The sequence below is a fragment of the Nicotiana attenuata genome, chromosome 1, assembly GCF_001879085.1.
Source record: "Nicotiana attenuata strain UT chromosome 1, NIATTr2, whole genome shotgun sequence".
NCBI lineage: Eukaryota > Viridiplantae > Streptophyta > Magnoliopsida > Solanales > Solanaceae > Nicotiana > Nicotiana attenuata.
In genome coordinates, this window is record NC_031989.1 from 76,218,805 (window position 1) to 76,290,893 (window position 72,089).

The 72,089-nt window shown below is 38.1% G+C and overlaps 2 protein-coding genes across 2 annotated transcripts; both read right to left on the minus strand.

Annotated features, from left to right (window-relative positions):
* On the minus strand, positions 22,706-25,797 carry LOC109229062 (patellin-4-like). Its single transcript, XM_019394373.1, has 4 exons — positions 24,877-25,797; positions 24,658-24,782; positions 24,429-24,570; positions 22,706-23,113 (listed from the first exon to the last, which is right to left on the minus strand). Exons 1-4 carry the CDS (start codon positions 25,657-25,659, stop codon positions 22,850-22,852), a joined length of 1,314 nt encoding a protein of 437 aa, XP_019249918.1. The 5' UTR covers positions 25,660-25,797; the 3' UTR covers positions 22,706-22,849.
* On the minus strand, positions 27,252-51,127 carry LOC109229069 (structural maintenance of chromosomes protein 1). Its single transcript, XM_019394386.1, has 18 exons — positions 50,483-51,127; positions 49,038-49,274; positions 46,168-46,401; positions 42,401-42,639; positions 41,177-41,443; positions 40,755-41,025; positions 38,309-38,433; positions 38,075-38,184; positions 37,873-37,980; positions 37,667-37,806; positions 32,669-32,758; positions 32,385-32,593; positions 30,534-30,703; positions 29,721-29,830; positions 29,183-29,562; positions 28,262-28,513; positions 27,705-27,932; positions 27,252-27,611 (listed from the first exon to the last, which is right to left on the minus strand). The coding sequence occupies exons 1-18, from the start codon at positions 50,918-50,920 to the stop codon at positions 27,563-27,565; spliced, it is 3,657 nt and encodes a 1,218-aa protein (XP_019249931.1). The 5' UTR covers positions 50,921-51,127; the 3' UTR covers positions 27,252-27,562.

Here is a 72,089-nt window from a genome sequence, read left to right on the forward strand (position 1 = left end):
AGTGTCCTATTGCAGCAACCTCGATCATTCCATTGAAGTTGAAATTTTCCTTCAAGCTTTGATGATTTTGACAGTGTGTCTCCAAGAGAAAAACTAATGTCGGCCTATTGTAATCAAGTAAAGACCTAAAGTTTCGTCTAAACTCAGTGGAAAGAACTCCTCTACAACTCTAGATGATAAAATTCATATGATTGTTATCTGGTTCAGGCGTTGGACTTCTCCTTGTAGTCCTCCAATTGCTCCTGCTCTCTCCTGGACGTAGGCGAAAGGTTGGTAGTAGAAGCATCGCATATTTCCCCACATCTGGATTTGTGGTTGGCCTTAGATGAAATGATACTGTCATTAGGTTTGGAGGGCACCTTACGAATATTTTTCTTTCGTATTCCTCCTTCTGGACAAATACCTTTATTCCATCGAGCCATGCATGTATTGGACGTGTTTCCCTGTTGTATACGATTGCTGCTTCTAGTTCTTCCTGAAAATTCGTGTCTTATTCTTCTTGATTGGGACTGTGTGGTGGTGAGTGTGATGGTGATGGGGTTGGAGTTGGTGGAGTTATGGGTTCCATCAGTGGGAGATGTGGTTGTGGATTCGTGTAAGGTTGAATCCATGGTGTTTCTGGAGTTGGTGTTGGATAAAAAGGCATATGAAGGATATGCGGATGTAGGTAAGTGGGATCCTAATATGGTGTTGGAAGATTGAGAGGGTGATATGGCGAGAGATGAGGTGCTTGCATCATTGACCAATGGTATCTTCCAAAGATTTCCGTCCCTAGTTGCATCCCTTCCGCTATTATTTGAGCAAGGTCTCTTGGATTGTTGATTAGGATTGTTACCTCTTGGTGATTGACTTCCATTGTGAAGGTTAGGGCATGATTCTGAAGCCCCGTCTCTAGCCAAGATGCAAGAGTTGACGGTGCTTGTGGTGTTTGTGCGGTATAAATGATCGTGTTGGGCTCCATTAGCAAGTGTGGTGAAGGAAATGAGGGTGGATTCTGAGTGTGTTGTAGCCAGTGTATATTCTGGCGTTGTGGGTTTAGTTGTGACCTTCTTAGATAATTGAGGTTGTTGGCAAACATTTTTTAAATTGGTGGAAAGTGGTGAATGAGTGATTGATTGGGATAAGTCCGGATTTGAAGTTGAAGTTGAACCATGCAAGAAAGTAGAATGAATGTGAGTGGATGATATTGGCAGTTTGATTGATGGAGTTGGAGTGTGTGTGTTTGAAGGAGATTGAGATATGGTTGTGGAGATATCATGATGGTGTTCTTGCATGGAAGGTATAATAGGGTTTGAGGAGCTTGAAGGAGTAGTATTAATTCGTGTTTTGTTTTTTTTTGTGTGTTTTGTGTGTATTTTGTTGTAGGCTATTTAGTGATGCTGATTGTGTTGTGTGTGAGGGTGAGATTATGTCTTGCATGTGGGAGAGGTGGTCGTGTCCTATTGCATGCATGTTGACCGATTGTGGTGGAGGGTGGACCAATTCTGATTGGGCCGAGTTAGTAGGTAGTTTTAGAGGTACTTGAGTAGTAGTTGGTTTGTGTGAATAAATGGTTGAGTCCGGATTGAGGAAATTATCAGTGGGGTTGTCATCAACAACTAGTTGATTAAATTGATTATTATGAAGAATTTGTTTAGCAGGTGCGGCTTGTTTTATATTAGAACTAGGCGATGAGTTTATATTATTATTAATAGATAGTTTACTAAAAGGAAGAGTATTAGGAGTATTAGTCCTATCTATAGACATACCTGATTGTCGTGTATAGTTGAGCGATTGATTCCCTTTGGAGTAGTTAATTTTCCTAGCTGAGTTAGCTGGAAATTTAATAATCTTCCATTCTTCAGTACTGGACAAAGTGGTATTAATAGGGTTAGTGGTAGTGGATTGGTTTTGTGTAGAGATTTCATGGTGATTAGTGTTGGTTTGATAAGAACAAACTGATTGATTATGTCTCATCCGATCACACTTAATGCATAACAAATTTAGACCTTCATATAAAATAATTTGTTTATGATGGCCAATAAAAATATGAGTGCATAGTGGTTGATCCAATGTAACCTGAACACACAACCTAGCATAACGTCCCCTTATTGTTGAAGATGTACAATTATCAATAGCTAATAATTTTCCAATTTTATTTCCCAATTTCTGCAAAATCTGGAAATCATAAAATTCGGTTGGTAATTCAAGTAAACGTAGCCAAATAGCAGAGTAATTTATTTTTGTTTCAGAACCCATAAACTTTGGCTCCCATTGACGCACAGATAGGAAATGATTTAGTATAAACCAAGGTCCATCTTGTATAGCATGAATCTTATTTTCCTCCTTTTGGAATTTAAGTAAGTAAAAATCAGATCCTAAATCTATAAGCGGTAGATTTTCAGTAGGTTTCCATAAGGCATAAATTTTTTGCCTTAGTAATTGGTGGCCAATTTTTTGATCATATAGCTTTATAATCACTGTATGTTGCCATGGCTTATAAATTCTTTCCTTTTCGTCAAGAGAAAGTGGAATGAAGATGTTTGGATCAGTTGGTGCTTCCAATTCATCATCTATAACCTGAGTAAAGGAAAACGGATCATTTGAAGTATATGTGGAAGGTGATATATTATTTGAAAGTAGAGTATTTAGATAAGATGTTTGGATGATTGGACAGTAGTTTCAGCTGTGTCAATAATCATATTATTGTCTAGGGTTGAAGAAAAAGTAGTTAGGGATGGTTGTGAAGGTGGGGAAGATGGAGGAATGGAGATATCCGGTGGTTTAGGTGGGATGAAAGAGGGCGGTTGTGAGTTATTGTTTGAGAGCATTTTTTTGGTAGTTTTTTTCAGTGACTTCTTCCTATTTATACCCAAATGGATGCACCAGCCGGGAAAAAAGTAAAAGATACTAAGTTCAATATCAAATGCCATACTAAATCGAATATAAAAATTTTCTTTCATTCTCACGCAAGCCAGTTTTCGTTTTATGCATTTATGAACACTGAAGGCTGAAGTTGCGTTACTATGTAATTTGGCATGGCCTTATATGTTTGATTTGTTAAGTTGTTTATTAATGCTTCTGTTGTGTTTCTTTAATAATGGTCTCATTACTTGCGTAAATACTTTATTTTATGGTAAGAATGAGGAACTATTAAGAGAAATTTTCATAAATGACTATTATTTAGTGGCTATTAACTTTCTATACCTACCATATACATAATTACTTTCCGTAGCTACCTTTCAGTTGTTATGGTAATGTATTTGATGTATTTGAGCTACTGTATATAGTAGCAAAAATTGGATGAAAAATAGGGCAGTCCAGCTGTCAGCCGTTGTATTCGCATGTATTCACATGTATTCATACCATGTATTCATGAATACAACGTAATAATAGCCCTCTCAAGTTGTTTAATAATAGAAAGCTGCTAAATTAATGGGATACACTCCTAATATAACTCATCTAAATCAATTAAAACACACAACATTATCAATCCAATTAAAGAGTAGATTTATCAGACGCTAAATAACAAAAAATAGAGCATTCTTCAGAGTTTTTGTCACGCCCCGAACCTGGGCCTGGACGTAACACGGCAGCCGTGCCTGACTACTGTGACCGAGCGAACGAACTGGCTGGCTGAATCAACATGTGACATCATAACATACTGAATCCGGAAGATAAACTAACACATGCTGATATACTGAAAGTCTGAATGATAAAAATCAAAGTGTGGAAACACTAATAAAAGTCTGAAACATGTCTGTAGCCAACATAGCTTAACATGAAAAGCTTGTGACTCTGTCTAATTGTTATTCTAGCGTATGAAGCCTCTATTGGAGTACTGAAAACACTGGCTGTCTATAAATACTGAAAGACTGTAAAGTAATGATAATGCCCCGAAAGAACTAGGGATCACCAAATAGCTGATACGAGAATCCTAGCGCTTTGAATCATCAACCTGTAAATCATTACCTGCATCGTGAGATGCAGGCCCCGGGCAAAAGAGACGTTACTACATTTGAATTGCACTGGTATGTAAAGCAACTGAAAGAAAGAATTATAAATGCCGAAACTGAAACTAAGCTGATAACTGAGAATTGATAATTGATAACTGAAATGATTACTATTGAAATTGAAACTGAAATGATAACTGAACTGATAACTGATAACTGAACAGATAACTGGTAACTAAAATGATAACTAATAATTCAACTGAACAAAGGAAGTAAGGATATGAATACTCCCTCTTCTGAATGATGAACAACCTGTTTATCTGAATAAGCTACGGCCTCGGGCCCAATATATATGTGCACAAGCTACGGCCTCAAGCCCAAGTATACGTATACATAACTACGGCATCAGGCCCAAAATGCATAAAGCATAAAGTACGGCCTCAGGCCCAAACATGCATAAAGCATCAACTACGGTCTCAAGCCCAAATACAGGTGTTCAACAGTCAGGAACTGAGAATCATACTGAAATACATGATGCTGAAATACTGAACCATACTGAGTTACATGATACTCGAATGCTAAATAGAACTAGACTGAGACATGTATTCATGAACTGATTATGAAAACTAAAACTTCAACTATTTATGACATGCTGAGTAATCTAGACTAAGACTCATGGGCATCAAACCCAAGTCTATATTGAATAGGCACTGATTTCACAATGTTTAGAATGAAAGTCATGAATGAGTTACGAAGCTAGAGAATAGAAGTTTTACGACTATTCATGGAACTAAGGCATAATTACTTTCTGAGGAAACTAGTAATAGTTATAATGAATGGGACGTAGGGAGAATCATAGACATTCCAAAACGTAAAGAGAGTTAGCCTCACATACCTCAATTTTGCCCCTTAGTGATACAATGATCCGCAACACTAAGAACCTTCAATCTACAATAGCAACATCAAATGGAACCAATATTGGTAACAAATTCCATAACTTAAGCCATTTAGGCATATTATCAAACACCTTGTAGGCATAAATCTCTAAATCTCATAACCATAGAATTAGTTCATCCAACTACCACCATTCATCAACAATTTATCCCACCATCATAATTAACCAATTTATAACTTCCAACATCACATATATGACCATCCATCCATACCCAACCAATAAAGTTCCATTAAATAATCATCTTTCAATCTCTACAATAGTTATGCAATTAAATTGGGAACTTATGGATTCCAATCACCATACCAAGAGTTCCAATACTTATTCATAATCATATTCCCTTAATAAATCCATACATGTAAGTCTAAGGATGTAGGATTACCTTTTTGGAAGAAATCTTGCAAAACCCTCCTTTGAGTTCTTGAAGAAATCTCTTGAAGATCTAAGTATTTTATGTGTAGATTTCATCAATACTAGTGTATAAATGATGGAATTAACACCAAGATAATGGGGATTGCTTACCTTGAATATGTGAGGGGTTGGAGGTCTTGAGAGAGTGGAGGAAAACCCTATAATTCGTCCAAATGAAGTGGGGAAAATAACCCTTGAAGGTTTTATATCAAAATAAGGTCGGGTTGAAGAAAAACCAAGATTTGCACAGTCGCGGCGCGTGGGCGGCGCGATAATGAAAAATGTGTCTAGAAATAAAATTTGGAAGTGTTCCGTAAATCTACACAGCCGCGCCGCATGGGGTGGCGCGGTAGTGTAAAATTCTGCCATCTTTTGGTAATTTGGTCATAACTTCTGGTAGGAGTGTCCAAATGATGAACGGTTTGAAGTGCTAGAAACTAGACTCCAAGATATTTCATTTGATAGGTTGTGAATCACATAACACCTTATATAAATGTAGATATGCTCCTCCAAAGTGTGGTCTTGTGCGTACTCGTTTGGAATTTTAGTCTATCATGTAATTTTCCAACTTGACTTACACTTAGGTCTCTCCTTAGACCCCAAATCACTTATGATATTCCTCGTACAATTATTATCATAACCAATTGATAACTATCACATTAATAATCATTTAATGCATCCACAACTAATTCAAATTTACGGGGTGTTAGATTATCTCCCCCTTGGGATCATTCGTTCTCAAATGATTGCCTGGTTGTATCTTCGGCTAACTTCGGACCTTAAATGGGTGTGGTGGGAACATGAACTTTCATTAACACTTGCATACTAAATTGAATGAATACAGGATTACTGAACTGATGAGATATAAACTGAATAGGTACTAGACTAAATGGCTACTAAACTGACTAAACACTGAAAGACATGGAGATTGTAATATAAGGTCTGAATGAAAAGGTTAGATACCTTCGATATTTCTCCAAAATACCTACTAGCTAACAGAGCATATCACTAGCTCCATAGGGCATAATAATACGCATAACATGATACATATACATGAATACTTGTCTGTTATGGATACGTGAATTCTGAACTAATGTGGGTATATGAATACTGAACTGGCACGAATAATCGAGTGCTGAACTGACGTGAATATCTAATCGCTGAACTCACATCAATATCTGAGTATTAATCTGGCATGAATATCTGAATACTAGACTGACATGAGTATCTGAGTACTGAACTGACTTGAATATTCTAACATGAGATCTGAATACTGGAAACACAAATGTCGTGACATGAGATTTGAATACTGGAAACTTGAATGTTATAACATGACACGTGAAATACTGGTGTACAACCGCTAATTATGGTGGAAATTCTAACTCATAAGCTACTTACCCGATCCTTCATAGGATCCTATATGGGCCGATGTATCTGGATTGAGCTTTCCTTTCTTCCCAAATCTTATAACACCTTTCATAGGCGAAACTTTTAGAAATACCCAATCATCAACCTGAAACTCTAGGTCTCTATGTTGCATGTTTGAATAGGACTTTTGGCGACTCTGAGCTGTCTTCAAATGCTCTTGAATCAACTTGACTTTCTCCATAGACTGATTGACCAAATCTAGTTCCAACAACTCCGCTTCGCCAACTTCGAACCAACTAATTGGCAATCTACACCTGCGCCCATAAAAATCATGCTTTTAAAATGAGCGAGATAATCCTATTATAAGGTCCATATTTACCATATCCACTAAAGGATGTGTGTGTTCTGAGATAAATATTTGGTTTTCTACTGCTCGACTTTCACTTGATGACAATTCAGACTCTTGGCCACAAAGTCTACAACTTTCTTTTTCATGTCGTTCCACCAATAAATCTCCTTAAGATCATGATACATCTTTGGGAAACCTAGGTGGATAGAATACCTAGAATTATGGGCTTCTAACATCTTCCTCCCCGCTAAGTCCATCTATGGTTGGAACACACAATCTATCCTGGTACCTTAAAGTACCATCATCTCCCCCTTGTTCAAAATTCATCGTCCTATGCATGTGAATCCCCTCTTTCAGCTACAACAAGTAGGGATCATCAAACCGTTTCTCCTTCACTTCGGCTACTAAGGAGGAACAAGTCCTGTTCTAGACAACAACTCCACTATATTTGGTGTCCGAAAGTTGAACTCCTACCTTGGCTAAGCAGTGAACTTCTTTCAACATAGTTCTCTTGTCTACCTCATTCATGAGCTATACTTCCCACACTTGATTATCTTCTTAAGCACTTCTTGAAAACACTTATAGTATTGTTGTGAGCTAAGTCTCTGACCGCTACTCGGAATATTAGAGTCTCGTGCAATGTCACTACCCTTGTAACACATAAATGGGCATGATTTTATAGCTTTTCTGTGATCACTTTATCATCAATAACTAAGCTCGGTGGTCAGTCTACTCACGTTGTATTTCTTACACCTGCTAGACATATTCCTTGTGGTAATTATACAATTTTCCCTCATTATCGAACTGATTTTATTTTTCATATCCCATGCTAATTATTCGGGTTTCAAATCTCTAACTGGACTTACTGAAAAATTTCACATCACCCCTTAGACCAAAGATCTTATACTTGCGGATCCTTCTCTTTTTGTTGGGATCCAAATAACTTTCTTTATTTTCTACAATCTTTGCGCTCTACGTCAATGACGACTCATCTTCCAACTTACTTCTAAGCTAGGAAAAACTAAATTATTCACATAACAGAAAGCTAATGTATTCACAACTATCATACACAATCATAATAATTTAACTCTTCTCACACTGTCAGTCTCGGAGAAACCATATTTCGATAATTCCTAAAGGCTATTCTTCTATAGCTTGCTCTCTCACTGCTAGCTGATTTTTCTTCCACTGCCACTGTACTTCGGGTTTAACTTAAACTCTTTGGGTTCTAACATGCGTTTGGTGTTTCAAACTATTACCCACTCACTACTGTTAACTTTACTAAGTAAATCAAATTATACCTCTACTAGATCTACTGAAATTGCTAATTTGTTGTATCTACTCAAAACTTACTTACTATCCTTTCACTAACCACCTGCTAGCATCATATTTTTTTTTCCTGCTTTGAATAACTAAAGTGAAGCATAAGGTTTATCCTAACTTCCTTCATCATCTGACCATATTATTTTGTTGTACACTATCATTATTTTTGAACTATGTACATGGATCACACATAGGGAAGTTCTACGACTATTCATGGAACTAAGGCATAATTACTTTCTGAGGAAACTAGTAATAGTCATAATAAATGGGACGTAGGGAGATTCACAAACATTCCCAAAACGTAAAGAGAGTTAGTCTCACATACCTCAATTTCGCCCCTTAGTGATACTACGATGATCCACAACACTAAGAACCTTCAATCTACAATAGCAACATCCAATCGAACCAATATTAGTAACAAATTCCATAACTTGAGCCATTTAGGCATATTATCAAACACCTTGTAGGCATAAATCTCTACATCTCATAACAATAGAATTAGTTCATCCAACTACCACTATTCATCAACAATTTATCCCACCATAATGATTAACCAATTTATAATTTTCAACATCACATATATGACCATCCATCCACACCCAACCAACAAAGTTCCATTGAATAATCATCTTTAAATCTCTACAATAGTTATACAATTAGATTGGGAACTTATGGCTTCCAATCACCATACCAAGAGTTCCAATACTTATTCATACTCATATTCCCTTAATAAATCCATACATGTAAGTCTAAGGATGTGGGATTACCTTTTTGGAAGAAATCTTGCAAAACCCTCCTTTGAGTTCTTGAAGAAATCTCTTGAAGATCTAAGTATTTTATGTGTAGATTTCATCAATACTAGTGTATAAATGATGGAATTCACACCAAGATAATGGTGATTTCTTACCTTGAAGATGGGAGGGGTTGGAGTTCTTGAGAGAGTGGAGTAAACCCTAAAATTCGTCCAAATGAACTGGGGAAAATAACCCCCGAAGGTTTTATATCAAAATAGGGTCGGGTTGAAGAAAAACCAAGATTTGCACAGCCGCAGCGCATGGGGAGGCGCGGTAATGAAAAATGTGTCTAGAAACAAAATTTGGAAGTGTTCCGTAAATATACACAGCTGCGCCGCATGGGGCGATGCGGTAGTATAAAATTCTGCCAACTTTTGGTAATTTGGTCATAACTTCTGGTAGGAGTGTCCAAATGATGAATGGTTTGAAGTGTTAGAAATTAGACTTCAAGATCTTTCATTTGATAGGAGTGAATCACATAAAACCTTATATAAATGTAGATATTCTCGTCCAAAGTGCGATCTTTTGCGTACTCATTTGGAATTTAAGTCTTTCATGTAATTTACGAACTTGGCTTACACTTAGGTCTCTCCTTGGACCCCAAATCCCTTATGATACTCCTCGTACAATTATTATCATAACCAATTGATATCCATCACATTAATACTCATTTAATTCATCCACAACTAATTCAAATTTACGGGGTGTTACAGTTTTAGTCCCTCTTTTTTTCTGATATAGTTCGAGATTTTTTTTGACATTGTTCGAGGATCTTGTAATGACCTGGCCGATCGTTTTGAGATTTTTAGCCCCGATCCCCTATTTACTTCTTCCCCCATATCATTTTCTTCTAATGTGGCTTGCCGGGAGGTTTTATTTTGGTTTTTGGAGTGTTTTGGGACACTTAGTCCCTAGGAAGCTTAAGTCTTAGGATTTTGATCGTAGTCAGAACTGTGTGAAGATCCGGAATGGAGTTCTATCAATTCCATTAGCTCTGTTGGGTGATTTTGGACTTAGGGGTGTGTCCGGATTGTGTTTTGGAGTTCTGTAGCTTATTTAGGCTTGAAATGGCGAAAGTCGAATTTTTGGAGATTTCGACCGGTAGTGGACTTTTTGATATCGAGGTCGTATTCTAATTTCGGAAGTTGGAGTAGGTTTGCAATGTTGAATATGACTTGTGTGAAAAATTTGAGGTTATTCGGACGTGGTTTGATAGGTTTCGGCATCGGTTGTGGAAATTTGAAGTTTCAAGTTGTTTAAGTTTGAATTGGAGGGTTATTCGTGATTTTAGCGATGTTTGATGTGATTTGAGGGCTCGACTAAGTTTGTATGGTGTTTTAGGACATGTTGCTACGTCAGGTTGAGGTCCCGGGGGCCTCGGGTTGATTTCGAGTGGTTAACGGACTTTTTCGACTTAGGAAAATATTGCAGAAAACTGGTGTGTTTGTTTCTAGTTTCCATAATCGCTTTCGCGAGGGAGGTCTCGCGTTCGCATAAGGCATTTGGAGGCCAGCTTAAGTTTGTTCTTCCTTTCGCGAAGAGGAGCCTACGTTCGCGAAGGTATGGTCAGTGTAACCATTGCGTACGCGAGGAGTGGAACGCGTTCGCGTAGAGGAAAGTGGAGCAGCTGGGACCCCAAGGAATTGTTCTATGCATTCGCGAAGCATCAGGAGGTGGCAGGTACGCGTTCGTGAAAGAGGAATTTTGGATCGGTAAATATTTTTTCATCGCGTTCGCGAGAGTGATGCCGCGTTCGCGAAGAAGGAAACACCTGGGCAGAATTAAAAGTTCAAAATCGAGGGTTCTTATCATTTGTCGCCATTTGGACTTGAGAGCTCGGAATTAGGCAATTTTTGGAGCGATTTTCACGTGGGTGTTTGGGGTAAGTGATTCTTACCTAGTTTTGGTTAATTCCCATGAATGTCTTTAATTTCATCATTAAATTAGTGATTTGGGGTGGAAATTGGGAAAATTTTGAGAAAAGTTCTTAGGCCGAATTTTGGGGTTTTGATCGAGATTTTGGTATCGGATTTGAGTAATTTTGGTACGAGTGAACTCGTGAGTGAATGGGTGTTCATATTTATGTGACTTTTACCCGATTCCGAGACGTGGTCCCAAGGAGGCTTTTTAGGGCGCTTTCCAATTTCTTGCTTTAGCTTTGATTTCATTAGCTAGATTAGTTTTTTGTAGTTATATTTATGATATGAAATTGATTTTTGCTAGATTCGGGCCATTCGGAGTCGGATTTTCGTGGAAAGAGCATTGCTACGGATTAATTTGAGCTTGCTTCGAGGTAAGTGGCTTGCCTAACCTTGTGGGGGGGACTCCCCTTAGGATTTGGTACTGTTTTGATATATGAGCGCCTTGTACGTGAAGTGATGAGTGCGTACACGGGCTATTTATTGTAAAACTCCATTTTTCACAGAGAAATAACCTGTTTCGCTTTAATTGAGTTATACTAGCATATGCAATTATCCTGTTTAGTTTATAATAGCATGTCTACGTGCCTTAATTGCTTATTCGAACTCTGTGCAACATGCTTAGTGAATTCCATGCTTCTTCCTTGACTTGTACTTAGTCAAAATTGTAGGATTTCGTATTGTAGCCGTTATTTACATTATTGAGCTGTGTATTTACTTTGGGACTACGGGACAGTATCCCGGGAGATCCCCCTGCATATTTGCTTTGGGACTATGGGATGGTATCCCGGGAGATCCCCCTGCACATTTACTTTGGGAATATGGAACGGTATTCCGGGATATCCCCCTACAATTTACGTTCGGGACTACGAGATGGTATCTCGGGAGATCCTCTATTGTTATTTTGTGTACTGTACTGTTATCCTTTCTGTATTTTCTTTCATTTGAATTCCAGTCTTTATTTTACTGTGATTTTTCTGTTCCGTCTTACTTTATATATATATATATATACCAGTAAGGCCCTGACCTGACCTCGTCACTACTCGACCGAGGTTAGGCTTGGCACTTTCTGGGTACCGTTGTGGTGTACTCATGCCTCTTCTGCACATATTTTTCGTGTGCGGATCCAGGTACCTCTTACCAGTCTCGAGTTTAGTTGCACGGTTGCTGTTGTTCTGGAGACTTCAAGGTACATCTACCTGCGTCCGCAGACCTCGGTGTCTCCCTCTATGCCCTTATGTTATTTCTTCCCTAATTTCTTTAGATTTATAGAACAGTTAGAAATTCTTAGAAGCTTGTGACTTACGGTGTTCCGCATCTTGGGAGAGTTGTGTATATTTCAGGAGTTGAATATTGTATATGCCGAGCGGCATCTCAAATGTTTTATTTAAGTTATCTATTACTTCTATTTGTAAATTTTTATGTTCTTCATTTCATTTCCGCAAATGTAAGCTTACCTAGTCGTAGAGACTAGGTGCCGTCATGACAAATTTACGGAGGGGGTATTTGGGTCGTGACAAGTTGGTATCAAAGCTTTAGGTTCATAGGTGTCGTGAGTCACAAGCCGCTTTATTAGAGTCCCGCGGATCGGTACGGAGACGTCTGTACTTATCTTCGGGAGGCTATGGGACTGTTAGGAAAATTTCACTTCTTTTGATTCCTTGTCGTGCGAAATTATTGACTTTTAAATTCTGAACTTCTGTCTTCTATTCTATCAGAGATGGTGAGGACACGTGCAGCCAGAGATGACCAGGCACCCACGCCCCCTACTAGTGCCGCCAGAGGCCATGGCTGGGGTAGAGGCAGAGGACGCCCACATGGTGCAGCTAGAGCAGCCGAGCGAGCTGCTACAAAGGAGCCACCAGTAGCTCCAATCGGAGTGCAGGCACCTGAGACGCCCACTACTACTACACCAACTCTTCAGGAGACCCTTGCACATTTCCTGAGCATGTTCGGTGCTCTAGCTTAGGCAGGGTTGATTCCCCTTGCTCCAGCCACATCTCAGGCCGGGGGAGGAGCACAGACTCCCACCGCCCGTACCCCAGAGCAGCGGGTTCAGGTTGATCATATTCCAGAGATTATACCGGTGCCACCTGTAGCCCCGGTTCAGCCGAGGGTAGGGCAGCAGTTTCAGAGGAGGAGGAGCGTAGGCTCGAGAGGTATAAGAAGTACCACCCTCCTACATTCAATGGCCTAGCATCAAGGGATGCTCAGTTATTTCTGGAGGAGTGCCACCGTATCCTTCGTACTATGGGCATAGCAGAGTTGAGTGAGGTTTTTTTCACTACGTTTCAGCTTAGAGGAGCAGCCTATCAGTGGTGGAGTTCTTATGAGTTGGACAATCCGTCTAAGTCAGCTTCAATTACAGGGACTCAGTTCTCGAACATGTTTTTGAGAGAGTATGTCCCTCAGAGCCTCAGGGACGCATGGCGCGTGGAGTTTAAGCAGTTGCACCAGGGTGCTATGACTGTCTAAGAGTATGCAGTTCATTTCAGTGACTTGGCTAGACATGCACCGGCCTTGGTTTCTACAGTTCGAGAGAGCGTCCCTCGATTTATTGAGGGACTACATCCCAGCATCAGGACTAGCATGGCCCGGGAGAGATGGATATCTCGTATCAGCAGGTGGTGAGTATTGCTAGGAGAGTGGAGGGCATGATTTCTCGGGAAAGGGAGGAGAGAGAGGCCGAGAGGTCTCGAGAGTCTGGCCATTATTCTGGTGCTCATGCCCCAGCTGCAATTCGACATGGTAGGGGCTATGTGAGTCGTCCCGTTCATTCAGCTCTTCCAGCTGCTAGTGGTATTCCAGCCCCTTCTAGGCCTTAGGAGCCTTATTATGCACCTCCAGTATCTAGTGTGCCTCCTGTCGGGGTGCTTTTAACGGTCAGTCCAGCAAACCTGGCACGAGCCAGCCACAGCAGCCACGTCCTCCCAGAGCTTGTTTTGAGTGTGGCGACACTCGCCATATGGTGGGGGATTTCCTCAGACTTAGGAGGGGTGCCCCTCCACAGACTTCTCAGCCACAGCGTGCTCCATCAGGTCCTCAGGCTATGATTACAGCACCAGCTACCACTCCACCTACTCAGTCAGCTCGAGCTAGAGGTCGGGGAGGTAGAGATCGCCCTAGAGGGGGAGGCCAGACCAGATACTATGCCCTTCCTACTTGTACAGAGGGTGTTGCTTCTGACTCTATCATTACAGCTATTGTTCCGGTCTATCATAGAGATGTATCGGTTCAATTCGATCCAGACTCCACTTATTCCTATGTGTCATCTTATTTTACCTCGTATTTAGGTGTAGCCCGTGATTCTATGAGTTCTCTTATTCATGTGTCTACAGCCGTGGGAGATTCTATTGTTGTTGAGCGTGTGTATCGGTCGTGTTTGATTGTTATTAGTGGTTTTGAGACCAGAGCCGATTTATTATTGCTCAGTATGATAGATTTTGGTATTATCTTGGGCATGGACTGGTTGTCGCCCCATTATGCTATTCTTGATTGTCATGCCAAGACCGTGACGCTGGCTATGCCAGGTTCACCGCGATTAGAGTGGAGGGGTACCTTATATTACACTCCTAGTAGAGTTATTTCATCTGTTAAAGCTCAACGAATGGTTGAGAAGGGGTGTGACGCGCATCTAGCTTATGTGAGAGATGTCAGTATTGATACCCCTATAGTTGAGACAGTCCCAGTAGTGAGGGATTTCCCTAATATGTTTCCAGCAGATCTTCCTGGTATGCCGCCCAACAGAGATATTGACTTTGTTATTGATTTGTTGTCGGGCACTCAGCCCATCTCTATTCCTCCATATTGTATGGCCCCTCCTAAGTTGAAGGAGTTGAAGGAACAGTTACAAGAATTGCTTGATAAGGGCTTCATTCGGCCCAGTGTGTCACCTTGGGGTGCTCCTGTCTTGTTTGTGAAGAAAAAGGATGGTTTTATGTGTATGTGCATTGATTATCGCCAGTTGAACAAAGTTACAGTGAAGAACCGGTATCCCTTGCCTCGTATTGATGACCTATTTGATCAGTTACAGGGTGCCCAAGTGTTTTCCAAGATTGACTTGCGTTCAGGTTATCATCAGTTGAAGATTCGGGAGCTAGATATCTCGAGTTCCTTGTGATATCATTTGGGCTGACCAATGCCCCAGCAGCATTTATGCAGTTGATGCACAGTGTATTTCGGCCCTATCTTGACTCATTCATCTTTGTCTTTATTGACGAAATTCTGGTGTACTCCCGGAGTATGGAGGATCATGAGCAGCACCTGAGGATTGTGCTTCAGACCTTGAGAGAGAAGAAATTATATGCAAAGTTCTCAGAATGTGAGTTCTGGTTAGATTCTATGGCATTTTTGGGTCACGTGGTGTCGAGTGAAGGGATCAAGGTAAATCCGAAGAAGGTGGAAGCAGTGCAGAGTTGGCCCAAACCGTCCTCAACTACAGAAATCTTGAGTTTTCTTGGTTTGGCGGGGTATTACCGTCGATTTGTTGAGAGATTCTCATCTATTGCAGCACCTATGACTAGGCTGACCCAGAAGGGTGCTCCGTTCAGGTGGACAGAGGAGTGGGAGGAGAGCTTTCAAAAGCTCAAGACAGCTTTGGCTACAGCCCCAGTATTGGTATTACCTATAGGTTCGGGGTCTTATACTATTTATTGTGATGCGTCGCGAGTTGGTCTCGACGCGGTGTTGATGCAAGACCGTACGATGATTGCCTACGCATCCAGACAACTGAAGGTGCATGAAAAGAACTATCCTGTCCACGACCTTGAGTTAGCAGCCATTGTTCATGCCTTGAAGATTTGGAGGCACTATTTGTACGGTGTCCCTTGTGAGATCTACACTGATCACCGGAGTTTGTAGCATCTGTTCAAGCAGAAGGATCTTAACTTGCGTCAACAAAGGTGGTTAGAGCTGCTTAAGGATTATAATGTCACCATTTTTTACCATCCCGAAAATGCCAATGTAGTGGTCGATGCCTTGAGTCGCAGGGAGGGGAGTTTGGGGAGCTTAGCGTATTTGCCAATAGCAGAGAGGCCATTGGCACTGGATGTTCGGGCCTTGGCCAACCACTTTGTTAGATTGGATATTTTTGAGCCGAGTTGAGTTTTGGCTTGTGTGGTCTCCCAGTCTTCTCTTTATGATCGTATCAGGGAGCGTCAGTATGATGACCCCCATCTTCTTATCCTTAAGAACACGGTTCAGCATGGTGATGCTAAGGAGGTCACTATTGGGGACGATGGTGCATTGAGGATGCAGGGCAGGCTATGTGTTCCCAATGTAGATGGATTGCGTGAGTTGATTCTTTAGGAGGCTCACAGCTCACGGTACTCCGTTCATCCGGGTGCCACAAAGATGTATCAGGACTTGAGGCAGCATTATTGGTGGCGTAGAATGAAGAAGTACATAGTGGAATATGTAGCCCGGTGTCTAAATTGCCAACAGGTGAAGTATGATCATCAGAGGCCAGGTGGATTGCTTCAGAAGTTAGAGATTCCGGAGTGGAAATGGGAGCGGATCACTATGGATTTCGTTGTTGGACTCCTACGGACTCAGCGGAAGTTTGATGCAGTTTGGGTGATTGTGGATACGCTAACCAAGTCAGCTCATTTCATTCCTGTGATGACTACTTATTCCTCCGAGCATGCCGGTATCTATTAACTCTGACTAGGGTACGCAGTTTACATTATGGTTCCGAAGGGCCGTACAGCAGGAGTTAGGTACTCGGGAGGAGTTGAGCACAGTATTTCACCCTTAGACGGATGGACACTCCGAGTGCGCTATTCAGATTCTAGAGGATATGCTCTTTGCGTGTGTGATGGAGTTTCGAGGTTCTTGGGATCAGTTCTTGCCACTTGCGAAGTTTACCTACAACAACAGTTATCAGTCCAGCATTCAGATGGCACCGTATGAGGCTCTGTATGGTAGGCGGTGTCGGTCCTTGGTGGGTTGGTTCGAGCCCGAGCGAGGCCAGATTATTGCGTACGGACTTGGTTCAGGATGCCTTAGAGAAGGTTAAGGTGATTCAGGATAGACTTCGCACAGCCAGTCCAGACAGAAGAGTTATGCAGATCGGAAGGTTGCGATGTTACATTAATGGTTGGAGAGTGGGTCTTGCTCCGGGTTTTGCCTATGAAGGGTGTCATGAGGTTTGGGAAGAAGGACAAGCTGAGCCCAAGGTTCATTGGTCCATTTGAGGTGTTGCGGCGAGTTGGGGAGGTTGCTTATGAGCTTGCCTTACCTCCCAGTCTAGCAGGAGTTCATCCGGTATTCCATGTTTCTATGCTCCGAAAGTATCATGGTGATCCGTCTCACGTGTTGGATTTCAGCTTAGTCCAGTTGGACAAGGATCTATCTTATGTTGAGGAGCCAAAGGCTATTTTGGACAGGCAGGTTCGGAAGCTGAGATCAAAGAATATTGCTTCAGTGAAGGTTCAATGGAGGGGTCAGCCGGTCCAGGAGGCGACTTGGGAGACCGAGCAGGATATGCGCAGCCGTTATACTCATCTTTTCACCCCTTCAGGTATGTCTCTATGCTCATTCGAGGACAAACGATTATTTTAAGAGGGGGAAGATATAACGACCCGGCCGGTCGTTTTGAGAGTTATAGCCCCTATCTCCTATTTACAGCTTCTCCCGTATCTTTTTCTGTTAATGTGACTTGCCGGGAGGTTTTGTTTTGGTTTTTGGAGTATTTTGGGATACTTAGTCCCTAACGGAAGCTTAAGTCTTAGGATTTTGACCATAGTCAGAACTGCGTGAAAAACGACTCCGGAATGGAGTTCCGTCGATTCTGTTAGCTCCGTTGGGTGATTTTGGACTTAGGGGCGTGTCCGGATTGTGTTTTGGAAGTCTGTAGCTTATTTAGGCTTGAAATTGCGAAAGTCGATTGGAGATTTTGACTGGTAGTGGACTTTTTGATATCGGGATCGGATTTCGATTCCGGAAGTTGGAGTAGGTCTGTAATGTTGAATATGACTTGTGTGCAAAATTTGAGGTCATTCAGACGTGGTTTGATAGGTTTTGGCATCGGTTGTGGAAATTTGAAGTTTCAAGTTCTTTAAATTTGAATTGGAGGGTTATTCGTGATTTTAGCGTTGTTTGATGTGATTTGAAGGATCAACTAAGTTTGTATGGTGTTAGGACTTGTTCAACGTTTGGTTGAGGTCCCGGGGGCCTCGGGTTGATTTCGGGTGGTTAACGATCTTTTTGGACTTATGAAAATATTGCAAAAAATCTGGTGTGTTTGTTTCTAGTTTCCTTAATCGCGTTTGTGAGGGAGGTCTCGCGTTCGCGTCAAGCATCTGGAGGCCAGCTGAAGTTTGTTCTTCCTTTCGCGAAGAGGAGCCCGCGTTCGTGAATGAATGGTCGGTGGAAGCATCGTGAACGCGAGGAGTGGAACGCGTTTGCGTAGAGGAAAGTGGAGGAGCTAGGACCCCAAGGAATTGTTCTAAGCGTTCGTGTAGTGATTATCGCGTTCGCGAAGCATCAGGAGGTGGAAGGTACACGTTCGTGAGTAGGCCCTCGCGTTCGCGAAAGTGGAATTTTGGATCAGTAAATATTTGTTCATCGCATTCGCGAGAGTGATGCCGCGTTCGTGAAGAAGGGAACACCTGGGCAGAATTAAAAGTTCAAAATCGAGGGTTTTTATCATTTTCCACCATTTGGACTTGAGAGCTCGGTATTAATTGATTTTTGGAGAGATTTTCACGTGGGTGTTTGGGGTAAGTGATTCTTACCTAGTTTTGGTTAATTCTCATGATTATATCTTTAATTTCATCATTAAATTAGTGATTTGGGGTGGAAATTGGAAAAAGTTCGAGAAAAGTTCTTAGGCCGAATTTTGGGGTTTTGATCGAGAATTTGGTATCGGATTTGAGTAATTTTGGTACGAGTGAACTTGTGAGTGAATGGATGTTCATATTTTTGTGACTTTTACCCGATTCCATGACGTGGACCCAGGGAGGCTTTTTAGGTCGATTTTCCTATTTCTTGCTTTAGCTTTGATTTCATTAGCTAGATTAGTTTCTTGTAGTTATATTTATGATATGAAATTGAAATTTTCTAGATTTGGGCCATTCAAAGTCCGATATTCGTGGAAAGAGCATTGCTACGGATTGATTTGAGCTTGGTTCGAGGTAAGTGACTTGCCTAACCTTGTGTGGGGGGAACTCCCCTTATGATTTGGTACTGTTTTGATATGTGAGTGCCGTGTACGTGAAGTGATGAGTGCGTACACGGGGTATTTGTTGTAAAACTCCATTTTTCACTGGGTAATTACCTGTTTCGCTTTAATTGAGTTATACTAGCATATGTAATTATCCTATTTAGTTTATAATAGCATGTATACCTGCCTTAATTGCTTATTTGAACTCTGTGCAGCATGCTTAGTGAATTCCCTGCTTCTTCCTTGACTTGTACTTAGTCTAATTGTAGGATTTCGTATTGTAGCCGTTATTCCCATTTTTGAGCTGTGTATTTACTTTGGGACTACGGGACGGTATCCAGGGAGATCCCCCGGCATATTTACTTTGGGACTACAAGACGGTATCCCGGGAGATACCCTACATATTTACTTTGGGACTATAGAACGGTATTCCGGGAGAACCCCCTGCACATTTATATTCGGGACTACGAGACGGTATCTCGGGAGATCCCCTATTGTTATTTTTTGTACGGTACTGTTATCTTTTCTGTGATTTTATTACGTTGTAATTCCAGTCTTTATATTACTGCGATATTTCTGTTCCATCTTACTTTATATATATATATATATATATATATATATATATATATATATATATATATATATATATATATATATATATATATATATATATATATATATNATATATATACCAGTAGTGCCCTGACCTGACCTCGTCACTACTCGACTGAGGTTAGGCTTGGCACTTATTGGGTATCGTTGTGGTGTACTCATGCCTCTTCTACACATATTTTTCGTGTGCAGATCCAGGTACCTTTTATCAGCCTCGAGCTTAGTTGCACGGTTGCTGCTGTTCATGAGACTTCAAGGTACATCTGCTCGCGTCCATAGACCTCGGAGTCTCCCTCTATCCCCTTATGTTAATTCTTCCCTTGTTTCTTATAGATGTATAGAACAGTTAGAAATTCTTAGAATCTTATGACTTACGGTGTTCCGGATCTTGGGAGAGTTGTGTATATTTCAGGAGTTCAATATTGTATATGCCGAGCGGCATCTCAAATGTTTTATTTAAGTTATCACTTACTTCTATTTCTAAATTTTTGTGTTCTTCATTTCATTTTCGCAAGTGTTAGGCTTACCTAGTCGTAGAGACTAGGTGCCGTCACGACAAATTCACGGAGGGAGAATTTTGGTCGTGACAGTTCTGCTCGGAATTGATACAAGTATCTACAGAAATATTTTGAAATTTGATTTTTTTGTATATGAATACATCATGTATTTATACCGGATACAACCTGTAATAGTAACCTACTGTCTACATATTTTATAATAAACCTAGTGCTTGTATTCTATTGTATCTAACTGTTGTGTTTAATGTATTCAAGTTTATTTTTGTATTCATAATATTTTATTTATTCCTATTACATGGTATTACTGCTTTATTGAGTATATTTCATTGGTTGTATTCATTGATTTTCTATTTGTATTGAGAGTATTTTACTGTATTATTCTTTTAAATACAGATGGATACAGTTAGGTTTAAAATACAGATGAATACAGTTAGATTGAATGCATAACTAATTGATGAATAACATCAAAATGATAGAACTAACAATGTATCTTAAAATATTGTTGTACTAACTCAAATACATATTAATACATCTAAATACAACTGTCAAAAATTACTGTACAAAATAAAAATCAGTGTATGCCTTATTGAATCCATATTAATACATCAAAATACAAGAAGAGAAAACCATTGTAGAAACTAAGTATCAATGTATGCGGACTCGAATACATATAAACACATCTACAATTAGGGTCATTGCATATGTTCTCCTTTCGGCTTCAATGGTTACTGATGAACCTGCAAATACAGATGCCTCTTGAGTGATTTGCAAATCGAAAGATGGCCCTTCGAAATTGAGTGTTTTAGGGGGTATTCTGCAGAAAACCTAACAATGGTGAATATTTTTTAAAAAAATTGTTGAAGAGATAAAGAAGAAGTTTTAGCCAGTTAAAACCCCAAAAATTTTAGTGGTGAATGGTGAAAATCTGTGTTGATGATTTACGACTTGCACAATTTCATAGTTCTTGACAGAAGCAAGAAATCATGAATCAGAAGGAAAAAAATTTGGTGTCACGCCTCCACGTCCTGTGAAATTGGGAAAGAACAATTTTGAAAAGGATGTTAAGAAAACTTGCAGGAAATCATGGAAAAGCTCACTGTTTTCATGGCTGAAGAGTAGTGATAACCATGGAAATCATGGAAAAGCTCACCGTCTGTCGGAGGAAACCAGTTTTCTGGTTCTTATAGGAAAGAATGAGAGAGAGATCGTGGAGAGAGAAATAAGATACTATGCGCGATTCTAGGAGAGAATAAACTGAAAGAATGAGAGAGAAAAATATTAGACAGCGTATTTAATGGCTTAATAGTAGGAAGTGACCATAAATACATATTTTGCTATAAAAAACTAAAATGTAGCTATAGAAAATAATATTTTGAAAGGATTTTTATATATAATAAATAGGATGTAAAGCTTTGTTATAGGAGGTAAATTTCCAACTATTAAGGCAATTTACTTGGATGTACCTTTTTTTGTAAGAAAGACGAAGAAGCTCAACTTATCAACTCAAACCAAAAATTCGAAATATCTAATCTGATTTATTTGTCACCGAACTAAAAAAATACAATCCAATCTGATTTTATTTGGATTGAGTTTGGATTATAATTTTTTCAATTCAAAAATCAAAAAATCTAAATCGAAATTTTCGTATCCAAACCCGAATTGCTGGAATGCCCACCGTTACTGCAGTATATGTGTCTATAAAAATATGCCACTAAGGGTAAAATCAAAAATATAAAGCTCAAATATTTTCAAATATAAAAATATGTTATTTCTCTAAAAAAAAAAAAATAACGACACATAAAATAAAATGGAGAGAGTACATAACGTTCCACGAATTGGATACTAACAGGTAACCAAAAATGTATTCTGATGTCTACCTACTGTATTCATTGTCTTGACGTTTTTGATCAATTTCCCACTGTAAGCTCGTATTGAAGTTCGTATAGGAAACAGCTCTAATCTTATTTCAGATGTGAGAAACAGCTAAAACACCAACATAAACGTGCAAACATCTTAGTACAATGTGCTCTCAACTATCCCAATTATTAAACTAAAAAAAAAAAAAAAACACGGATTGTACGTACAGGCATAAGCATAAGCACAATATTCTTCCTTCCAAACAAATCAGCCTGTGACTAATACAAGACCCGCGATTTGAAGGTTGGGAGTGCACTTCTGGATTGAACTAAAATTGCTTTGTATATAGAATGTCCACTACTAATATATCATTATTTTGTAAAGATATATATTATACATGAAGTTTTTGCCGAACTTTACGGGTGCCAGTGTCCCCTTTCAGTATACTATAGGTCCCCCTCTACTAAGACTTTGGAGAAAAAAACGTAATACTACACACGGATAGATATATGTAAACGATTTCTTTCTTTGTTTATTTAAGATTTCTCTTTTACAAATGGAATGAAATCCATGTTAACATATAGTATAAGAAAATTGGAGTATACAAACATAAAAAGAAAGAAGTAGTAATTAAATAGAAAAATAGTGAGTTACTTTAGGTAGATATAAATGGGTACACTAGGTTTAGTCCTGTATCTGTAGAATGCTGTTTTCTTCTTATAAGTAGGATTATCAATAGTGATCACAATCTTCCCTTCTTCTCTAATATGAAAGGAATTCCGCACACTGTCCACCATTTTCTTCTCTTCTTGAAGCAAAACTCTGTATGAGCAATCATCATCTGGTATGAATTCTTCTCTGTAAGTCACTTCATTTCCCACCACCATCATATCCCATGTTATGGTCACTTCAACCTATATTCATAAGACATTATGGGAACAGACAAGGAATTGAGAGCAGTGTTCATCTCTTGAGACAATATATGGTTGCATGGATTTATATATGATGGTTAATATTGAGGTGGTCGGGTTGGAAGTATAAGAATTGTTTCCGTAGAAAATTCCGTATTACTTATACAGTCAAACCTCTCTATAACAGCCTCATTTGTTCCGAGTTTTTTTTGGCTGTTATAGCTAAGTATTGTTATAGAAAACATATATTATAACATAGCATGAAAATTGTTTCCATAAAAACTTGACTTTTATAGTGAATGGTTGTTATATACGTTGTTATAGAGTGGTCTGACTGTATATTGCTTAGTTCCAGTATAAAATCCTGCTACAATCCGGTATAACTAATAAGTACATCATTTGATTACACTAGTATTGATCTATGCACTAAGTTATGCAAAACCAACAAAATGTTTATAATTATATTTTATATAGGTTAAAATATGAAATATCGCGTACGCATATTAGCAATGCATAATTAATAAGAATACTAAAGACAAAAGCGCATTAATTATAAAATTCTTATATAACAATCTTTGTATAATTATTTACTACATAAACAATTGAAATAATAAACAAAATGACCATTAACATTCTTAGAGTGAATTCATCGTACTTTTGTAAATGTGGATTTAGAATATAAAATTTGTTGAATTTTAATGATTACATATTTGTATTATGTATCTAAAATATCAAGTTCAATTAAACCTATTGAAAATAGGCTCCATCCGCCTATACTTGACATTACGGTTGTTCATTTGGATCGGATATCCGAAATTCGAACCGATCCGTTCAATTTCAGATTGGATTGGATTTCGGATTGTGTTTATTAAAATTTCGAATTTCGGATCGGATTCGGATTGGTATAATTTTAATACAATCCGTTCGAAATCCGAAATTATTAGGGCATGTAATAATACTAAACTTTAATTCCGGATAGTTAGTACTTCCTTTACATTTTCCTCCAAGTTATTACCTTTACAATTGATGGATTTAGCTATATTGGCACCATAGTACTCTCATAATTTCAGAAACATGAATTTTTCTTACTGTATGCCTCTTTTACAAAGAAAATATACATTTGAGTTTGCAACTTTGAGTTTGAGGCATAATAATCCGATCCGATATTAATTCGGATCGGATTCGGATTGCATTTTCTAGAATCCGATACGAAATGTGCTAAATCCGATCCGATCCATTCACAACCCTACTTGACATGGACTTAAAATGAAATGCAATCACGTTATGAAAACTAGGCATTGGCGCAAATACTACGTACCTCTTTGACAGGTATTTTTATGACGCCAATTGAGCAAGGTTTGAGGCTTATCTCTAGAACTTTGTCATCAGTTGAAAACTCAACATCATTCTCTGTTTTGAGTCCACCATAATGAGCCAATAAGTTTTCTGGGCTAATATACCTACACACATGACACAAGAAAATTAATTCAAGACAACAAAAACACAAATCTTAGGGCAAATTAAAGAAATTTTCACTAATTAATTACTTGAGAAGGGTCTCTGTAACTTTTGATGGCTTCACAAATATGAACGTGTTCTTGCTTCTTTGCGTTATCATTCTCAAGTTAAGTGCATGCACCGTTGAAAACCAAACAGGAACATTAATGAATATCTGCAATATATTTTCACAAATTTTAGTTTCCATGCAAATTCTCATTTCATTAATTTAATCCTATTCAATAGAAAAAATAAATTACTCCACTTACATTCTTGTAGATGATTCCAGGATAATGATCATGAACCAAGCTCATCATTTTCCTATTAATCCAACGAACCTCTTTCCATGAATTTCCTGGTGAATTTCCCAAATCAATAATCTGAAGAATGGAATTAACCCCTCCTTGTTTAAAATCAAGTTGTTGAATTGCCTTTTCCATAATATGTACTCTCCACCTAAGACATTCTTGGTGGTGATGATGCCTACCCCAAATTTCCTCTTCCAATTCTTTATTCTTTATATTCCTAAACACATTATAACACAAAAGCCTGCCTTCTTTGTCCTTACCATTTGTGTACCACAAACTCTCAAGCTCAGGACTAAATTTCTCCTCAAGAATATCAGCAACCCTAAAATCTCTCCTCCATCTCAACGTCTTTCGCAACATCTTGAACGCGTCGTAAACGCTGTAATCCTTGGCTCTCAAGAAATTCATCAAAACAATATCCGTGCTCGGGTTCCCTTTACTTGGCAATAAAGGAACACCCCATAAAGAAATGTCCCTCAAATCTTCTGTAATACATAATCTGGAAGACTGCAACTTGTTAGTATTGTGTTTATTTTTGCCGTAAATGTAACCACCAAGAATGGCATCTTCAACCCTACATCGTAATCTAAGCAAAGCGTTTATTCTTGAAGATTTCAGGTCAAGAGGACAAGCTAATTGGCCTGCAGGCTGATCAGAGATTTGTTGTTGTTCATCATCAATATCATCATTTTCACTGCTCATATCATCAATTATATCTACAGGCACAACAGCTTCCTCCCGCATTCTTCAAGATTCTTATTATTGGATTTTTTTACAGCTCAGGCCATAGCAAATTAATCAAAGGGTCTTTTCTCCCTCTGGTTTATTGTTGTTCAAACACAATGTCAAAAACTATTGCGTCAACCGTTGGTATTATTGGAGCTGAGAGCACCATCCAAATATTAAATGTTTGATGACCATCTAGATATTTTCTTTTCTTTTTTCTTTTTTCTTTTTTTGATTTAAAGGTCAGTGATATTCTAAAAGAATCCTGTCCATATTAATTTGACTTTTTGGAGGAGAGACGAGGAAGGGTGATTTTGGATCTTTTTTTTTTCTTTCTTGAGAGTCTATGTTTCAGTATTTACGTGCAAAGTAATAAATGTGCAAGCGTTTTATATTTCAGAAATATTAATTAAGTATACTATAGAAATTAAACGATAAGAAAGTTTATTGTTAAATATAGAACGTAGATACTATTTTACACATTTATGATTTGACACTGGCATTTAAAATTATCACTCTTAACCTATAAAGATAAACAATCAACACCAACATACATATTTTATAAATGTTTGAGTTACAAAACAAAATTTAATAATATAAATAGAATCGTGATAAGTTGTAATTCTTATTAGCTTAAAATTTAGTCACAAAGCACGTTAGAATTCCTTTATTTTATCAACAACGGCACTAGTTGACTTCTTGGTGTTATAAATAGTTGTGTCCAAAGGGGCCACAACCCATGGACTCGATAAAATTTTATTTTGTGTCTCACACAACTGACACTAGTTGTGTGAGGCCTCTTTTTTGCCTCACAACTGTGTGATCCTAAAATTTTGTATAGGTCTCACACTAGTATAAGTTGTGTGAGGCACAAAATAATCACTCCATGGACTCACTCCGTCTCACATTATCTATCCTGTTTCTCTCCTTAAAAAAAAATTAAATAGGAAAGGTTTTTTATTATTTTACTTTTATTTATATTTTAAGATATAATCTCTCTCCATTTAATACTTACTCATAATTGAAGTATTTGTAGTCTTCAAGAATGATTAATATTAAGGGTAGTGTTGAAAATAAATAATTAATTTACTCTTTAACTTCTAAAATGACATAATTTAAAACAATTATCCACAACACATTATTATTCTTGTTGGACACGTATACAACAATTCAATTAAATTTAGAAGATGTCCTAGCTGTTTTCTAAAAGCAAACCTTTGAGACTCTACACCTACTTAAAAAAGGGAATCATAGCATCTATCTTTTCCTCGTTTGGATTATATATGCAATATTTTGACGAATAATAGATTGACGAGACTTCTTAGGTAAACATGTACAATGAATCTTTTCGCAAAATCCGGCGCTTCAATGACCTCCACTTAGTTCCGATACATATAATCAAGCATGTGGTATGAAACATTTCTTCATTTTTCACAGCAAGGATTTATTCCTTTCCTAGAAATTTAGTTTATCTCTGGATAAATTCTAATCTAATACCACATGCTTCACTATATTGCCAAAATAAATAACAATAATAAGAGACTTCTGTGACCACCGGCGTCACCTATTTAAAGCACGAACACTTTCTAAAATCTACATAAGAGATATTATAGAGACCCCACCCCTTCAAGCATACTCATTCGCCATGGAGCACCATATGCAGGTCTTTTCACATCTGATGAAAGCCGAAATAAGCACACCTCACTAACACCAACATCAGTACTTTAACATGACGAACTAATTCATACTAAAGCACTAAACTGAATCAATTTCAAAAAGACCGAGGAAACTAGTAGTGAACCAATTTTCCAGATGTTCGTACGATAATTCCTAAATGCTTTACAACGACAAATAGCACCTATATACAATCTGGAAAGAACTCATACGGTGAGTAAATCTCAAACAGCAGCTAATTGGCTTTTCATGATTCCCGATACTTGGTCAAATCAAATGTCAATGTCCTCGAGCAACTGGAAGAATAAAAAAGAAGGCATGCCACATCAAAATCCAAGAAGGCTGAAAGGGAGACGGGTAGGAGATAGAGAGATAGTACAAAAGCTCACCCCAAGTCTGAATCCCTGTAAACACCAACCAAAGCTTCGGCTTTGTCATAAAAGCTGTCTTTGAGAGAGATGACGATGCTTTGGAAGCCACATCCTTCCTCAGGATCCTGATTAAGCCTAGCTCCTCCACATGACTTTGATCGGATAAATCCAGCAACTTTGGCAACATTCAAATTATCCAATGCAGCATCAACTTCATCCAATATAAAGAATGGAGAAGGCCTAAAACTGAAATTACGCGGTAAAAGCAATGAAAACATGGTCTTGGCAAAGATACTCAAAAGGAAGGAAATAGAATGAATGCAATAAAATTCACTGAATACGGACTGCATCTTTTGACAGCATTATACAATGTGCTCACGCTGACATATTTATGCACATAAAATAGAAGTAATACGGTTGGTTACGTGTACATACTCCATTAACAGAAATAGCCAACCCCCCAAACAGCAGAATATTTGATAAGATAGTGCAGCACAAAAGTCAGAAATTTTTATATATAAAAGTAATCCTAATTTCCATTACTAGAATGAATCACTAATTAGGCACAAAGTTACCTGTGGATTGCGAAAAGCAAGGCAAGTGCTGCAACAGTTTTCTCTCCGCCTGAGAGCTGCTCCATATCCCGAAAACGCTTCGTTGGGGGCATAGCCGTAAACTTAATGCCATGTAAAAATGGCTCATCTTCATTATCCAAGTTGAGATAGGCTGTCCCACCAAGGGGATGAGTGTTGCTCTTTGTCAGTTGCTTGTATATCTTGTCAATATTGCCAGATATATGATTGAAAGCTTTCATAAACAATTCATACCTGCAGGCAGAATATGCAGACTTCAGAGTTCAGATCAAGAAACAATAACGCTGTACAAAGAAGGCTAACAGATACTTCTGCTAATTATCCTAGCAGGGTGAGCATATAATAGAATTATCCTACATCTCATTAAAGCAATGCATAAGCCAAGAGCTGAATAAGGGGAAAACGAAAAGGAAACCTCGAACATCAGCACAATATATAATGTGCCTATCATAATGATCAAGAATATAACCAGAAAGGTGCAATCAAGAACATGTTTCAAGAGTTTCAAAATGTTTATAAACAATAAAGGGGTCATCATATCCTTCTTTGAGGTTTTCTTTACTGCCTCACGCATGCCTGTTTCCACAGTTCCCTTAAATGACCATTCAAAGTAGCTGCATTCATGCCATTATTGAGCCAATAAATAGAGATCTGTTGACTGGACAGGGGTTGCAATAAAACAGAAATCCTGAAACATCTCATTAACACTTTTCTCCATTATAAAGCTTGCATTCAATCAAAGGCGAACAACGATAAATAAGCCTCCACAGATTAAAAACTTTCAAGGGTACCGTTTTCCAGTTCTAACATAATGCTATCCTGTCATCATCCGACCAAGTTGACCGCTTAGAATTTGATTATTACCTGCTTCGCCTAATAAGTATCATGATAATAGTTAGATACCTGGCATCTTTCACTCTATTATACTCATCAGCTACTTTCTTTTCTTCATTTTTGGCCACTTCAAACTCCTTCGTGACATCTTCTTCCTTTTTCAATAGATCTTTATATTGATCAAGGGCCTTCAGATTTGGAGCTGTCCTTTCAATCTCTGACGTCAACGCAGCTATTTTTTGTGTAAATTCCACCTCAAGCTTCTCCCTTTCAGCTGGTTTCCTTTTCTGCTGATAAGTTTTACTCAGATTACTGAAATCAAAAACAGGGCCCGGCATCGACTCTCCAGTATCCATTGGATCAGAGATAGTGGGAAGGGGTATCTGCTCCAATTCACACGTGTCCAGTATCTCTTGTTTTCTTGAATTCAGCTGCTCAATCTGTGCCTCCTGCAAAATAAGACAGAAAGCAAATCATATCCTCCAATTCTTTACTAATACTATCTCTATTCAACTTCTATAAACTCAAGTTGTGAATGGCGGCTCAGGATTTCCCCACGCTCCTTTGATAAAGAACTATTTGAAAAAATCATCATTAAGCAACAAACCTTTGACCTAATTTGACGGTTATGTTTGCTGATGCTTGTTGTCTCAGCAGAAATCTTTTTCTGCCAATCCTGCAGATGCTTTTCGCACACTTCAGCTTTAGACCTCAAATCTGTAGAAAAGAAGGGAAGATTACTTGTCTTTTTCAATTGATTCCATAGTCCGAGAAGACAAAACAAGTGGAGTGCTTTCAGTTGAATGATAAAAGCACTAAACAGAACAAAATACGGCGAAGAAATGAAGGGAGAGAGACGATAAATGAAGAGGGAACCTCTCTGCCAGGAAATGCAACCCCCCCCCCCCCCAAACCCAAAATAAAAAAGAAAAAAAAACCCAAGGCCCCCAAAGCTGCACCAGAAGGTGAAGGACTGAAAGCGGTACAACATCCTGGAATGCTTGACACTCTAAACTAATAGCTTTTGTTAGAGACAGCATACTAACACCCTATATACAACTTTTCAAATTTCAGTAACTCAAAAATGATTCACTATTGAATTTGAAAAATGGTTTAAACATTACTTAATTATCCTGTATAAAAATAATGTTACACTGAATCAGAAAATTAACATCTCACTTATGCTATTGCTAACTTCCTATCACCAAAGCCTACACTTATCCATATAAAAAATTAACATCTCATTAACACATCCAATTCTCCAAGTCAAAAATGCATGTTATCCCTGATCTAGCTCTCTGAGTAGGGAAGACATTTTTTACATTGAATTTCTATTCATGAAATGAAAGCTGACAACTGGTCTGACCAACCTGAAAAGTTGGTGCAACTTAAACTCAAAAATAATACTGAAAAAACTTACCGGACACTGCTTCATTGTAACCCTCAATCTCTTCAGTTGCTTTCTCCATAGCCAACTTCTGCGCCACCTGCTTGCTCTCAATCTCTTCCAATTGCTTCCTAAAGTTACCAAGAGTTGATTCCAGTTTCACAATACGTGAATTCATATCCCGCTTCTGCTCATATTCCAACCTGTAACATAATGAAAGTCAGGGAGTGCTAGGGACTCAAACTATGCAAAAACTAGAGAACATAATGTTTTACAAGAAAAAGGTCAGTTGAATTGACACAGCAGAAATCAAACTTGAAAATTTTTTAAATCAAAAGAGTCTAGAAAACAACTCTGCATATGATGGCAAAACCAGTGTATTAGTAGAAGGTAGTATAAGGTTAGAGTAGCAGAATTATGTAAAAATCTCTAGCACAGAAGACGTTAGTTAAGTCATTGAAATAAAAAGTATATAACTTTCAAAATCTAAACAAACTCTAATTATTAACTTCTAAGTTCTAAACAACAACGAAAAAACATTTCTATGTGTTTCAAAGTTGGCAACTCGAGAAGATGCAAGGACAACTCATACTTCTTATCTTCCATCTCTTAAAACCGCAGCACCTCAGTGAGGCAAGGCTCAGAAATAAAACAGGAAAGCAGCAAACACCATTCGTTAAACAGGAAAAGGGTTGTTTAGACTTTAGATTGCCATCTAAGTCCCTCTATGCAAAAAGGAGACCTTTTCAGCGGATATCATTTTTAACGCCACCCCCCTGCATAACATTGATATATGATTTTATTCCTCTATAAACTGACGCCTACCATCTCATCCTACTGCCTACAAAGGAACAGACTGCATATCCAACAAAAATCACAATGAATTCTAGGTTATCAGTTCTTGTTGATCTTTTCTAGACTTTGATAATCTAGCTTAACAGTTTCTATTCATAAAGACCAACGACTACTCATCAGATCCCAAAAATTTGCTCAGAATGCAGCTCTAAGCATAATACTCCAAGTAAAGTGCCTCGAGGAATAAGAGAATTGCACACAACTTGAGATTCCATTGCTACAAGCATTATGTTAAGCTTAAGAGCAACAGAAAATGCTACAAGCATCAAGGAACAACACCCTTTAGAAATGCTTAAGGGTATTAATTACCAATTAAAAGATATAAAACAACAAAATCATCAACAGCGAGAGCGAGATGTCTGGACTTGAAATCATGTCCACTTGTCCGGACTTGAAATCATGTCCCCTGTTATCTAGATCACCATTCCAAATGAAAATTAAGATTACCAGATTTGTTTGTCCAGCTAACATTCAGCAGACCATGTTGAAGAAGAAAGATAGGATGTAATTACTGCTAGTCAACCAATGGCTCCCAAAACACTTCTCTAACTGTAAAAAGATGGCTAATAATTTTCTTCGCCAGAATCTAAACATCCTGGTTTTACTCGTTACACTTCCTAAAGTAATATGGAAGTTAAAATCTGTATTCTTGATGCAAAATGTGGAAATAGGAGAGAACCACAACTTCCTTTCTAAATAGAGAAGAAAAAAAAGGCCAGTGCCAATTTTGAACTTTGAAATTAAGGAAGATGGATGTTAAACGACATTGATAGAGGCAAGCACAATGAGCAGCATAATTTTCAAATTCAGGAAAGGTGGAAAATACTTTGTGATGGTCCAAGAAATAATATTGGAAATTCTTTTTGTCAAGGAGGGCGTACAGAAATATGAAAATTGATTTACCATTCTCAAAAAAAATGAAAGACGAGATTATCTGAGTCTCAGATCGCTAACAGTTTCAGTACATCATCAACTTATTTTAGCTTTTATGATGGCACAATGAATGCTTAAATCAGCAGGCACACGTACTGAGATTTTAGCTTTGACTGTTGGTTATGCAAGTTAAGCCTTTCTTCAGCCATTTGCTGAACAGCTTTGAGCTGGTTTTCTTCATACTCTCGTATGTTCTTCACCCCAACAGATTCGCTAAATTTCTTATATATTCTGTCAACAATGTCATTGATCCTTTTCTCTCGTAATAAGATCTCGCGTGCCCTCGTATCAATGTTTCTTTTCAACTGCAGAAACCCAAATTGTGCACCAAGTTATAAATGAACACCAGAATCAGATCATAAACACAAGAAGCGTAGTACCTCCTCAAGTTCAGGCTGGATTTGGCCAATCTCATTAGCAATAGTACCCTTTTCACGCTCCAAATTTAGAAGCTTGTCTTCAATACTTTTCTGCAAGCAACAACTCAAACAGTATTACAAGATGCATATATAGAGAAAGAGAAAAACCAACTAGGGAAGTAGATAAAATGATTAATTTCTATGAAGCTAATGAGATGCAACTGATCTTCTTAAGGGTTGTTTTGGTTGTCTTTGAAGCAATAACAGGGCTGAATATTATTTAATCAACGAGGCTGTTTTCCCTGTAAATGGAGTTGAGAATAGTCAAACTCCTGGCTAACCTTCTAGGGTGCAGTGTGGGCTCTTTCTCCACAGCTTATCTAGGACTACCAGTAGGGGCTAAGTGTAACAACCCAGTTATATGGCAAGGGGTAATGAAAAAGTGTGAAGAGAGGCTGGCAAGATGAATAGAATAGTGTCTTTCATGTGGTAGGATCATCCTTGTGAACAACATGACAGATAGCCTCACAGAACAAGACCCCCTCAATCAGTGATATTGTTGAACCTCTCTTCCAGACCTTCACTTTTATGAGTCAAAATGACTCTCCTAGGGGTTCTCTCCTTGACTACACCCTCCTCGGCTTTGCTACCCAGAACACTCATCCTGAGCAATCCCTTCCGATTTCAGCAGTTTCCAGATGTAGTATCTTTCCCTCTTCTTTTTAGGGTCCTCAAAACAGCAAAACCGCTCGGACTGACTAGGTCCAGTTGTGTCGTCCTACTCACACAACTAGCGTCCAGCCTCCTTTGCTATTGTCACTACTCATACCTGACCCTGTTGGCTTGACAGTTTTGCAACGGATAGCTTATATTATGTCCATATTTCCTTACCAGTTAAAATGGAAGGAAGGCTGGATGGACATAAAGGAGAGTTTATATGGAAAGGGAAACGGAAGGGAATACATTCCTTTTAGCTAGATGGAGTAAGATCACTCTACAAAAGAAGCATGGAGGGCTTGCAAAGAAACAATGCTCAGCCTACTTCTGGTCCATCATCCCTGCTTTCATTTGGCGGGTCACTTGGAACGAAAGAAGCCAAAGATGCTCCGAAAGCAAATAAGATAATATCATATTTTGAAGCATTCCTTTCTCTTTTGGCTTTTTGGTGTAAATTAGAGGATGTAAATGTAGTAGATCTGATGTTAGCTTTCCACAATACAATAAAGTGTAAAAAACTGAGTTGTTGTACCTGGCATAAGCTTTGTTTCGTTCAGATCTATCCAATTTTCACCCCAAAAAAAAGGCTTAGCTTACAAAGCAAATACCTGTTGCTTAAGTGTCTTTGCAGAATCACTCAAGACCCCAATGAATGGTAGAAGAAGATAATAAGGGCTAAATATGACACTCATGGGCTTTGGTATCTAAGCCTGTGACATCCCATATCCTCATATCACTTAGGTAATACTTCGGGGTAGGGAATATCAGGAAGCTTTTAGACTCCTTTGCGAACCACATACAATACTAAATGGCTGATGATAGGAAATGCTGGTTTTGGCATGACACATGAACAAGACACACACCTCTAAAGGAGGAGCTCCATATAGAAGTGTCAAATTCAACTCATAAAAATATACTGCCTCGACCACTCCAAGTTCAGTCGAGTTAGGCTGGACATATACTCATGGCAAATCAATTTGGGCACACCCCAAGTTAGCCAATCTAAAGGTTTGGGTAGTTATGAGCTATATAATTAGTCCAAACTGACCCATAAAAAGACTTTTAAAATAACCTATCACAAATAAAGAGAAAAAGTTTTACTCCCTACGTCCCATAAATGTGGCACTTTTCGTTTCTTTAGAGTCAATTTGACTACTCCTTAAAGCTAAATTGGATTAGATCAACTCAATATTTTAAAATCAAAATTTAGATATTCAAAAATTATGCGAAAAGTACTATAAGTTGCAAATCTTCTCATTTCAGTATGATGAATAATTACATTTCAATGTCGGTCAAAGTTCACATAGTTTAAATCTAGAGAAGCGAAAGTGCCTCGTAAATTGGGATAAAGGGAGTATTAGTTTTATTTGAAACTTAAACAAATTATAAGAAAACAAACACAAAGATAAAAGTTGGTTTGACTTGGGTAGTTCTATGTTGCTCGTACTTTCCGAAAATATCGATGGGTGCGTGTCGGATCCTCCAAAAATAGCGTATTTTTGGAGGATTCGACACGGGTGCGGCAACTATTTTGGAGAGTCCACACAACATAAGGTTGGGCTATGACCCCATTATTTAGCCCAAATTGACCAGCTCATCTTGACACAAGCAAACTTTCGAGGGATTATGACCCAACTCATTTGCGCTTTGTTGATTCAACCCTTTCTGACCCACCAAAATTTAGTACAACCCATCCACTTACAGCCCTATTCCCAAATAAATTTAGCTTTTGCATTGAATTGATGAAATTATAGCCTAGACTTCTATATATCAAAAAACTATGGCCATTAACTTTCAAAACAAATTGTGAAAATTCGGAGGTTCAAAGGATGACCTAGATATTAAATGGACTAGAAAGGGCGGAAATTAAGGAGTCTTTGATTCCTTAAAGTGGAAGCATCCGAGAAATGGGGTATTTCAGTCAAAGTTCGCCCATACAATCTTTCTTCTGATTTTCGAGGAGCAGAACGTGTCAAAAAGCTTCATGTATATGCTTGTATCATTTCTATTCTGAGGTAAATTGCTATAAATGTATATGACACAGAGAATCTGTTAGACTTTTCAGCTTTATTGCATTTATTAGGACTGAGCTCCTGTCCTCTCATAATCTGCACCTATTTCTTATTGTTCTTCATCACAATACTTTTCTTTATAGTGGTGTACAGGCCAACTTACACGCATCTCGATTAATTCACCTAGCTCCTTGTCCAACCCACAAGCACAGGGTGCTAAGATAATCCTGCCCACCGGGGGTAGAGCATATGGCTCAGTAAAATTCTTTTAATTATCATAAAAGACTACCTTATTAAATGCATTATTCAATTCTCCCACGTCACTCCACTATTTTAAACTATATCCCTACGTAACAATGATGGAGAATAAAAACGAAAAGATATAAAATCAAATTAGAAAATAGATGAAAAGGTTTTTGGTGTCCCTTCAAGCTTTATTTCTAATTATTTATTTTAATCTTTCTTAGTTATATTTATATTCGTTTTAATTTTCTGATTAAGTATATAAAGAGTATTTGAAGAAGTTGAATGGAAGAAAGTAGGACTATATTCACCTTCCAGCAAAATAGGAGAATTTGGTAAATACACAAAAGAATAAAACCATTAAGTACGAGGTAAAGTAGCACCCAAGGGCGTGGCCTAGTATGGTATGGTATGGCTTTTAAAACCCCGGTTCGGTAACTTTGGTTTTTGGTTTTCGGTTTCCAAAAATGTTCTACCATAACCATACCGAATTAGTTCGTAAGGTTCGGTATTTTTTTAACTTCAGTTTCAGTTTGTGCGGTACGGTAAGCCGGTAACCACAGTTTATTCGACTCGACTTACATACAGTGGAGAATTATGACTTCGATAGTGGTGGGCTCTCATGCTTGAAATGAACTAAAATTATCTAGAGGTGGCCGGAAATGACACTCAAGTTTGAGTAATCGGTATTGTATAAAATACATGTAATTAAGTATTGAGTTTATACATAATAGTAATGACAAGAAGCTTTTAGCCCAACGGATTTTAGGATTTTGGGCCTTTTATTAGTTTATATTTGAACTGGTTAAATTAATACTAGCCATATAATAACATAATACAATGGATTGTATATCTAATTAAACATTTTGGTACGGGGTTCAGTATTTCAGTATTTTTAATAAATACCAAAGAAAATTAAAATGCATACAAAATACCATAATGCCGAAGTCAAAAATTTCGGTATGGTAATTCAGTATTTACCAAACTATGCACACCCCTAAGCCTAGTGGTCAATGAAATGGGCGCACACCTTGGAAGTCAAGGTTAAAATCACAGCACAGTAGAGAGTCAGAGACAAAATACATTACGGAAAAACCCTGGGAATCATGGATGGAAAACTTACAATCCTAGGAGCTACTGAGGTTTTTGCCTCCTCCAGTAATCTCTAGCTCACTCTCAACATTTTGTCCCAACCCCTACAGTACAGAAGTTGGTTCCAAGAGAAAGGAGTGAAAGGTAGGAAAATCTAGGACTTAAATTATGCAGTGGACTCCACATCAAACAGAAATTGACTCTACATCAAAATGATTAAATTGCTTATTTCACATGAAGTGAAGGTTTCCCTCGGTCATTAAACTAAAGGATACGTGAATCAAAGCAATGCAAAAAGAGAGTAAGACACTAGCAAACTAAAGTAATGAGCCAAAGAACAATTTGTCCTTCAACTCTGAACAACTAAATAAACCAATTTTTCCAAAATTATCTGCAGTCAACTAAATCCCTTAGGTTCTTGGAACATCTGGTTTACCAACCTAATGACATAATACATTAGCAATCAAAAATATATTTAAAAAAACAAATCTCAAGTTTTTAAACTCCCTCCGTCTCAATTTACGTGAATGACTGGGCACAGGGCTTAAGAAAAAAAGAAAAAAGGAGAAGACTTTTGAACTTGTGGTATAAAATGAGGCACATATATTTTGTGTGGCTATAACTCATTGCGTAAAGGTAAATTGTTTCCAAATATGGAAAGGGACATTGTTTATGGTGCGGACTAAAAAGGAAATAGGTTTATATAAATTGAAACGGAGGGAATATATATGTTAAGGTATGAAATCACCTTCGATTCACCCCAAAAATATCGACATGACATCACCAGTAACTTTCAGGAATTCTCTTAAAATCCTAGCAATTTAGAGATGAGCTTTATTTATAGGTTGTCAGATAAGAAGATCCAAGTATCTTAATTGGAAGATCGATCCAAGTAAATTGTGGTTGCCTTAAGTTTCTTTAATTCACAAACTTATATGAATAGATAAGCAATGACCTTTTCGATTTCCGCATAGTGAATCTTTTTCTCAAGTCCACTGATTTTTCCGGATGCTTCAGACTCCTTTAGCTGCATCTCCCTTATCGATCCAAGCTTCTCAAATTCTGATTCAAGACCTTCCTTTTTCTTCTTAAGCCCTACAAAACGAAAAGTTCAGAACCATGCAACCAACCAAAGTAACATAGATAATGAACTCCACAAACCTTCAATTTTTTTATCATCCCATTTATGCGAACGCGCTTCCATGCCACCACTAGTACCACCAGTCATTGTACCAGACTTTGTCAACAGAATCCCATCAACAGTCACAACTACAAGAAACTCATACATACTTTAATCCAAAGTAACCTGTAGATGGAAACGAGGGAAGTGCCTTTTGTGGTTTGTTAACAGCGTAGAACTTACCTTTAAATCTTTCCCCGCTCCAGCTAAGATGCTTAGCTTCAGTTAGGTCATCACAGACAAGGGTATTACCAACAGCAAACAAAATAGCTTTCTCCAACGAGGGATCAAATCTGCTTACTGTTAAGAACAAAACTAATGGCATCTGCTAGGGTTTTGCAATCAGTTGTTCATAGGTGAAGAGTCATAGATAATCAAAATATTAGATACATTGATTAGCATGGCAAAACAGGATACTGTATGACATCAAAAGCCAGCTTTGCAGTTCCACCCAAGGTGCGCAGCCTCTCTATTATTGGCTTTACACGGACTGACTGAAGAGGTATAAATGTCTGAGGAGGAAGCCTTTGTTCTTTCAAATACTACACAAATGAAGCCCGCAGAGAATAGTTATTGCAATGACTAAATGTTTGGATGAGTTGTTTATTAGGCAAATAATTTATAGATATGGGAAAAACTCATGTATACAACCATATATCAAACAGTAGAGAACCTAGAAGAACATGGTTCTCTATAGATGTCGTGCAATCCCTTATGCAGAAGGAACTTCATGGGTGCACCAAAACTAACAAGAAAAAGAGGCTATTCCTCTAACTAAATGTCTGGGTGATAAATTCAAGAAGAGAATCTCTAATGTGGGGCAACAAATCAAAGCTTTGACTTTGTCTCCAACGATCCACTGTATAAGGATTAGACGAAATACTCTGTAGTTTAATCACTTTACGGTAAATAGAAGTCTTTCAAGAGAAAATCACATCCCGTCAAGCTATGTGATTGAAAAGGCTGTTATAGTCTGAGCAGGGGACATTTCTCTAACATAGATCAAAAACAATATAACATGAAACACTAAGTACTGCTCTCTTTGGAAGAATGCCGTTCGCCTAGCAAATTGAATCAGGAAATTTTGGGTAATAAATCACCTGTAAACATGAAACACTTAAGATTGATAGTTCATCAATTATGGGGTAAACTGTAACAGACATTAGCTTAGAAATATACCCAATTTGTTATTTTGCCAAATTAGAAGAAGTCCAAACTAAATTAAAGCAAGAGTCAGTGAAGTTTTATCTACTTGGAACTGAAAAGCATGATCACTGAGCATTACATAGCAAACTTAGCCTTTCTACCTCATAAAATACCATTGCAGAGAATTACACCGCTCTACTACGGAAAAAAAAATTCTAACCTTTTTTTCTCTAATAAAAGAAACCATATACATGGCAGTCCCTATGAAGAGAAGAAAGTATTGAAAATAGAGACAAGTCCATCGACAAGAGATGCAGAGCATTGAGAGCAGAACTGCAGATCAGCATTCCTGCAAACGAGTAAACTTGTTTCTCACCTTGGACCAAATGCATGGCAACCCATCATGCAAGAACTAATAGAATTCCCTAGCACATGGAAGCATCTCAGGATTCAAACCAACTTATGAACCATTCATCCAGAGGTGAGAGGACAATAAAGAAGCACACGTAACTATTGCACCTCTGTCCTTATTTTGATGCAGAACCACAATGTAGCAATATGTTTCCATCAGATCACACAACTTTCTTTGATGAGTTACGGATTTCTCAAAAACGTATTCAAAACTGCACAAGCATTCCAAAGGCTGAGGCAGGAAATAATGTCACATCACATCAAGATCCCATTAATAAAATCAAGAAAACAAGACCTGTTAAACCCACATTCTCTCTTGATAACAACCATTTCTTGATTTGTGTTTATCATCCTTTAGCATGGGTTATGCTAATCTCCTCTGTACTGTTCCCTTGATGACACAATTAGCTCTATTTCCAAGCAAATTATAGCCTAAATTTAAACCTATAGACACAGTCGAATAAAACAAGAAATCTAGTACTATCACAAACTCAAGCTCAAAACTCTGATAATAACGATTTCTGATCAAAATAGTTTTTGCAGTAACACTTAAAATTTCAACTATAGCTTATGCACGATACTAGTGGTCCCTGCATTAAGTTATTATTTCAAAAAATTCTTCAAAACAGAAACGGCAAACTAATCAGCACCTATTGATGACCACGTTCTCGACAATCCTGTAATCACATATCATACAATGAATGAAGATAGAAGCTACTTTGAAATTGCAAAACTCAGTCACTGGAACAAGCTAGGATGTCATTTCCAACTTGACAGATGACTATGCCTGAGTGACATATTCACGATAGGGAATATCTTACGCCTGGGTGCTATTGGTGAAAGTTTATAGTTATCAACCAAAAGAAAAGAGAAGACCTATTCCTCTCCAAGAGACCAGGAACAACTATGGGAAACGTCTATATAAGATGTATCAACCAATTACTGAAAAGAAGAAAACAATTAAGTAGAGAATTATGAAAAAGGCCTGATAGATGCTGGATCCCCTTCTATAGAGTTTATTCATAATCAAAAATTTAACCATCTATACTATTAGCATTTCTACATCTCCGAAAGTCTTGATTTATAGGTCAACAATACCCAAAACAGCAGAATTCAAAATAACCAATCCATCATCTGAGTTGACAGAGCCAAACTGGAAATCCGGATATTCTAAAAATCAAACACATAGGGGGGGAACACAAGCAAGGTCCATATTAAATTGTGGAAAAAGAAAACAGACTTAGCACTCTGAGCTACTACGCATTAGACACGTCGCTGCCATGCTAGATAGAGTTATTATACGAACCTTGATGCATTCTTTTCCTGTTTGTTCGTTCTCAACTACTACTGCATCCATAAATCTGCCCATTGCAACAGTTACAGCAAGGTTATATTTCTTTTGTGTTGGCCTGCAGAGATCAGTCATCCGACCATGAACACCAGGAAATAAACGCTTCAGAGTTTCAACTGCTTGAGACAATTTGGCATCCCTCTCAGTTTCATGTCTCTCAGCCTTCAGTTCACGAAGTTGATCTTCTACTTCATCCATTCGCTTCCTCAAATTGTCATATTTGTCTCTGTGGAAAGAAGAGATTCCACATTATGTACATAAATACAAGTAAATGCAAATGGCCATTATATGCACTTGCATATGTAACGTGTACAAGCATATAAATTAAGAAAGATCATGTCATTCAGCAGTATATTTTAAAGCTCCATCTGACTAACCTGGACCGTCTAAGATTATTTTTCATCTCACGCTGTTCTTCATTCACCCGTTTCAGTTCTTCATCATGCTTCTTAACTGCATCAAGAATTTTCTTCAGCCTAGTTTGCATCTGTTTCTCCTGAGACTCCAGCTCATGCTTCCGATTTTCCAATTGCTGAAGATTTTCTTCCAAATTCTTCTCAGCATCAATGTCAGCACGCTGCTGCCTATCTAAAACCTCCTTCTCATCCCTTAATTTCGCAGTTTTCATGCCAGCCTCCTCTTTACTGTAAAATCAAATTCATATCGCTTCATCAAATGAAACCATTGTCCTTTACTCATTTTATGGATGTACAAATCTATTCAGAAACAACAAACTAAAAGATCAACAAAGACAACAATGATAGCAACATAGCAAGCATGTGTAAAGAAAAACCTTTGTGTTTCTAATGAAGTAATAATTGATAAAGCATAGCATTTGATGTCATCCACCTCTTATCCTCTACCAGGGCAGCCACAAAGAGAGGGAAAAAGAAACGGGGAGAGGGAAAGAGAAACAGGTAGAGAGAGACAGACAGAGGAAGGAAAAAAAATAAAAAATTGAACCCATGATAGCCCATCTAATAAGCAACCAAAGCAAATAGGAAATGACTTCTGCATACATGTTATAATAGCTTGTCCAACCCTCAATAGGCACTGAGGAATAGAGATGCAATGGACTGGAACTTTGGGTGCAAACATGCTCACAAAGGCCATAAAGAGCTTATGCATGTAAAAGTGGTGTTTTTCCACGGCTTTTGGTTCTTGGAGAAATTGTATTCAACTGATACAAAAGCGATCATCATCTTCTTGTCATCTGAGTTTCAGTTATTACATTTGTTAACTTTAGTTAGTCATTCAAAATGAAGGTGATCCACAATCCAAGAATATTTACAATAAAGGTGATACAAACATGGTAGAGTGTTGTAGGTGTGACCGACTTCAGACAACTACAAAAGCAGATTTTTTCAATATTTGACAGCACGTGGGATCTGTAATTTCCAACAATAATAAGAAATAGAGTGGGAAAATAAAGGATGATAAGAAGAGAACTGGCAAGATAATTCCTGCCTAGATGCTCAAACGATCTTACCCAAAGAGATTTTTATCAAAACCAGAAAAAAGCACCAGATCAACTTTGAACAACTACAGGTACTCACACTTGTACACGTAAATAAGAATTCTTCAATGATCAAAGGACTTACATTCGGTGATATGTCTCTAACTGACTGTCAGCTAACTGAAGTTTTCCGCCTGCTTCTTGACTTTTTTGACGCACTTCATCAAGCTGCTTAGTAATGTCCATCAAGTCACTCTGAAGTTTCTTCACCTCATCCGCATGTCTTCTTTTTTCTTCTCTCTTCTTATCAAGGTCTTTAGTCGTATTTTTTATTTTTGAAGCAATCCGATTCATCTCTTCCTTCAACTTTACAACTTCAGGTTGCTATGGAGGGAAAACATAAACCATTAGGTAACCATATCATCAACTACCTAGAAATACGTATAGTTCACAATGATAGGGAAGACGGAGTAATTGTGAAACAAGTGTACATCTACTAAATGATAATTTGGATCCATTTCTTTCTATCACAGAGAAAAGATAAGATACCTTGGCTCTTTCTAACGAGCTCAATCAGTAGGGTACATCACAGTGTCCTTTTATCAAGCTTTATAGTAGACACACAAAACTAAAATAGAATAATAATCAAATACATAACCATACATGTTTGATAAAGCAATGTAGTTGTGAAACCAAAACAAGTCACTTGGGAAGCCAATGAATAGAACTCCTTCAAAATGTTGAAACCCATATAGTCTTCTAAATGCTTATCTAGAGCAACATCTGTTAATGTTAGTGAAGCAACTGAATAGAATTGTTAGATAGTTAATGTACATAGTTAACTTGTATATAGTTATACTTAGTGTTAGTGTTGCACATCCAGAAAACATGATTACGTACATTGTACAGTGTGGATATAAAAAGGAAGCCATCTCTCATTCGGGATGGCAACAAGATATCATTGAGAAGATAATTGTTCTACATGTTGGTGGTACCTTGGAGCGTGTCACTCTACCTCCACGTATATATATTATAGATTCTCAGAGCATTTATGCAGTCAAAGTTGGTCCAGATGGTAAAATTGTTCGACTAAAGGTGCATCTTGTTGCCAGATATACTCAATTATTTGGGCTTGATTACAGTTATACTTTCTCTCTGTGGCTAATATTACATACCCTACATTTTTCAATCCAGGGCAAATGTTCGCCATTGGCCTCCTTTGTTTATAAGGAAGAACAAATATTTAGACAAATATTTTCAATCCATGGCAAATATTCACCATTGCCTCTTTAGACATTAAGAATGATTATCTCCAAGAAAATCTTGATGAAGTATATACCACTTGGTTTTGCTGCTCAGGGAGATACTAGTGGTATTGTATGTTGGTTGCACTGATCACTATATGATCTGAAACAGTTTCCTTGAGCATTGTTTGGTCAGTTCAGCATGATTATTCTAGAGTTTGGCATGACTTCTAGTGAAACTCGTCATTTTATTTTCTACCGACATTCTGCTCCATATTTGTTCATTTACTTGGTGGTCTATGTTGATGATATAGTTATCGGTGGTAATGACCAGGATGGTATCATTAAATTGAAGCGCCCCTTTTTTCAACACTTCTGGACTAAAAATCTGGGCAAATTGAAGTAGTTCTTTTAGCATTAAGGTTGCTCAGTTCAAAAGGTATCGTCATCTCACAATGGAAGTACACTTTATACATTCTTGAGGAGTCAAGAATGACAGGTTGTAGACCCATTCACACTCCAAATGCTAAGCTTTTGTAAAATCAAGGGAGCCCTTACTGATCCTGCAAGGTATAGTAGATTGGTTGTTAAGTTGAATGACTGCATAGTGACTCGACCTGACATTGCCTCTCTGGTGAATAATGTAAGTCAATTTACGGGCTCTCTATGTGACAGTCATTGGGATGCAGTTGACCTTATCTTCGATATATAAAACAACCTTAGGGAAAGGATTACTCTTTGAGGATTGAGGTCATAAGCAGATTGTTAATACACAAACGCATATTGGGAAAGACTACCTTCTAATAGATGTTTCACATCTAGATAATTTGACCTGGTTGGAGGGAATTTGATGTCTTGAAAGAGCATAAAACAAAATATGGTTGCTCAATTTAGTGCAGAAGCAAAATATCGAACAATATTTACGGCAACTTCTGAACTGGCTTGGATGGAACTCGTATGTGATAGTCAAGTTGCTCTTCATATTGCGTCAAAATGGGTTTTTCATGGGAGGACTAAACATATCGAGAGTTCGAGACCGACTGTCTCATAGAAAAGATACTCACAGAATACCTTGTTACAGAATTTGTAAAACCAATCAACTTGCAGATGTTTTCACCAAGCTCCTTAGTGATCCTCGAATAAGTTACATTTGTAACAAGCTCGGTACAACCGACTTGTATGCACCAGCTTAAAAGGGAGTGTAATTTATATACACACTTAAGGTGCATAATATTATACCTAATATTAGCGTCCTACATCAGAAAACATATAAAAAGGACTCGGCATATGAGCTATCTTGACGGATTCTTATAAATAATTTCTCTCATGTCCTTATTTCTCACAAGAATACCACATACAAACTGCTTATGATGCTCCATAATGGATAAAGGACCACAGTTCACCTGGAAATTAATGGAAACGCCGAATTGACATACAAATATACAATCATTTTAGCCATCACCAACATAGACGGTTTCCACTGTTCTCATTATCCTTTAAGTTTATACATTCTCACAACGAGAAAATTAATTGGATTTGTCATCATCCTTCATGTTAGCACTAAATTATGCAACAAATAAGCATCAACACTAGAATCTAGAGTCTGAGTATCGGTTAATCTATTTGGAGCTTAGGCAATTCATTAATCTTAACACAATATGGTATACTTTATGAAGTCAGTGCATGCATAGACTGAGTCAAAGAAATGGAAATACATGATGTGGGCAATGTTGTTAAAGGCTCATTTGAGGCACCCTTAAGCTCAGTTAAATCCAAGTTGTGAGCTTTGGTCTTGGCTCTATCTTTAAGAAGATAGTATTAGACAATAAATAGTCAGTATAATGATCTACATTAACTGCTAAAAAACGTTATGACTGAATCTTTAATGATTAGGTATAAGAAACAGAAAATTTTAGCATAAACAGACTAGCTCAAAAGAACATAAAGCTACATCCTATCATCTAAGTTATAAATTTAAAGGGTTATAAACTTGATTGATATGATTTTTACTTCATATTTTGTTTAATTATAGTTATTCCAATTCTTTGGTCCAAATAGTCACCGTTTGTGTTAATAGCTATTTTTCCTTGAATTACATTTTTTTTTTGCTTCATTAGTTCCTTTCTTCACTAAAACTCACAATTTAATCTCGCTTAGCAATTAAAGCCCAACAGGCTGTGGCTTATTTTGCACAGTTTTGGCTATCATGGCTATCTAAATGTGGGTAAAACAAGATAGCACATCTCTTGAAGAATTACCAGCTCTAAGGTGTGTGATGGCATCAAGATTATATTCTTGGAAGATTTAGAGGTGAAGTGACCCCCCCCCCCCCCGCCAAAACCCTACAGAGTCCATCCCATGGTCAAATTTGAAAATGAGTGCTATATGGGAACCTATACTTCAAAACCCAGTCCAAGATTGGTGATCAGCTTGCATCCTTTCCCTTTTTCAATAACTCTACCCTCAAAACACAAGTGCTGAATATCATAATCTCAAAGATTTAATAGCAGTAAATCTGGTTCATGTGACATTAAGTTATGCAGGGTATCATGCACAAAAACTTGAAATGTAACTTGAAGCTTCAAGTCCCAGGCACAAATGAGAAGGCATTAACATCAGGCATAATAACAATTGTAAAAGCAAGATTATTAAGGTTGAAGAAATTTACATTCTTGTCAAGTTTGTTCTTTCTATCAGAAATCTTCTTTTCGTACATTGCAATCTCTTTCATATATCCACTTAGTTCTTTCTTCTGGCTGCTAGATGCACTTTCATATTCCCCCAGCTTCTCCACAATTTCTTTGACAACTGCTTCTTCAGCGTCAAGTTCCTCATTGGCCTTTGCGACATCCTTTTCTATGTTAAATAATTGCCATAGAAAGTATTCTTGCTTCAAAGATTTCTGCAATAAAGACAACAGAAGCAGGACTGTAACTTACCATGTGGAAAAGCCAGCACGGAATAACAGATAGCGCAAAGTAGATCTTTTTTTAACTTTGCTTTTTTTTTTTGGGCATAAGTAGCAAGATAAATGATGTCAACAAATATTTTGCATGTTCTTTTTTCCTATCACCGGGTAGCAAGCTGACCAGAAAAGTAAGAAGGTAAATACACGGATCATTTACTACATGTGGTGCATAAAGCAAAAGAAGGAAATCAGAAACATCAGCAAATGCAACTCTGCAGGTTAACCTATAAAGTAGATTGCCTTTTATCAGTACAGGTAGCTGCATACTAACTGAAAAGGTACAAGACATGGAAGATCAAGAGCTCCCTTGTGTTTTTTATGTATTTTTGGTGTTAAGTTAATAGTACACTTTTCTGTGTAGATAGCCGGATAGACTTTTTAGAAGCTCAAGGCAAGTACTGGAAGCAATGCAACTTTTGGCACCAACTTGGTTCTTTCAACAAAATGACATGTTTGCATAATCAAAAGAAGTGCAAGGCATGGAATACCTATGTGGAACAGTTATTTAAGGATCAACAAATTAGATAAATCTTGAGAACTTGGTAATGTGGAAGGAAATCAGAAACACCAAAACATTAATTAAACTTTGTCCACCAACTTCTATCAAACAAGTACATTTTCACCTGAATAGCTACTGGAAAAGGGAAGACAGAATACGGCCCTATAAATACTTTTCATAAAAATATTCCTAACTTATCATATGCATTCTTTTTTTAATGAAACAAGGCCAAATATACCCACTACTTTTAAATATTGTTTAAATTTACCCTCCGTTTCATTATCTGGTTGTCTGAGCCCCTATCGTTATACTATGGATTAGATTTACCCTTATTTTTTAAGGAGGGCCACGTGGCAGCTCCTTACTATAAGACATCCTCAATTTAATCTACCCAGATTCTTGCTAACCCGCCCGTAACCTGACCCAAATCCTTATTAAGAAACCCACCCCTTACGGACTCTTCTCCTTTCCCTTCTTGTTTTCGCCACCCTTTTGAAGTGAACGCCGCCGCTCGTCCCCTTCCGGCACCGTCGCATCCAGTTGCTTTCAAAATGAAAAAAATCTTTATGCTTCAAAAATCGTGGTTACCCATTGCTTGAAGGTGGCAGGTTTGAACAAAAAAACAGAAACTCCATTAAAGAAGCTAGAGCTTCGAACTTGAATTTCGGGTTCTCGAAATAGTTGTTTTGTTTGGATTGGGTGGTCTAAAATATTGGGTATATTCTACAGAGCTCAAATATCATATTTGAGGAAGTTTGGAGGAGTTTTAGAATGGATCTGTCTGAATATTCAAAGTTGGTTCATGAAGAACCACGAAGGACATTGTTGAGAATTTTTGGGTTTGAGGTTTTTCAGGTCTGTTGGTTACTGAACGTTGGACCTAATATTTTCAAAGCACTGAATGTTTGTTAAAGAAATTCAGCTGGGTATCATTGTATTAAGTGGATTCAAGCTTAATTTCATAGTAGAAAATGTTGCTGCTGCTTGGTTCGAAAGTTTTTGGTTCACGGAAATTTGCTGCTAAGATTAGCTTTGGATTACTATATTGGAGCTTACCACTTTATCAAAAACATTGATTCAATATTGCATCGGAAGATTGAACTAAATCACTGCTCTTTTTGGTCCCCAATTCTTGAATTTACATAGGTCTCAATCTTGTGCGCAACTCATGCCCAGAACAACTAGACAAGTGCCAGCTTAGATTCATTTCTAGATGAATAGTTCTCTTGTTGGGTTTGGGGGGGGGGGGTCGGGTTCCGGACGGGTTAGTATGGATCCAGGTAGATTAAATTGGGGGTGGATCTTTTATGCTGCCATGTGCCCCTCGGTCAAAAATAAGAGCAAATTTGATCCATAGTATAACCTATAACAGTAGGGGCTCAGCCAACCAGATAGAGAAACGGATGGTAGGTTTAAACAATATTTGGAAGTAGAGGGGTATATTTGGCCCTTTTTCATTTTTTTAATGACAGTGGGGTCGCTTTGCGCACCTCGACTATTCCACCAAATATGGTACCTCCCTAATTTATCATATACATATACACACCTGTATACATACGTATACACACACACACACACAAATACATATATGTATTTACGTATGTATGTATATCCCCAAAAATTCAAAATTTTTAGGCCCGGTTTCCCTTTTATTAGAAAGTAAAACAGACAAGGATGTGTAAGAAGATAAAACTCCCACCTTATTATAACAGGAAAATTATACCAACGGAAGTATGTATAATGGCAGCTCATAGGGGAAAAAGACATATTGAGTTCTCATTTTAAATATTACCCTAACTTTTATGCAGAAAAATAATAGACTAACTAGTTTTGAGAAAAAGAGGCTATGCTTAATCTCATAGGAAAAAGGATAAACTCAAAGACAATTCATGAACCAACCAAAAACATATGAAAAAGCATTATTGAAGAACAAATATTGAGGAAAAGCAAAATCATCAAGGGCATAACTTAAAAGCATATAGGAATCTATCAAGAAAACCACAAGCGTAGTCTTACAGTCGGATTGAAACAAAAGATGCTGCCGCCAAAACATATATATTAAAACTGATACCAGTTGTTCTTGTAACTGAAGATGCTTCTCAGCTTCCTCTTTCTGTTCCTTTTTCTGCTTCCGCTCCATATTTACAGTTTTCTTTTTCTGGTAAGCCAATGCCTTCTTCTCCTCAGCTCTTGCCTTTTCTTCTTCCAATTCTTCATACCGTCTCTTAAACTCTTCAGATCCAGATATTTGCTCAAGAAGATTAGTAAGCTCTCTTGGATTTTTAGAGGCAACTGACTCGACATCGCCCTGCAACAAAAGTCATCATGAGAAGAGACATCTATTTACACACAAGGTAGCAACTGACTTTTTCTTTAACTAAATCCAGAAAAAATAAGCATTTTAAAGTGAAAGATACTAATCTTTTATTTTCAAAATAATCTTCCTTTAGCAACTAGTAAGCCTAAAAATAGTTGCTGGGAAACTTAGAGGAGCCGTAAAACATGCTTCTTAAATTATATAAATACTTTAGAGGTATAAATGTTGCTTGTTCTTCTATGTGCTAATCCATGTCATTCTGAGTATCCTCTCGATAACCATTTCAGTTTATACTCGGAAATGGATGGTTTCTGAAAAATTCCTTTTATTACGGAAATTAATTTACCAAACCCCAAAGAGGATGTAAGCAACACACAATTAAATATTCAACACCCCTTAAGAAATACAGAACACAAAGAAGAACCCCATCAGGGTCATACTGAAGTCCAGTTCATAAAATTTACACAAAATTCCCGTAATATTTCAATAGTTAATAACAGTGGTGCCCGCCCCTGCCAGCTTGCAGGCACCTGAATATTCTACTGAATATCTACCTCCCACAACCTCCCACAACCACGGGTACTGGATAACTATGCTCATCCACGGTTTTCAATCACTTCATTGACAACTAACTCACACCCTTGGGTGCAATTGCACTAATAACTACTCGTTCGGTCCCATTGTATATGACACTCTTTCCTTTTACTTAGTATGTCCCAAAAAGAATGACATCTTCTTTATTTATAAACAATTCAACTTTAAACTCACTATTTTACTCTTAATGAGATGATTTATAGCCACACAAATACCTACTGTTTGTTTAGACCACAAATTTCAAAGTCTTTCTTTCTTAAATTATGTGCCCAGTCAAATACCATCACATAAAATTGGACGGAGGGAATAATATTTCTTATCTTTCTCTTTCCCCAGTTTGTTCTAAACTGCAAGCAGAACTCACAGAACTTTTCATAAATCATACAAACAGTTACTTGCTGATATTTCAATATCATTTCTGCAGCATTAATTCATAAAACCATTTCAACTACTATGCCTTAAACTACTTGGCATCATCTATATGAATATTCCGCTTTAATTGTGCTCGTTCCATTCCAATAGGTAATAAATTTGACTTTTAACACTAATTACATGTAATATATTTAATCCGCACAAGAAAAATGAAACGAAAATGCAAGGGGAACCTGAAAGACGAGAAAATTCCGTGCTTTGACAAGAATATCAAGGGACTTCAATTTGGCATTATACTCGTCCCAGTTGACAATTTTACCATCAATCCGATACTCACTACCACCAGCACCAGTAATAGTTCGAGTAAACTGAATTTCAGTACCAGTAGCAAGCTGATAAACTAGCCTCACGAAAGCTCTTCGACCTCTCTGCTCTTTTTCACGGTCATCGAAGGCATAAATAAGGTCCTTCAACTGTGCACCACGGAGCTGACCAGTGCGAACGCCGAGGACGAAACTGATAGCGTCCATTAGGTTGGATTTTCCGGCTCCATTTGGGCCTATAACTGCTGTGAAGTCGTAAAATGGGCCGATTGTTTGAAACCCTTTGTAGGATTTGAAGTTTTCTAGTTCTAGCCGGTGGATTTTCCCCGGCGACGGTTGGGATGGCATTATTATAGTAGAAATTGCTCCGGTAAAAAAACCCTAGGTCTCTACGGGGAGAATAATGTTATTCAACTAGAAAATTAGGGTTTAAAATGTTGCCGGGAAATATCTTAGGGAGGGAAGATTCGGGTTTCTATATAATCTAGCGTATGAAATCATACTAGCTTATTGTAAGTACCCTATTGCTTAAGGGATTATTATACTAACCAGCTATGGTACAAGAAGAAAATAAAGAGGAAATTTGAAAATGTGTATTGAAGCTGAGCTGGAAGTGGAGCCTACGTGGCAGCTGAACTGGCAATTGAGTGGCATCTAAAATGTGAATTTTATCTTCTTTGTGCAAATAAATATATTCATTACATATAGAATAGAATTATCAATTGAAAAAAAAAATTAGAATATCAAAAAAAAACTGCCGATTTTCTATAATTTTCTTTTTGTTCACTATTGAGATTTGAGTTTTCCCCGAGAAATATGTTTATGTTCCAAAAGTGGTAAAGTTTAATATCTCAAATAAGGGCATTCGTAGTTCGATCTGTTTAGTTTCCACCAAAGAGTTAATCAAATTAATTATGTTCGGTTTTCTCCGTTGAATTATTACTACCACTATTATAAGAGGGGCTAAGAGAGGAGCTTAGGGCTCAAGTGAATTGACAAAAATACCCTTTGAGTTTCTATGCTTAATTTTGGACTGTATTCATGAGGTTGAGAAATTGGGGCTATATGATGGTTTCAGTGCTCTAAGAATGTTGTACCATTTTGCTTTATGAATGTACGTATCTACAATAGGACAAGAAAAACAATACTATATTTGAACTTGTGCTATTGTTCTGCCGAATTTTTCTACATGTGGGTCCCATTTACTTTTCACATATGAGACCTCTCTAGTAGTCTGCTTTCTTTGCATTTGTTTGAAGGGATTTTTTCATTCTTATACACTATTGAAACTTTATTACCCTAAATGTTTATGTTTAGTAAATTATCCTACGTAAAGTTTTGTTTACAAAATATATACATTCCACCTTAAAAGGCTCACAATCCATTATTAATGCCTTCAATTAAGGGATTTAGTTATACTCTTTACCTTTTTTTTCTCTTCTTCACTAGATCACCAAAAATACTAACAACTGCATCACTAAATTCGACAATAAGGTCATTCCCATCCCTTGCATAGACATGATGATGTTTTTCCTCGATAACAAAAACCAGATCGGCGGGAATAATACCCTTCTTCCAATAGAATTGTGGCATTACTCTTGTGTTTTGAATTGCGGCAGCCTTATCTAATATCTCTAGAGGCAAAATACATAAGTACCCACCTAATCTATGGCCCAATTCCCCCTTACACACTTTCTGTGGACGATAATAATATACACACGCAACCTTTCTAAAGTGTAGCTAGTACACACCATTTTTTTCTTGACCAGCTTTCCAAAATATGTGTAAGGTCACGCGCCAATAAAGTCGTGACACGTGTCCTAACTCGAGAAAAAAATACTAAATTTACACCTATTGATAATATTTAAAAGAAAACAAACAAAAACGAAAGAAAGCCCCCTCCCCCACGTTTCTCATCTTCTTCTGACCCCCAATACCCGTCGATCTCCTCCTCTAAACTCCAACAGCCATGGCAAATCCCACCAGAACAAAATATTAACATGACTCAAGCACCTATCCATACTATTGAGTATTGAAGCACCCAAACTTATCAAATTTTGAAATTTCTATTTACGAAAATCAAAATCAAAATCTACAACTTTAGATTCTATTTCAAGTTTAAAATACACAAAAATGCTAGCTCTTTGCTGGAGGAAAAGAAAAAGTAAAGTTCTTTCATCTTTAATAGCCGGAAACAATACAGGCATTGTACCTGGGCCATAAAGTTCTTTCGCCGGAGTATATTTTAGCAAACAAAAGAAACAAAAATATAACATGTGCCGTAAAGTTCTTTCGCCGGAGTTTACTGTGTTATCCGATGAGATTGACTGAACAGTACCATGAGAAAAGAAAATGGAGGCTAGAGAGACAATTTTTGGTAAAAAGAAAAAGGATAAAAAGAAAAGAATCATGTAGGCCATCAGATCAACTTTATTAAATCTGAGTCGTTCGAATAAAGTTGCAGATGGGCATGTTGACAAAACATGTACAGATCTGACGCGCACACTTTTATTTGTTAAACATGCGCGCCCCATCTGACAAAAGTAGTGTGTCTTAGACACACTTTACAAAGGTTGCGTGTGTATAGTAATTTTTATTCGCAAAAAGTGTGTAGGGGGGATTTGGGTCATAGGTCAAGTGACAACTTATGTATTTTGCCTATCTCTAGACAGGAAGATTGTATTTAAATATTGAAGAGTTAATAAAATGACTCATAATTGTTTATCGTTTTCATTTGGACAATTGATCATTCAATTTAGTTATATTTACCATATGGGAAAATTGGTCTTCATTGATGGGATTTGGCCAAGAAGAAAAAAGAGAGACTGACAAAAAGGTGCAGAAAATCGTACACACATGCCACACAAGTGTATTTTTAATTTTTTTTCTTTTATGATAAATGACGTTATCCATTTCTCATGTTGGTAAAATAGAAAAAGAACCCCGATAAGTTCTATATTATGATGTATTTGTGTTGATGCACTAGGAATTTATTCAGGTTGGTCGGAGATGAAGTTGTAGTTCCAATTATGAATATCATAGTTCCATTACTGAATATCAAAAGAAGCTTTGGAGATGATGGTTTTGCCAGATGATATCGCCAATTGAACACTATGCGCGGTGGGTGGTTAACTGGTAGATGAATCAGAAAGCGATTTCATCTTATTAAGTATTATAGATTAAAATCTGAAATTGGTTCCCTTCTTCCACCCAAGCTTTATCTCGATGGTAAATATCTCCTCTAGAGTCCGCAACTTCCTGTAATAGAACATATACATATCACAATAAAATAACTAACACTGATGAACATCATATGAAATTACAGAATGTATCATCAAAAATCCATCACAGAACGTCTCTATAGATCCAAAAAAATACAATATCCATGAAACTACAAATATAACGACAGGATTCATACAAACATCTCATGTCTAAAAACAGAGGATGGTGAATCACAAAACTTATGTTCCAACAGGGGAAGTTCATTTCTCTATGGAGTGACATCATTACTCTACACAGTACACACGAAGAATTTTTATACAGCTACAATATCATACAACTTAAACATAATTTTTATACAAATTTTATACAATATGTCTTTTGTATATTTTGTATCTGATTTATACATAGTAAAAACAATGGTCATACAAATAATTATATATTATACAACTTATCTATAATTTGCACACGTTATTTCTACCCAGTTAAATACAACTACAATAGCATACAACTTAAATACAAAATTTAAACAATATGTCTTTTGTATATTTTGTATCTGATCTATACATAGTAAAAATAAATTTCATACAACTAATTGAATACGCCCCAATTCCTTGTTGGCCTGATTTTTCTAGACTCAAGCTCTCTTTCTCAAGAAGAGCCCAAGTCAAAAAGGCAGAAATTAGTGTCTGCAACCACTAATTCAACATGGAAAACACAAATCAGGCCAAATATCAACCACCCATAAACATCTAAGCCCTAAAATAAGAGACCCATCAAATACACACATTAGGGTTGAGCCACAACCCTAGCTAATGGGTCTAGCTACTCATAATAATGGAAGAAATCAGAAATTGAGATGAAGAATAACCCGTAAAATATAATTACAAGTTAAGATTCGAAGATTCAATGTTAAACTAGCTACAATATTACTCAAAATAGCTAAAAGACAACGTTCATGTGCTCAGCTACAGATAAGATGACCTAAAAATCTAAAAAAGAAGTATTTATAGAAGGCAGAATTTTATGGACAAAATGCCCCTGAAGGAGGTATCGCGGACTGTGGAGAATGGACTGCGGCCGCGGAGAGGCTACCGCGGCCGCGTAGAATCAACCGCGGAGCGCAGTCAATCCTTTTTGGCTTCAAGTTTTGTTCTCTGAATCTGGTCACCGCGGACCGCAGTAACTGGACCGTTGCCGCATAAAATCAACCGCGGTCAGCGGTGTCTTGAAATTCCAGGATTGCATCTTCTCTGATCTTTGCCACCGCGTACCACGATAAAAGAACCGTGGTCGCGGTGGTTCTATTGCGGCTGCGGTGGATTTATTATTATAGCGGCGCTTTGACTTGTTCTTGGCACTTGTGCAGGTTTCACTCCTTTTGAGCAGGTTTTGACTTCCTTGTTACTTTTTGACCAAACACTGCAAACAAGCACAACATGTAAGCTTTCGGGATTATTTGTATATATTTTTAATTCAAAACTCAAGCAAAAAGGAGTATAAGATAGACTAGAATCCCTAGTTATCAACTACCCCAAACTTAAGCTTTTGCTTGTCCTCAAACAAACAAAGTAAGTCCCAACTTCTTAAGAATAAAACCAAGAAAATTCAGCTGACCTAAAGTGACCTCAGCTAGCATCAATTGGGACTAATAATTGCCCTCAATTCAAATGAATCATTAACAACATTCAACCTTTTAAGCACCATGGTTTTAGTGCGACACAAAAACATCAAGAGTTGACCCAACTAGCATCAATTGGGACTAATAATTCCCTCAATTCAAATGAATCATTAACAACATTCAACCTTTTAAGCACCATGATTTTAGTATGACACAAAATCATCAAGAGTTGACCAAACTCATCAAGGAAACTCTTTCTACTACTTTGGTCATTGTGGAACCCAAACTCACACTCCTCACTCTTCCTTAAGCAAAAACTCACTTTTATATTGTAGCACTCAGAACGAGGATTGTGAAAAACACACTCATCTCTCTCAAAGAAATACAAGTCCGGCTCTAAGTACCATAAGCTTGCCCCTTATGTGAGTCACCACTAGTGTAAGCTTCACTCAACTCAAGATCATATAGGGCTTTTGTGGGGATACAATGAAGTCTTTTGGTCCAGGGTAGGATATATTTGGTCTGAGAAGGTTTCATCTTCCCTTAAGCACTTCATTTGCTTTATTTTGGCACACATTCTCTCGACTCTTTGAATCATTTACTTCTTTCTTAGGGGTTAGAGAGACACACCGTCACTCTTTCTTGTTCATTTCAAACCTTTTTCTCCTTTCTAATCTTTCCACGCCTTTCATCTTTTTACTTTTATTGAATCCCTTCATTTCTTCTACATTGTTCATTCTTTTTGACTTTTTGATTTTCTTTATTTTTCTTTTTGCCTTTCCTTTTCTTTATTTTGCACCTTTACCACTTTTTGCATTCCTCATCTCTCCCCCCAAACTTATGCTTTTGCCTTGTGCTAAGGAAAGATCGGGTGCTAAGAGAGGGTCTTTTTAGAACAGCTAAAGCCCTGCATCATGGTCTTTGAAAGAAAAAGGGTTATGGCTCAAAGGGGTTGACTAGGGATGTTATCATTGGTTGGCTATGGATGTTTTCAAGATACCATTCGGATCAAGGAGAGCCTATAATCAATTCTCAAGTCAAACTACACTTAGGATTTCGCCTAGACAAACATTCATGGCAAGATCTAGGCTCAATGGCACTGGACTTGGACTTACAAATCAAATTCTCACCACATAAGCTATTGGTTTTCTAAAGAGACAGAGTTGGGGCCCACAAAGACCTTAGCTAATATTTGAGCAACCCAAATGGTCCCGAAAAATCACTTGATGATTATTAGCCAACGCAAGAGTCTCAAGGTCACAACTGTCACCATCCTATACACACCAATTTGTTTTTAACCATAAGGTCAAAGGCAAATGTGTTAGGCCCAAGTGAAGCTTTACTTGAGGCACTATTACTCACTAGCTACTATTTACACAAACAAAAAGAAAACATACTCAAACCCTTAAGAAGGTTATCGTGCCATCCATCATCAGGAAGAGCCACCCGGTTCACACAAACTCCACCTTTGGAAAGAACCACGACATTAAGAAAACCAAAGGGACATGTGATTTTTGACCCTCCCCGAGATTTCACCCATTTTAGCGTAAAATATTTAGTTTAGGCCTAATATCGCTATTTTAATTAGTTTTGACCCTTTTACTTTTTCTCACAAAAAAAAAAATAACAAAAAATAGTTTCATTAAGGTTTTGTAGTCATTTTTAATATTTGAAAAATACTAAAAAAATATATTTGTTTTAACGGTTAGTCTTATTTTAATAGTTATTTTATTTAAGTAGGATTAATTACTAAATAATATGGTATTTTAGTCTTGTTCACGGAGAAAGAATAAAATTTAGGCTCAAACAACCCATTTTTTAATGCCTAATTTTTGGACCTAGCCCATAATTTCTAAGCCCATAATTCCTAGGCCCATACCCCTAACCTAAAAAAACCTACAAAAGCTAATATTGGGACCCTAAATGAGATCAGCCAAAAAAGATACAATAATAGACCCCTAGAAAAAAAGCTGCAGCGGCTGACAGTCGCAGACCTAGGCCCCGCCCCCCTCTCACGTCTTCTTCTTCGCACCACCCAACCAGACCAGGAATGACCCCTTTTCTCTTTCAACACACCCAGCAACAAGAATCCCCATCGTTGTGTCTCCTTCTTCTCACCATCAAGCTCACTGGAAATCGACTCTTCTCCATTTCCAAAAATCGGCGACCCCTCGCCGGAAACCAACTCTACTGCCATCCTCTCCAAATAACCCCTGAAACCAGCGACTTCCTCAAACGACCACACTTCCTTCTCCCTTCACCCATCTCCCTCACGTCGGAAATTAACTACACGCAGTAAAAAAATGCAAAAGAGCAAAAATAACAGGAAAGGTTCAATTCCAAATCAGTCGAGGTAGTGCATTTTTGCTCGAGGTTACGGATCCGAGGTCCGGCTGCGGTTCAGTCGTAGTTCAATTTGAGCTCACTGTTGCTTTGACGATTGGAGCAGACTAATTGCTGTACACTCTTGTAACGACCCGACCGGTCGTTTAGAGTTTTTGCACTTTGATCGCCAGTTCTCGGGCATGACTTGTCCCGTGTGGTTTATTATGACTTATGTAAATTGTTGGTGTTAGGTTTCAGGTTAATCAGAATGAATTTGGAAGAACAGTCTCAGTTGAAAGCTTTAAATTTGAAAGGTTTAACCAAGATTTGACTTGATGGTATATGATCTCGGATCGAAATTTTTATGATTTGGTTAGCTCCGTTAGGTGATTTGAGACTTAAGAGTGTGATTGGAATGCATTTTGGAGGTCCGTGGAAGGTTTAGGCTTGAATTGGCGAAATTGAGATTTCGGCGTTTTCCGGTTGATAGGTGAGATTCTGATCAGGGGGTCGGAATGGAATTCCGAGAGTGGTTGTAGCTTCGTTATGTCATTTGGGATGTGTGTGCAAAATTTCAGGTCATTCGGATGTGGTTTGGTTGGGTTTTTGATCGAAAGCGTATTTCGGAAGTTTTTGGAAAACTTAGGCTTGAATTCGATGATGGGTAATTTGATGTTGTTTGAGGTGTTTTGATGATTGGAGCAAGTTTGAATAAGGTTTTAGGATGTGTTGGTGCTTTTCGTTGAGGTCCCGAGAGCCTCGGGTGAGTTTCGGGTGGTCATTCAGACCATTTTTGGAGTTTGAAAGTTGCAGAAATAGCAGGTTCAGTGTTGCAGAGAATTATCTCTTCGCGTTCGCGTGAGGAGCCTCGCGTTCACGTAGAAGGAATGGAGGAAGGCCAAAATTTAGCCTTCGTGTTCGCGTGAGAGGCTTCACGTTCGCGGAAGGTTAGGAAGCTGTGCATCGCATTCGCGAGAAGGCACTGGCGATAGCGTAGAGGAAGTAAGTCAGATGGGGTCCAAGGTAATTTGTAAATCGCGTTCGCGTATGGTTGTTCGCGTTCGCGTAAGGTTATTTCATCTGGTCATCGCGTTCGTAGGGTGTTGGTCGCGTTCGCGTAGTGTATTTTTGAGGTCTTGAATATTTGCTCTTCGCGATCACGAGCTGGGCAGAATGTTTTAAGTCATTTCATCCGCGATTTTGGGGCTCATTTCCCCTATTGTTGATCATTTTGAGAGCTTTTTGAAGGGAATTAAAGAGGGATTCAAGGAGAAACGTTTGGAGGTAAGAATTTCGGACCTAAAACTCAATTCTATTGTGAAATCTACCTAGGAATTCATGGAAACTTAAGCTAAAAATGGAAGAACTAGGGCTTGGGATTTTAAATCTTTGATTAGGGATTTGGAGGACCATTTGGGGTCGGATTTGAGAAATTTTGATATGTATGAACTCGTGGGAGGATAAGGAACCCGCTGATGTAAAAATTTCTGAGTTTCAAGAAGTGGGCCCGGGGCTCGGGTTTTGGTAATTTCGGGATTTGTGCCCGATATTGATTGTGTTCGCTTGGGCTTTGTTCCCTCAGCATATTGTGATGTATTTGTTTTGATTTTGGATAGATTCGACGCGCGTGGAGGCCAATTTGAGGGGCAAAGGCGTCGCGAGTTAGAGATTTCGCCGGTTCGAGGTGAGTAATGATTGTAAATGACGTTCTGAGGGTTTGAAACCCCGGATTGCACATCGTAGTGCTATATTGAGGTGAGACACGCGCTTGATGATGAGCGTGGGGTCGTTTACTATTAGGGATTGTGACTTGGCTCGTCCCGATTGATGATTTTATCGCGTATTTGACTGAAACTTATTTGTTATCGTCATGATTTGGACTGATTGTCATATTTGGGCTTCGTGCCAACTATTTGAACCCTTCGGGGCTTTTTATCACTATTTCCTCACTGTATTGACTTATTACTTGAACTTAGTCATGCTGTTTTCCACTGTTTTACAACTCAGCCACCTTTACTCAGTTTTGATACTTAAATGATGTTTTAAATGATATTTTAGGCTGAGAACTACTGTTTTACTAATGCCCGAGGGGCTTGCGATGATTTTCTGACTGAGTGCAGCCGAGGGCCAGATGTGAGGATACACTGAGTGGTATGAGGCCGGGGGCCTGAGATACATATATACGCCACGAGGTGGCATGAGTGATGTGAGGCCGAGAGCCGAGATTTGATGCCACGAGATGGCTTGATATTGCGCTTGGGCCGTAAGGGGCCCCTCCGGAGTCTGTACACCCCCAGTGAGCGCGGGTACCTATTGTGATCTGAGAGTGAGCCCGAGGGGCTGATATTGTTCTAAGAGTGAGCCCGAGGGGTTGGTACTGTTCTATGTGTTTACTTTATTTCAATTGTCTGCCATTACCTGTTGATTGTGTTACTTTATGTGTTATCTTCCTGATTGCCCGACATTACCTGTTAATGGAGTGTTGTGCCCGAAGGGTGGATTTCTGTGCTTATCTGCACTAATTGTGTTGCATTCATTTGCATAACTGTTGAAAAAGTCATTTTCAAAAGAGGTTTAAACTGAGCTAAGATGTTTTTAAGAGATTTCACAGCTTCATTGTTTTTCTTAAATGGCTTTTACACTGCTTCTGTACGGCATGTTGATACGCTTTACGAGATTTCTTACTGCTCAGTTGTTATTTACCTTTATTACTCACTGAGTCGGAGTACTCACTTTACTCCCTGCACCTTGTGTACAGATGCAGGTATTTATGCACCCGGTAGCGGGGTTTGACTGATCGGAGGCAGAGTTACTGGAGTTTAGCAAGGTGGCTGCCGACGTTCGCAGCACCGCTTTTCTCCCTCTTTGTTCATTAGTCCTGTTTCGTATATTTCAGACCTTTTGTTGTATTGATACTCTAATAGATGCTCGTGACTTGTGACACCCCGGTTTTGGCTGTGTCGGGTTGTACTTCCGCTAATTTTTATCATTAAATCATATTTAAACTGCTTATGAACTGTTTAACTGCTTTAATAAGATGAATTGGGTTTAGTTGGCTGGCCTGGTCCTCACGAGAGGCGCCATCACGACCGGGTCTGGGTTTGGGTTGTGACAACTCTGCTGCAATTCTAATTAAATTTGTTTGAAGTTCTCTTTAAAAAAAGGCCCGTTCTTATTTCTATGTTGTTGTTTTTCTACTTCAGTCATTTTTCTGTTTTCAATTCAATGTCTCATTGCTCTTGACGTGTTGGGTCTGTTTGGCAGTCCCATGTGATGATAAGGGTGAAATCAAAGTAGCTTCTAGAATTAAGCTTGTTGAATCCCTTCTGATTGAGCTACTGTTTTAGTAGGTTTAAAATTAATTAGTTTGGTGATAATTTGTTTATGTTGGTTTAGTGCTTTGAACAATGGAATTGTGAAGTGCAAGATCAAACCTCTGCTCGTTTCATTTTCTTCTCGGCATATGAATTTGGGTTATCAAATAAAGTGATTGAATGAAAAGCCGTATACTTTTGTGTATTGGTTTTTTTTTTTAGAGAAGGTGATGAGTTGTTTCAATAGTCGTTGTTCAGTATATAAACAAATGTTGTTACCTACTTTATTACTAGTAATCTGAGATTAATTGGATCATCGTAACCATGGGTCCGGTTCCCGTGACACGGTCACGATACGTAAATCTCAATTTGGATGTGCATTTCATATGACCTGCCATAATTTTGAATAATGATAATAAAAATAAATATGCTAAAATCCGGGTGTACATTTCATGTGACCTAATTCTAATTTCCAACAAGGTTAAATAGAACGTGCCGTGAACCACGGGTGCATTTCATGTAGCGTGGCTTACGATGTGGTTTAAATAACCTTGAACTTTTCCCGAAATATTAAAAGCGGCTAAAAGTTAAAAATGTACAATAGGTTTAAAACGTGTAAAAATTAGATAATTAGGCCAATAATAATAGTTGAGCGACCGTGCTAAAACCACGGAACCCGGAAATGCCTAACACCTTCCGGGTTAACATAATTCCTTACCTGGATTTCTGTGTTCGCGGACCATAATTAGAGTAAAATTTTACTCAATTCGGGATTCTAAACCGGTGACTTGGGACACCATAAATTATCACAAGTGGCGACTCTGAATAAATAAATAAATCCCGTTTCGATTGTCACTTAAATTGGAAAAAACTCCTTTATATCCCCTTCCGGGGTAGTAAAAAGGAGGTGTGACAGCTCTGACGACTCTGCTGGGGACATCGACCCAGAACTTCTGGTTCAAGGTTCAAGAATTCGAGCTTAGAATAATTGTTATATTTGGCTTTATTTATTATTTGGCTTTATTTACATGTTTGGGCCTAATGTGCTAAATATTGCTTTTTACCGCTTTGATATTGTTGAACTGTATATAAATTATTGCGAAACCCTGCTCTCTCTGAGTGTTCTAAATCATCTGGGAAGGGTGCACTTCGTGTAACTTCTCTTCTGTTAGAGTCATATCCAAATTTTAGAATGAGGTTCGGACAAGTTGTAAAGCCGGTAAAGCTTCTGTATTCCCGGTACGCTGCCCCCCTCGGCTCGAGCTGTCCACTCGGGTAAGCCAGGTCTAGAACAAATAAACCAAGGTTTTAAGCCTAGTATAACATAGCCTCATGCCGGATCCCTAGTAGGAACGCTTGTTTGCATCACGCACATTTGACTTTAGGGACTCAACACAGGGGTTGGGTCCGTCTAGGATAAGTGTACCCAAAATAACAAACCATCTTGATGCATCCTATGTGCTACATGTTACATTTCTTCAAGGGTAAAAAGGTCATTTGGCGGACCAATGATAGTTGAGGGCAAATGAAAAAGAAAAAAATGTGAAAGAAAAGAGGGTGAAGTGTGAAAATAAAGCAAGTAGGGCCCAGTTATGTTTTTCTTTACGTTTTTTTAAGAAAAAGACAAAAAATGAACATGAAAAAAAAATCCAAAAAGATTATACATTTTACCTTTATTTTTCAAAAAAAAAAACAAAAAAAAAATTCTCTTAATTAGTTGTTTTTTTAATTATTTCTCGACCGTATCCAATCTGCCCGAACTACGCATATCTGATTCTCGTCTTTCGGGGCGTGATACGTAGGCAGCCCACATAGGGTCCAGTCTTCCTAGTGAATCTTAGGTTCTTGGCTTTGCGGGGTCTTAGCCAAATTTTGCACTTCTAGCCACCTTTTGGCCCAATAAGTTATTTTGCAAAAATAGTCTCAATCATGTCTTGCATGTGTCTAAGAGGAAGGGTTATTGTCTCACATAGCGTTTTAGGTCTTTAACTTTATTTGGTCTTAATTTTCTCATACATGTGTGGATTTACTCATCGGGGTTTGAGCATGACAGAGCCCCAAGACCATCCAGTCAGGATCGCTCATTCAGGAGTTGCTTAAGGAGATTTTTCTTTTTATGTTTTGAGTCTGTTATTCTTTTATGTCGTCTTTTACCTTCTAGTTTTGTACAGTGATGCCGAGTCTTTTGTTATTTTATTTCCTATTGAAAAAAAGATGTGTAATAAATCAAAAAATCCAAAAAAAAAGAAGAGAGATTTTGCGTTTTATAGTTCTGTTAGATGTTTTCTTTAGAATACTAACTCTAGAAGTTCAAAAAAAAAAAAAAAATCTTTTGTGGTTTTCCTTAGGAGATTAATGTCTAGAACTCAAAATAACAATTTGCTTATATATTTCCTTTAGTATATTAAGACTAAAAATTCAAAAAAAAAAAGAGAGAATTTTCTTTTAGTACCTCTAAAGGTTTTCTTTTAAGATATTAATTCCAAAAATTCCAAAAAGATTTTCTTTTGAGGTTCTTCTTTGAGAAATTCACGAAAAACGATTTTTTTATATTTTCACTAGAACTTTAGGGTATTGTACATAGAAGGAAAAAAACATACTTTATCTTTAAAGTTTCTTCCTTAGATCAAAAACTGAAATCCAAAAATATTTTTTATCTTGTTCATTTCTCGTTTCGAAATCTTTCTTCAGGGATATCAAATGAAAATTCAAAATATTTTTCTTTGGTTTATTGTTTAGATTTCCTTCCTAAAAAAAAGAGGAATCAAAAAAAAAATATTTTTCTCTTGTAGGGTTTTTTTCCTTAATAATTTCCCATAGATTGTTTGTTTCAAAAAGAAAAAGAAAAAATATATGCTCGTTAAGCTTGAGTTTAGAATAGGATATAGAACATTAAGTCTAGAAAATTCAACAAAAAAAAGGTTTTGCTTCTTTTATTTTTGTTTTCTCATTAGAGTAGTCATCAAGGTAAAAAGAAAAAAAAAAGAAAAAGAAAAAAGAAAATGAGAACGTTAGTCTGTTTACTTTATTCTCGATCTTCTCGAACTACACAATGATCTGATTCATGCGGCGTCATGATACATAGGCAACCTCCATAGGGTTCGATCGAATCATTTTTTTTATTAAAAGAAAAGGAAAAAGAAGGAAATAAACAAAAAAAAGTGGGTGAAATTATGGGATGTGAGAAATGAGAGGAAAGAAAAGAGTGATAATTAGCACAAAAAAAAGGAAGGAAAATGAGCAAGCAAGTGCTAGAAAAGCAAAGAAAATAGAGGATTGAAATGAACAAATTGGGATGATGCCAAATGACCTTCATACCCTCGAAGTCATTTTTAGAACCGATAACCGTGGCTAGGTGCATTGCACATAAAGTGAGATTATTTTTTGTTAAATGCCCTAACGCTAACGTGACGACTTCATCTTCATAGCAGAAAGGTGATTGGTTTGTGGTTCTTAAAGTGGTAACTCTTATCTACGACATAAGGTCGAAAGGAAATGGCAGATGGCAATGGAATCGAGTCGGTTGATACCGGGGCCCAAAAGCAATTGGTTGAACAGGGCAATGGGTTGGTTGAAGAGGTAAGGATGTTAAGACAACACATGGCGGGCATGTATCAGGCTTGGATGACTGGGAAGGCACCTCCCCGCCACCACCTAGCTTCTTAGATGCTACCCTTACCCAAACTCCGGTCATAGTGCCAGATGATCTCCCATACTCTCCAGATCCACCCGCTTATCATAGCTTTCCCAACCACCCTAGTGGCTCCATCACGCGTCCTCCAATTACCTTTCCCCAGAATTTCCATCCCGTCATATCCATTATCCCCAATAATGAACACCCACTCAAAGCTCATGATGCCCAATATTACCCCCCAGAGGTTGCTCACAAGGTTCCTGACTCATACAATCAGAACCCTCGGAATGAGCCTCATGTTGAAAATGAAAAGGTCATAGGAAAAGAAGGGCGAGATGAGATATCCAGGAAGCTGAAAGGTATAGAATAGTTCTTAAGGAGCATGCAAGGGATGGGAAATGAGATTAACATGTCTTACCATGACTTGTGTATGTTCCCTGATGTTCATCTGCCCGCGGGGTTTAAAATGCCAAAGTTTAACTTGTATGATGGGCGTGAAGATCCAGTAGCCCATCTGAGGGGTTATTGCAATGAAATGAGAAGTGTTGGCGGGAAAGAGGATTTGTTGATGACATATTTTCAGCGAGGGCTTGACTGGGGCAGCCTTGCAATGGTATACTCGTCAAGATGTCAATAAGTGGCATACATGGGATGACATGGCTCAAGATTTTGTTCGACACTTTCAGTACAATCTAGACATTATCCCAGATCGCTCCTCCCTATCCAAGATGGAAAAGAAACCGAAGGAAAGCTTTAGGGAGTTTGGGCTCACATGGAGGGAACAGACTGCTCGAGTCAGTCCCCCGATTGGTGAAGAAGAAATGGTGCTTTTCCTACAAGCCCAGGGGCCCACCTACTTCAGTCATTTGATCCCGGCCTTGGGTAAACCTTTCAGTGATGTGGTAAAAATGGGGGAGATGGTAGATGAGGGAATCAAGTCAGGCAAAATCATGAGTTATTCTGCATTGAAAGACACTACAAAAGACATTCAGAACATTTTAGTAAGTTTGGATGGAAGAAAGAGAAATAAAAAAGATGTTGTTGAGCCGCGCCAACGACAGGATCCAGTGGGCATTCCTGCTCAACGCTTTTAGCCTCGATATCGACCCCATGGATATCACTGTGCTCCAGATAATCCTCCCCAATACTACTTCTCTCCATAAAACCCCCAAAGTCGTACATCACCTTCCCAGTACTCCGTCCACAATGCACCACCATATGCTCCACACCCACGAGACCCGCAATGGCCTGCACCACTTCCACAAATGTCTTACCCGCCCCCTCAAGCATATCAAACACCTACCCGCAAAAGGTTCCAACCGAGACCAGAGTACAAGATGAAAAGGCAAAAGCAAAAGGAAAAGACTTTCACTCCCATTGGAGAATCATTTGCCAGTTTGTTCCAAAGGTTGAGGCAATTGGACATGTTGAAGTCGATTCAGATAAAAATGCCGAACCCTCTTCCAAAGAATTTTGACTATTCTTAAAGGTGCGCATATTGCTCTGATGCCCCGGGTCACAACACAGAAAAGTGTTGGCATCTGAAAAAAGCAATTTAGAAGCTTATTGATGCAGGTGACATTGTTGTGCAAAATCCAGATGCAGTAGACACTAGCCAAAGTCCATCGCCTATTCATAATGAGACGCATATGGTGGGTATGATTTGTTTTGAAAAGGAATATGAGAATTCTTCTGAGATCCTCGGAGGTCCACATGCTGCAAAACTTTCAGCTCTATCAGAGACTGATCTTAAGAACGAGCCGGCAAAAGGGACCCAAATGCAATTTGCTAAAGTCAGTGTGATGGAGACTTGTGAAGGTCCTAGTAATATTGATGCGGAACTCAGTGGCTAAGATGGCGTGCTTGGTAATTGGAAAGACGCTCCATCTCTTGGCTAGCCAGGGATGAGTCTTGGTGGTTTATTTTGTTGTCATTTCTGTTGTCCGAGTTATTTTCTGGGTTGTAATCCGGATATTGTCTTGTGACTCAAACTCTTCTATCCGTTTCTTTTGCTTAGTTTGTTTAGTCGTAGTAGATCGTTTAGTGTTGTCTAGTTTTGTTCCAGGGTTGTAATCCCAGCTTATTTTACTTGTTTGTTGTTCAAACCCGTTCAACATCTGTCTAATGCAATTTCCTGTTTTCTGTTATTTCTAGTCAGTGTTTGTTTAGTTCTCTTTTCCTTTTATAGTTCTTTTCCTGCTGACTCTAGTGACATGACATGCATGCATAATTCTAGGCCTGGTCTTAAAAGTTAGTTTAATCATGAAGCAAGGAAACAATTTTGAAGATGATAGGGACACTTGAGGGAAATAAGTACAGATTTAGACATTTTGAGATCATTTGAAGCCCGAATCGTGCGAAACTGGGGCAGATAATTTGGGAAGTTAATAGGATGACAAGAATACATTAAAGGAGAGTGCATCCCAGACAATTTAAAGCGAGCAATTTTGAGTGCACCTCAAGTAACAAGATAAAGCCAAGGGAGTTTGCTCCAAGCAGATGGAGGGTATCCATTATGAAGAAAAATAACCCAACGAGAGTTCTGTACTTGACAAGGCACTAAAAAAAAGTGGAAGGCATATAAGTGATATCAATGCCGAAGCTGCAAAAGAAATGTTGTGCAAGATCTTCTTTTTCATTCTCAAGTTGCATGTGCTATACTTGGTATTCTTGGAGATTGGGAGGCCCTCTTTCAGCTATCGAAACACTTTATACCCTTTGGTACCCATTTGAGCCTGTGTTGATTTCTTTGACCTCCCCTTTTTTGGAATCAAGTTAGAGTCATAAAATAAAATAAAAAGTTCATGTCCCCATAGGTTTATTTTAGAAAGTTCATTCCAAAAGAAAAATTCAAAAGAAAAAAAAGAAGAGAAAAATAGAGATAAAGAAAAAAAAAGAAAAAAAAGGGACAGAAAAAAAAAGGGAAAAGAAAAAAAAAAGAGAAAAAGGAAAATAGTGACAAAAAGACCCAATTCTTGTCACCACAAGATACGTAGGCAGCCTTACGGTTCGGTCATACCAAATAAAATATTTTATAATCCCATGAAGTCAAAATTGGGGCAGTCTTTCTTAGTAACTCCATCAAAAGAAAAGAAAAAAAAGAGAGAATCAAATTCCCTTGTTTTAGAAATTGGGGAAATTTTTATAATGGATTCCAAAAGTTGTAGAAAAATTAACCCTGTTGTCTTAGTTATTTTGAGCCTTTATGATATCTTGTTTTTCTACCCCTGTCCAAAAGCCACATTAAAGTAAAAAAAAAGACCTCCCGGATAGTCTTTGAGAGTGCTGAATTTAGACATGCCAAGGGTATATGACGTTTTTACCATGGTTAATGTCTTGTCATTTGCAGAATCAAAGGAAATAAGAAGAAAAGAACAAAATGAGAAAGTCTTATTGGTGAAAACCTTCATAGGCATCATAAGGCGATGGTGAGTTGAGAGAAAGAACAAAATGAGAGAGGCTTGATAGTAAAAACCCTTCGGGCACTACAAGTCGAATAAGGATCGCGAATCAGAGTGGATAATCAAAGCATTGAAGCCCAGTTTCACGATTTAGGGGTATAACAAGAGTTGAACATCAGACTTGCTTGACAGATTAGGCCACAGATGCATGTCATGGTCATTAGAGTTGGTGTCCACATCTGATAAGTTTCTACTTTGTAGTTTTCTTGTTAGGTATCATCTTTTTCCATTGTCCTTTACTCTGTTCCTTTTGTCTTGTTTACTCCCTTTTCCTGAGTCTGTTTGGTTAGAACAAGTGAAATGACTTCAAAATTTGCCACCAGCTTTCCAATTGCACAAAATGGAGTCTGGTTAGCACATCAAAGCGACATAAGTCAGGAAAGAACAACATGCACACTGAGTTGGTAACAATCAACGTGCTTTGGGATTCATGTGAAATACAAAGGTTTAGTATATGTCAATTCACGAGCACAATGCAACGGATGAATGGTATTGAGTTTGAACGGATCAGAGGTATTTTTCCGTGATAAGGGTGAAGAGAAAGTGGTTAGTCAATAAACAAGCAAGGTCTTTCGAGTTGAAATCAAGTTATCATGGGAAGTGAAGGAGCAATCGCCCTCAAAGTCAAGGCCACAAACCAACCACCATGTTTAAACTCACAAGTTTTCTTTGTCTGAAACATGGATGAAAGATATGTTCATATTAAAGCTTGGAAGCTCGAATTTTTCAGGTGTAATGCCCCAGTTCTGCTTACGCAAAGGCTATTGAGAAGATCACACATCACCCCTAGGAGAAAAACTTCCTAGTCTGGGTTTTCAAGTTATATTTTGTTGTAGGAGACGCACTTCCTAAATTGAGATTTTATCACCAGAAGACGCACTTCCTATTTGGTTCATTTAAGTTCATTCCTAGGAGACGCACTTCCTAGTTTGAGTCATTGATGTTTCACCCCTAGGAGACGCACTTTCTAGTCTGGGTCTTTCGGGTTATATTTTTGTTTTAAGGAGACGCACTTCCTAAATTGAGATTTTCCCCTAGGAGACGCACTTCCTAGTCTGGTTCATTTAAGTTCATTCATAGGAGACGCACCTCCTAGCTTGGGTCATTAAAGTTTCACCCCTAGGATACGCACTTCCTAGTCTGGGTAGTTCAGGTTATATTTTTGGTTTAGGAGATGCACTTCCTACATTGAGATTTCACCCTTAGGAGACGCACGTCCTAGTTGGGGTCTTTCAGTTTATACTTGTTAGGAGACGCACTTCCTAGTAGGGGTCTTTTAGATTATACTTGTTAGGAGATGCACTTCCTAGCTTTGGTCATTTAAATTCATTCCTAGGAGACGCACTTCCTTGTTTGAGTCATTGATGTTTCACCCCTAGGAGACGCACTTCCTAGTTTGAGTCATTTAAGTTCGGCCCTAGGAGACGCACTTCCTAGTCTGCTTCATTGAAGTTTTACCTGTAGGAGATGCACTTCCTAATCAAGCTCTTTCAAGTTATTCTTTTAGGAGACGCACTTCCTAAATTGAGGGTTCATTCATAGGAGACGTACTTCTTAGTTCGGTTCATTCAAGTTTCGGCCCTAGGAGACGCACTTCCTAGTTTGGTTCATTCAGGTTTTATTTTTAGCAGACGCATTTCCTAGTCAAAGTTTCTTGGTTTTACTCATAGGAGGCGCACATCCTAGTCTAGTCTTTAGTTTACTCTCATCATTGCATCGATAGTATAAGTGGTTTACAATTTTGCTAACAACTCACAAATCTTCCTAGTGCAAACTGGGGTAGAAAATTTCGTTTGTTTTGATTGCAGGCACCAACGTGGAAAACAAGGGAACACAGAAAGTTTCAGCAATCAGGCTCCCACCTGGAGAACAAGGGAAGACAGTTCAAGTTTCAGGGTCAAGTGTCAAGGGAAGACAGTTCAAGTTTCAAGGGAAAGCAGTTCCGAGAGAACACAGAAAGTTTCAGCAATCAGGCGCCCACCTTGAGAACAAGGGAAGACAGTTCAAGTTTCAAGGGAAAGCAGTTCCGAAGGAAGACAGTTCAAGTTCAGCAATCAGGCGCCCACCTGGAGAACAAGGGAAGACAGTTCAAGTTTTAAGGGAAAGCTATTTCAAAGGAAAGTGGTTCAGGTTCAGCAATCAGGCACCCACCTGGAGAACAAGGGAAAACAACTCAAGTTTCAAAGGATAGTGTTGCTCCCAAACGCACACGCAAGTATACGTGGTCGACAAGTAATATAATGATAAGTTGAGTGTCTAACCCACAGAGACTTGTATAACAAATCACTAAACTTGCTATTCAATCTAGCTAAAAGCAAAATCCAATAATATGATTATACTATGCTACGATTCTAAGTACTAACTAAATTATCAAGTAACGAGTTGATTGTTGTGTAATCAGTAGAGACAAGTATTCCAGGGTTGTGATCGATTCACCATTCGTATTGTGTTCTAATTAACTCTCTCTTTCATATAATTCACTCATGGTTGCTAATTAATCGATAGATGCTCTCATAGCCTTCTCCCGAAGTACTACTCACCTATTCTCAATAGATTAACTCCTATATTCCTATGAAATCAATCTATTAAGAATGCATTAAGATCACGATATTTAATTAAGCACGGTGACTAGGTATATTCCTATCCTAACCACAAATCCGCTCCCCCTAAGGGTTAAGATCTTGCTCTCTTCAATTCTTCTCTAATCTAAACATGGCTTTCCCAAGCATAGCATAGATAGTAAATAGAACTTAACTGCTGGCCAGACAATTAAGCAATTAAACACAGAATTGAAGAAACAACCATATAGTGGTGAATTATAATCAAGGTTAAGCTAATATCAAACAACAATATTCATGGCTAAATCACAACCCCAGAACAATGGGTGTTTAGCCACTCATACTCATGTTCATCACAATAAGGTTCAATTTCATCACAATTAGCAAAAACAAAGGGAAGAAAAGAAGAATTTGCCTTGCCTCTTGCCTTTCTCTTTTTCCCTCTAGACTATGAAAACCTTGATGAATAATCCTTGGGCGAGCTTGAATTTATATAGGTTAAGTGGGGTTTCCTCTAGATTTCCAATTATACCCCTGGCAAACAATTTCCGGAATTCGGACTAGCGCGGTCGCGCATCTGACCGTGCTAGTAAGCCAACCTTCTGTTTTGGACGCGCTACAATTAGCGCGGGCGCGCACCTGGGCGCGCTAGCCCAGCACTTTACTTCCTTGATTTTTCTCCTCGTCTTCGTGCGTCCTTAGCTCCGAGGGATCGTTTTTGCTCTAAAGTAGTTCCAATCACCTCTTTAAGGCATCACATAGGCTCCTCATCCTGCAATGTATACAATTCATAATTAGAGCCCATTTTTAATCAATTAACCACATTATGACATCGGAACATAAACAAACGGGAGCATAAATAATCGCTAAATTACCTAAATTCAGCCTCTTATCAACACCCCACACTTAATCCATTGCTAGTCCTCGAGCAATCACCCTTTACTTTCTAGAGGTTCCTTCACTCAACCATATCCCCTAACGCATTACACCCAGAACAATTTACATACATTACGCCTAGTAGTGAACAATCCTAGCCTCAAAAGTCTACTCTCAAGTGCCATGCAATATTCATACTTCTCAAAATACTCTACACAGAGGTCAAGACTTGCCTTTCCTTCACAAATCACATGCCCTCACAATCACAGTAAGGAGAATAAAATCAATCCACACATTTGAGTCTCATGCTCACATATATCAAAGAAAATCGCTCACCCTTACAAAAGAAGTCACATGCATGCAATTGGTACCATAAGCTTGCCCTTAATTTAAATCTCTACTAATGTAGGCTCACTCGATCTAAAATCAATTAGGACTTTTTCATGGTTGTAATGTGGGCTAAGGGACGGGTAGGATATATTTAGGAATAGTGGTTCACCCTCCTAAGC

Coding starts and splice junctions, on each gene's coding strand:
- LOC109229069 (XM_019394386.1), bottom strand. CDS start 50,920: ATGCCATCCCAACCGTCGCCGGGGAAAATCCACCGGCTAGAACTAGAA. Junction 38,185..38,308: donor CTGGCTTTTGATGTCATACA/GTATCCTGTTTT, acceptor AACAGTAAGCAG/ATTTGATCCCTCGTTGGAGA. Junction 28,514..29,182: donor AATAGAGTGAAAGATGCCAG/GTATCTAACTAT, acceptor TTCTGCCTGCAG/GTATGAATTGTTTATGAAAG.
- LOC109229062 (XM_019394373.1), bottom strand. CDS start 25,659: ATGCGGGAGGAAGCTGTTGTGCCTGTAGATATAATTGATGATATGAGC. Junction 24,571..24,657: donor GTTACAGAGACCCTTCTCAA/GTAATTAATTAG, acceptor TCATGTGTGTAG/GTATATTAGCCCAGAAAACT. Junction 23,114..24,428: donor TAAAAATACCTGTCAAAGAG/GTACGTAGTATT, acceptor TTATGAATATAG/GTTGAAGTGACCATAACATG.